Raw genomic sequence first — 72,089 nt, 5'->3', positions numbered from 1 at the left:
TCTCGTCTCGATCCCTGTAACTCTTTTTGCCAGCCTACCAAAGAACACTATTGGCAAAATAAAGATTATTCAAAATGCAGCAGCTAAAACACTTCTGAAAGTAAAGAAATCTAATCATGTTACACCACTCTTGTATGAACTTCATTTGCTACCCGTGTCTTTTAGAATAGACATAAAAATTCTTTTACTCACTTGCAAAGCACTTAATGGCTTGGCACGATCGTACATTATGGATCTTTTATCAATATAAGAGCCCCTATGTACATTGCTTGTACATACCTTGCTGCACATCCTCATTGTCACACTGTAAAACAAACATAATATTTTATTATTAAGATCTGTTATTTATGCAGTTAATTTGTGTAAGATGTTCAAACAAGTTTTTCCTCATAAGAACTTAAAATGCAGATACATCAATGAAGTACAGTAAACCATTTCTAGGTTCATATCTTTGTAACATTGTGAAACACTAACTCCCCAAAACTTGTTTCAGTGAACTGTGGAGACTGACACTACAACAAACTCAAGTATACTATGGCTAATGGCGGACAGGATGTTTTCAGAAATGTTGACCATGTTTAATTTATTTCATTTATATTGCTGACACTAGTGCAAGAATTTTTTTTACATGAGGAACATACTTATGTTTAAGATGTATTTCTGTTTTTGTAAAGGAAAACAAATGCTAAATGCAGTTTTCTGCAAACAATAAATATCTGAAATAGTTTTAGACACTTACATTGTACTCCTGGATGAGGTCTTCCTCCTTTTCACCCAAGTAAGCAACGGAGGACAACATCTCTTGTCTGTTTTATGTTTTGATGTGAGGTCTAAGGCACCAAAAGTGTAGAAATTAGTAATATAGTACCCAATAATAATGAAGCAAATATCAATCAAATAATGATAAAAAATACCAATTAAAATACCTGCTGTATGGCACCCATTTTTTTCTTCAAAATCTGTCCGAGTGCTCCTCCTTTGCAGGAAAATATTGTGAAAAGTTTAGGAGTGTAGTAATCCAACATATTAATAAATGTTGGCTCAAGGTGCAGAGTAGAAATTCTCCTAAACTCTTCATTAATCTAAAAAATGAAACACACAAATACTGATTATAATTATGTTCAATTGACAACCACATTATTATCTGTGATGGTATTTAATGACAAAATGTAAAATCCCTACCTGGAGAATGTCAAACAGGGGTGCGTTTCTCGAAACCATCGTTGCTAACTACGTTAGCAATTTCCGTCGTTCGAACTATGTAAGTACGACGCAGGTGTTTCTCGAAACAAACTACATAGGTAACGATACTGCGGACTTACATAGTACGATGCATCGTTAATGCTAACTTCCATCGTTGTTCGAGAAACGCACCCCAGAGCAGGCCAGCGATCTTTAAATTATGCAACAGTCGGGCACAATTCAACCACCTCATGTCTTCGGAGGGCAAAGGTTTTTGACATTTTGTGTGAAATGATTAAACGCTAATTTAATACATCTTTACAATTTGAAGCGAATATATAAACACATCAACACTCTTAAAAGTTTTTAAGTATAATCATAGAAACTGCCCCATCTATCAAGCTCGATGTATGGCCATAATTATTTTTGCTTTAGCGACCAACATGTCCATTCTAGCCTCAGCACGTGCATGTGAGGAGTTATGACTAATGAGCTCGAGTTCAGATTTTCACATCAAATAACATCGCATAATTGTAAACCTTTATTTTAAAACACCTGGTACAACATAGTCACTGTTTCACATGCCAAAATGATCACTGTCGTTCAGATTCAAAAATCAGTGTAAAACAATTCCTGTACTAGCGTGAATAAGCGGTGCCCTGAGGAGCTTATTTAAGAAATAAATGTAAAAAATAGTAAGGGGCTTAACTTACCTCTTAATATTTTACACTGATAGTCTGCTCCTTCAAAACGCCGTCTGATCACAGCCGTTGTTGAGATTCAAATGAAGTTGACTCAGTCAAACCCAGATAATTGGACCAATTCTCTTAAAATAAATATGAAGCCTTTTTTCCTCAAAATTTTAGCCTAAACGGTTCCTCAAATTAAGCCTAAAAATTGCACTAATTTCCTTAAAAAAATAGGTAAAATTTATTTCTTAATTTTATTAGTGAAATGTTCTCAATATATTATAAAAACACAGAAAACCTATTTTTTTTTATTAAATATGCACATTATTTCTAATGATTACATCAATTTTTTTAATGAAAATTACAAGCCTCATGATTCATTTTTTACAGTGTACACTCGTTTACTCTGCTTACCCTTTTTCTTTTCCTTTTTTCTTGTCTTTTTCCGGTTATTTTTATTCTCAGTGTAAAGCAATTTGGGCTGCATTTGATATAAATAAAGATTATTATTATTACTATTATTATTATTATAAGGTTAATATATACCCTACTATGTAGGGTACATACATAGTAGGGAGCATACTAAGTGACGCGGCTAACCTTTGTTTTAGTAGTGTTTATTTTGACATAGAGGAATCCTAGAAAGTAAATTATGCAAAACGGTTAAAGACAGGCTAGCTCCCTGATGCTACATATCTATGGCTATTATAACATTATTAGGTGAGTCAAAATAATGCACCGGTGCTTGTATATGAATGCATGGCTGTGTAGGTGAGAAATCTAGTATACCATGGTGGATATTATACACACACGTATTATACAAAATTCAACTGAGCCATTAACATGATGTACAGTATGACCAATGACAGATCAGGATTTTATAAATGTTTATGGTGTGATTAAAATAAAATAAAGTAAAATAATAATAATAATAATAAAAAAACATAATTACAGCTAGAGCCGATTTCACTAAATGGACTGTAGCCTAATTAATAATATTTTTTTTCCTGTACTAGAAGCATCATACAGGTATCGTATTACTATTATGATGCTATTGCTATTTTTGAGTTTTTAATATTATTATTATATGACAGTAAATTAATGATGTAATATCGGCACAACTATCATATTAACATTATTTAGCATGACCAGTTTGGTGGTGGGTCAGTGATTGTCTAGGAAGGCATATCCATGGAGGGACGCACAGACCTCTACAGGCTAGACAACGGCACCTTGACTGTCATTAGGTATCAGGATGAAATCCTTGGACCCATTGTCAGACCCTGTGCTGGTGCAGTGGGTCCTGGGATCCTCCTGGTGCACGACAATGCCCGGCCTCATGTGGCGAGAATATGCAAGCAGTTCCTGGAAGATGAAGGAACTGATACCATTGACTGGCCCCCACACTCTCTTGACCTAAATACAATAGAACACCTCTGGGACATTATGTTTTGGTCCATCTGACACCACCAAGTTGCACCTCAGACTGTCCAGGTGTTCAGTAATGCCCTGGTCCAGATCTGGGAGGAGATCCTCAATAGGAGCATGCCCCGATGTTGTCAGGCATGCATACAAGCACGTGGGGGCCATACTACTGAGTTTGCTTTTGAGTTGCTACAATGAAATTTCTGCAAAATGGACTAGCCTGCCGCATCATTTTTTCACTTTGATTTCCGGGGTGTCCTTGAATTCAGCCCTCTGTAGGTTGATAATTTTCATTTCCATCAATTGATGTGGCATCCTTTCATTCCTAACACATTAACCAGTCCATATCAGTATAGATATCCAGCGTAATTTTTTTCCCATTGTGATTTGATGTGTTTTCAAAGTGTTCCTTTAATTTTTTTGAGCAGTGTAGTCTGCATTATGGTGGTTCATACAAACGTTGTTCAAACTACTGTGGTCTTAACAAAGTATAACACTTTTGGGAAACAGTCGTACTTCAGATGTTTGAACTAAAAGTACAGTGATACCTGTACCCACAAGTGTAATTGGTTTGAAGACACAGCTCATGGGTACAATTTCTCGTGGGTACAAACAATTTTTCCCATAAAGAATAATGGGAAAGGGATTAATTGTTTTAACAGCCCCAAAATAGCCACATACAAATCATTTATAGGCACAATAATTGAGCTTTTAGTGACAATATAAGTAGTACTGATTGAGAATATCATATTTTTCGGCATATTAGACACACTTTCATCTTTAAATGCAGAAAAAAAATATGCTATGGCCGTACACGAAAGAGACCACGTCCCGTATGCTAGGTTAGGCTGCTCAGCGTAGCCTACAGCGAGCATAAAAAATTGTTGCTAACAATAATTGACAATTGAAAAACAAGCCTAAATATTACAGCAAATTGTGTTACTAATAAAGAGATTTTGTAGAAAAAAAGGCAAATTATCAGTGTTAATTTTGTTAACGAAAAATTTTCGTCATCGTTATCGTCAACGACCTTTATTTTCAGACTAAAACGAGACGATAACTAAATAAAAATGATTTCGCGAGGCCTAAGACTATGACGAAGTGTACTGACACTTTCGTCAACGAATAAAAACGAGACGAAAATGTTTGCCAGAGACGAGATACAATCATAACTAATGTCGTTCGCGTAAGGCAGGGGTATTCAACTAAAATTTAAAGAGGTCCAGTTAGACAATATTTCTTGAAGCAAAGGTCCGGAAGATCGTAATGTACTATTTAGTGTGATATATATTTAAGTAGCCTGTTAGTTATATCAACATTGCATGTAATCAATACCTGCTGTCAAATCAAATTAATTCAGTACAATTCAAAAACCTTTTGACAATATTTGTCACGTGACATAGAGCTGAATATATATGTATGGCTTCCCATATGTATATGTTTTCTCATTTACTAGTTTTAAAAGTAGGGCTGCATTTCAAAATGGGGTAAAATAAAATGTGAAAATTGTGCATGTTTGAATAAAGTGTTTAACTTAAACCATAAAATCCTATAATACAATCGTTTTTATGTCATGTATTTTAGTGTTCATGAATTTAAGTATTGGTTTCGATAATCCCACACCGGTAATAAAATTAAAGTCTGGTTTTAATATAAATACATTCGAACTTCAATCGCTTTTAGAGTAAGATATGGGCGGTGATATTATTTCAAACATATTATAAAACGTGGCATGTTTTTCTCATATTACCTTTATATTTGTCGGAGTAACAACGCAAACGGAATGACGAGCCGTTTCAGGCGAAAACAGCGAATTTTACTTTTCATTTCAAATAAAACGCGAGGTTGCCAACTTCGGGCAGCTGGCTAGAGTGAGATTCAAGATATCTGCACACATGTAACAGTTCTTACCTTGTAAATAGTCTGCTTTTGTATTTAACTGTGTAAATGCACTTTTGACATAGCTAATTTTAGGTTTATAATGGAATAATATAGATTTGCCGTAAGATTTCCTGCATGAGTCTGAAAGCGTGAGTATCATACCAGAAGCTTGAGATTTGGCAACCCTGAAAACGTAAATTTTTTTTGTTTCACCCGAGTTGATTTATATAACAAATAACATTACTTTATACGTAAAAAGCGGCAACTTCAACGAACATGAAATCACCTGAAAGTGAGGAGAGTTGATTTTTGGCTCTATACACTTAATAGAATTGTAGCCTTGAGGTAATTATATTGCTGTCGAAAATGCTAAAATAGAATGGTTGCACTTCCTGCTACTGATAGCCTTTGAGAAGTATGTTTTCAATATTTGGATTTTTTTTTCTTGATAATGGGTATAAAGCCCTGAGAGCATTATTGGTATTTTTCTTTAAACATATTTGAGAAATTCAGGTGAAACAATTAACAGCGAACAATAGCAAATAAAAATATTACAAATATTTTTCTTTTAATATTCAGAGAGAGCAGGCCTGGTGGCATTATTATTTTTGCACTAATGGCACTCCTGATTTGACAGTACTCAGATTCCGGTTAAATAAACAATTGTTTGTGTTTCAAATAAGAGTGAAATCTGTGTCTTTGTGTACTGCACAGTCAGACCTTAATACCATTGTTTAACATTTGTTTCATTTCATCTTGGTGAACATAATGAGTTTCAGAAGTCGAAGGGAAACTTTAGACATTACACTTTGCACTTTTAATTTTAGTTGACTAAATCAACTGTAGTTTTAGTCGACTGTAGTCTTATGATATATAGTCGACTAAAACAATTTAGATGACTAAATTATGACTGAAACTAAATTACATTTTAGTCAATAGACTATGACTAAAACTAAATAAAAATTTGCTGTCAAAATTAACACTGATTATCACAACACTGATGATCACAAATTTACGAAAAATTGTTTACAATACAGCAATCAGTTAGCCTATGCGGGAAAGATACGTACCTCTTTCCCGTATTGTAACGCACATCGGTACGTTCGTATCTTACATTATGGACTGTTTTACATTTAGGAAGCATTTTATATAAAAAAAAACATTCATACATTTACAAGAGTGGATGTAAACAAACGTATCATAGCACTGCTTGGGTGCCATATCGCGGCAACACAAAACAGCTCATGGCTCCAAACACTGCTCATGGGTACAGCAAGATTTTATTAAATAAAAATGCTCGTGACTCAAGTTACTCGTGGCCTCAGACGCTCGTGGGTACAGGCACCACTGTATGATGCATCGTCAATGGTAACCCCCATTGGGTAAGCCCTGGGTAAGTTCTCTCAATTCCAAAAATATGTCATTTTTGTCTATGCGTTATACCTATTCCAGGAAATTAGCCTGAGATTAATGGGAGCGAAAATCAAAGCATTTTGCGTTTGTCAAATAAAGGGTCACATAATCAAGTCAGCTGTAAATAAATAAGCAAGCACCCATCCTTTCTTTGAAACCACTTGTCCTATTCATAGTCACAGGGGGTCTGGAACCTTTAGGCACAAGGCAGAGAACAACCCAGGATGGGGCACCAACCCATCACAGGGCACACTCACATGCACACCAACAAGCAATTTGGTTACTCCAATTAGCCTCAGCATGGTTTTGGACTGTGGTGGGGAAACCAGAGTACCTGGAGGAAACCTCACAATGACACGCAAACTCCATACACATGGAAGCCTGGTGGAAGCTTGAACTCAAGTTCAAGAGGTGGGAGGTGACAGTGCTAACTACCACACCACCCAAACAAACTAGTAAATAAATAAAAAACATTTTAAAGCCATGTCATTTTCACAACCCCTGACAAGCACATGTCCATATCGCATCTGTAAAAAACTGGAAGTAGCTAAACTTAAGTTTGGTTCACTGATCCACCACCCTAATCCCTCCCCAGGGCCAACAAATTCTGAAGTTTCGATGGTTCAATGAAATTTTGCTAAATGAGGCCCATAGTGATCTATACAACATGCTATAGAAAACAGGATGTAGCCTACTGTACATGTATAACACTGAACTGAAATGTCTTATAGTGGCTGTCCTGTGCTTCCATACAGTTATGTGAGTCTGGTGGATGGTGACAGTCTCTGTGCTAGAAGAGTTGTGGTTAAACATTTAGGACAGTGGGGCGCAGTGTGAAGATTACTGGGGTACAGGGGATGCTGTAGTGAATTGTAGACAGATGCCAGACATCTGAAGCACAACAATTAATTCCCTTCAAATGGCCATTGGGGTGATATTTGCTATTAGGGCAGGGCAATATGGCCAAAAATATTTATCACGATATATATTTGAAAAATTGCGATAACGATATAACTGACGAGACAGTTATGATTGACGCGAGACAAAATACTTTACAACTCCACAACTTTATTAGTGCAAAAAAAACCAATTTATTTTCACTTAAACAAGCAGCTGTTTTTATGTGCATTAAAGCTATATAAAAATTTAACAGTGCAAATGCAAATTCCTTGCTGACAGTTTAACCAAAAGGCATTTCCAGTGGAAATGGGTTGACATATCCTGAGCATAACCATGTATAATATCCACAAAACTTAAAAAGAGTTGCTTTGCAACATAAAACTGCAGTGTGTCAAATAAATAAGTCAAATAATAAAATTGCACAAACTCTTGAGTAAAAACAAAACAAACAAACAAAAAACATGGATAAATTATGCTACTGCTCATGGAAGTTTTCTACATTTCAAGTTTTAAGATTCTTTGTCAGAAACACTAACATGTTCACAGATGTGGGCATAAGGGACGACCTTTGACAAGTTACAACGTTTTCACCTGTGCTGAACAACCTTTCAGATGCAGAGCTAGTTGCTGGAATGCAGAGGTATTTCCTAGCTAATCTGCTGATGTGGGGAAAGTTTACAACTACTCTGGTGTGACACAATTTCGGTACCCAGGATCGATCCGTTCCGAAGACGTCCGAAACTTCTGGTCTCGATACGGAGTTTACGCAATGTTTCGAAACATCAGTCACGTGACCGCCGCACTATTGTTCACGCCGAGAAAAAAAAACCCCGGATGTTGGGTGTGTGTGGCGTTTTTGGTTTGAGCGAGTAGTTTGGTGATTATTATTATTTGAAATCCAATTGTATTAGTGAAACAGGTTAGCAGTTAGTGTGATTTAGACATAAGTATAGTGAGGTACATACAGTATAGTTATAGTAGGTGTAATATCAAGGTTTTGCTTAGATTCAGTTAGAAACATAAATCAAAAAGCTAGAGTACACATAGACACATAGATTACATATTAGGGCTGGGCGATATATCGATATTATATCGCGCATGGGCAATAATCACTAGAGCTTTAGATGACAGGCGCAACATTTGGCCATGTGCCAGCGTTTCGGTGCTATGCAGACATTTATTTACGGCCACAATTTAAGCAGTTTAGTAGTATGGCTAAAATATTAATGAGGCTTTGTATGACGTCCGAAAGTCATTATTAGTATAAATAGGGCATATTTTTATGTTTAATAAATGTGTCAGACTTTGAACTGCAAAAAGTACCACCACACCGCCGATGTCTTTTTACCTTGTTTATCCACAAGATCTCCTCTTTTAAAAGATGTTGTGGCTGCTCTTCTTCACCACGACTTCAGTGCATATTGCACTAAGGTATACAAAGTTACAAACCGTAGTATACCAAACCAGTATTATGTGGGGTGCTCCGCTAATCGAATTTAAGAAACAAAGTTTATACAGATTATTAACTTTTGGGTATCACAAACCGCATCTCATTAATATTTAAGCCATACTACTAATCCTCTTGCCAAACTATGGGCGTAAATTAATGTCCGTATAGCACCGAAAAGCTGGCATCCGGCCAAATGCTTCGTCTGTCATCTGACCCGGCGGTGATTATTGCACATGCGCGATATAATATCGATATGATATCGCCCAGCAATATTACTAGAGGTGTAATGATACGCGTATTCGTATTGAACCGTTCGGTACGAGGCTTTCGGTTCGGTACGCATTACAAAACGAACGATTCAGAAAAATACTTTTATCCCTCTGGAGTCGACGGCATCGTCAGTGATGCCGAGTATCTTTCTTGTCTATTTCAGTTCATAACTCGCTGAAATCTTATTATAGAAACATGAAAAAAACGCTGACTAAATCTAATCGGTCTTCTTTTCAAAACATCCATTGTCGGAAGTATTAAAGTTTTTTAAATTAGGCTAAATCGGCAAGAAAGTAAACCATGTCGCCTTACTTTGTTTTACCTGCATCAGGGGCGTGTAGTACCGCTCTCACCCGAAGATCGCTATTCACATTCTAAATAGCCGCATTAGCACATATTCAGATCGCATTCGCATGGTAATTTTATTAACAGCGCAATGGTGAAACGCGATCCAGAAACATTCCAGTCAGAGCCATAAAGGGGGGGGAGGGACGTGGCCAGGTGACAATGGCTCATTCATAAACATGAAAGTTGCTACATATTCAATGAAAGGAGCCAGAAATAGTGATATGAGTTCGGTTTTTCTTATTTATAAATCCAACTGAATGTTGCAACTATACGATTTAGTCATCTTCATGTAGCCAAGACCTTGTTGACCAGATATCTTGGATCAAAACAAACTGCCAGCATTGCTTACTATGTACTTTTATTATGTGTCTGCAATTATTCCAAGCTGCATTTTGCAATGTCTATACTTTGATGTCAAATTACAAACTTAACATAAATCTGACATATTTACAAAGTACTCTAAGATTAAGATGAGTTTAATACCAAAACAAATATATAAGTGTTACGTGCCGTAAGTTCGGGTTACGTGCCGTAAGTGTTACGTGCCGTAAGTTTAGGAGGATGCCTGCAGGTCTTTCGGACGTCCTCTGCCCACTCGCCGATTGGTCAGCCGCCCCCTCGACTCCGCCCTCTGGACCTGACCCCGCCTCCCTTGCCCTCGGAGTCGTTTCCGGTTCATCGGCTGAAGAGATCGCCGCTTCGTCGCTTCGTCTGCCCGCTACTTGCTTCTCGCCTGCTAGCTCACTCTCCGTTCGCTTTACTTTGTTTGACTGATTGTGTATGACTGTTTTGCCCTTGAGTTTCGATTCTCGCCTCGCCCTTATTTGTACTTTCGCCTTGGTTTCTGATTGCTTGATTGGTTTTGGACTTTCGCCTGTGTTTCGACTTCGCCTCTCGGTTTTCCCTTTTGATACCTTTGCCTTGGTGTTTCGTGTTTCACTAGGTGTGTAGGGAGTGTCTGCCTTTTTGTTTATTCGTTAACGTGGGGATTATTGTTTGTTTGGTCAGGGAGATAGATTTAGGCATTGTTGTTTCGTTTCACCATTTTCTTTGTGTTCACTTAGGTAGTTCAGCTTGGGATACTCGGTAGATGTGCTTTTGTTTGTTTCTTTGGCCTTTGTCACTCCTGACGTTCGTTACACCTAGTGTTTGTACTGTGTTTGTGAAAAACTATAAAAAAAACTATAAAAAAGACTCCCTTTGTGTCCCGTGTTCCCTTCTCCTAGCCCTAGTTGTCCTGTCCTCCCCAATCCCTCCTTCCCTTTCACTTTGTTGTGGTCCAACCCTAGACAGAATAGCTTCATCATTGTTTAAAGTAAAAGAAAAAACAAGATCATACTTTTTTGATGTTTTAATAAATTAAAAAGTGAAAAAAAATCAATGAAATTATCTGGCATTTTTTTTTATTTTTGCTGTATCGAAAACATACCGAACCGTGACACCACTGTGTCGTATCGAACCGAACCGTGATTTTTGTGAACCGTTACACCCCTAAATATTACATATACATATATTAACATTTAACACAGAAACTAAAACTAAAAACTAAACTGTTCCTATTACCTGCTCAACATACACAAACCAATATGCACACTCAATACTCAAATGGTATGTAAATACAGAAATTATGTTTTAACAATACACAACCATGGGAACAAATCTCTATAAATGATATAATCTGACCCAATTTAGGTTTTGATTGACTGGGGGAAATTCTGGTGCATACAAACATGCAAATAATGCAGATAATGCCAAACAGACAAGGTACAAAGACTGTACACATGGTGTTAGCAAAGTAAACATACTGCAGCAGATATAAAAAGTACATAGTACACAAATGGATGTAAAATATTGATCAGAATGTGACACTAAACATGAATTTTAGGAGGAGAATGGAATACTGCTAGAGAGAGGAGAGGAATAAAAGACACCTGACTGTATTAAAGGGGTGACTGCACATATGAGTGCACATGTGCTAAAACTAAATCTAAATGCAACTGAGATGCTCATTTCCGTCTGACCTCTAGATGTCAGTCTTTTTTGTTTCGTTTGTACGACTGCTCTGGACCATTCATGAATGTGCAAACTTTGGGTTTGTTTTGTTTCTCTTCTGCTTTTAGAAACCCAAAAATGTTAGTATAAATATGTGTACGTATGTGTCATGGCTATATTGTTTGTCTGAGGCCTTTATAAATGAGTCCCCAGGACTGCTGTCTCAAAACACTTACCAAACATTCATCAACAACTGCAGCAGGACAGACGGATAAAACAGCAGATGTACATCAGTGAAAGAAGAGTAAAACACTGCCAGCGACAGGAGGTAAAGAGAGACTCCTGATTGTATTAAATGCATATTTATCCTTAAATTTGCAGATCATCGAGAGGTCAGACTGGTCCAAGGTGCACACCAGTGCTCTGGGAGAGTAGAGATGAAACATGGAGATATCTGGGACACAGTGTGTGATGCTGACTTTGACCTGCAGGATGCAGAGGTTGTGTGTCGGCAGCTGGGCTGTGGGATCCCTGTGGAGGTGCTGGGGGGGGCTGTGTTTGGGAAGGGGGGTGACCAGGTGTGGAGAGAGGAGATTCAGTGTAGAGGGAATGAATCTCATATTTCCTTCTGCCCAAAATCATCCTCAAAGACAGAGAACTGCTCCCATGATAATGATGTGGGACTGGTGTGTTCAGGTAAGAACAACAGGACTGTTTGTTAGAGAACATATTAATGAACTGTAAATATACATTGCAAATATACATGTGCAATAAATAGACCAAGTTCAACATGAATATTTTAAATCCTTTGTTTGAATTTTCTTATATATATATATATATATATATGTATAGCTTTACCTGAGACATTTTCAAGTGAGTTCTTACTAAGTGATAGGACTATAAATGATATATCAGCCTATGGTCAAAATTAAAATAAGAAAATGAGAATTCCCTAATAATGAGATTCCCTAATAATCTGCTATGCGAGAGAGCCACATTTTGTCTGCTTTTATAATTGAGTGTTTGGGAGCTTATAGAAGGTTACAGTCTCAATATGCAATTTCTGTCTAATGAACATTTATAACACATTAAAAACACAATGTACTATATCTAGAAATTAAATGGTATTGCACATGATTACATTTTGGATGGAATCAAGTAAACTTCAATTTAAACCTGAATTTGATCCAGAGATGAGTGAAAGCTGCTTTGATGTGTATATCTGACAAACACTGACAGTGACTGATGTATCTGCAGGGTCTAAATCTCTCTCAGCTCTCAATGGGACAGTACGACTGTCTGGAGAGAGTGGCTGTGAGGGTCAGGTGGAGGTTTACTACCAGCTGACCTGGAGCAGAGTTCTCATGGACTCCTGGAGCTTCAGGGAGGCCTCTGTGGTCTGCAGGCAGCTGGGCTGTGGCTCTGCATTGAGGCTGTACAACTCTTTTTGTCTGGGAGAGGGGTTATTGATGTGTGTCTGACAGGGTATCAGTGTTCTGGGAGTGAGTCTCACCTGGTGAACTGCAGTGATCCACACAGACTGAGCTGCAGCTCTGGTCCACAGGTGTCCATAGAGTGTTCCAGTGAGTATAAAAGATGCCAAAAGAAAGAAATATATAAATATACTCTATCGTTGAAAAGCTTGGGGTCACTTAGAAACATCCTTGTTTTCCATGAAAATATACATGAAATGAGTTTGAATAGGAAATATTGCTAAATAAATAGGAAATCTGATTTAAAAATTGATAAAATTTGAAATAATAATTTTTTCAATTAAAATAACAGTGTTCTTCAAACTTTGCTTTTGTCAAAGAGTCCTCCATTTTCAGCAATTATAGCCTTGTAGACCTTGGGGATTGTAGATGTCAGTTTGTTGACATAATCTGACAGGATTTCACCCCATGCTTCCTGAAGCATCTCCCACAAGTTGGATTGGTTTTATTGGCACTTCTTACATACCATTCGGTCAAGCTGCTCCCATAACAGCTCAATAGAGTTGAGATCCGGTGACTGTGCTGGCCATTCCATTATACACAGACCACCAGGTGACTGCTTTTTCCCTAAATCGTTCTTACATAGTTTTGAGCTGTGTTTGGATCATTGTCCTGTTGTAGGATAAAACTGACACCAATTAAGTGATGTCCACTAGATGTAGCATGGGGTTGCAAAATGGAGTGATAGCCTTCCTTCTTCAAGATCCCTTTTACCCTGTACAAATCTCTCACTTTATCATCACAAAAACAACCCCGGACCATCACTTTGCCTCCACTGTGCTTGACAGATGTCGTCAAGCACTCCTCCTTTTCATTCAATCTGCGTCTCACAAATGTTCTTCTTTGTGATCCGAACACCTCGAACTTAGATTTGTCTATCCATAGCACTTTTTTTCCAATCGTCCTCTGTCCAGCGTATGTGTTCATTTGCCCATCTCAATCTTTTCTTTTTATGGCTTTTTCTTAGCAATTCTGCCCAGAAAGCCAGTATCCCAGAGTTGCCTCTTGACTGCTGAGACTGGTCTTTTCCGGGTACTATTTAATGAAGCTGCTAGTTGAAGACCATGAGGCTTCTGTTTCTCAAACAACACACTCCAATGTATTTGTTGTGTACCGGGGCCTCCCTCTCCTCTTTCTATTGTGGTTAGAGTCAATTTGAGCTGCTCTGTGAAGGGAGTAGTGCACAGCATTCTATGAGATCTTCAGTTTCCTGGCAATTTCTCACATAGAATAGCCTTCATTTCTCAGAACAAGAATAGACTGATGAGTTTCAGAAGGAAGTTCTTTATTTCAGACCATTTTGAGCTTGTAATTGAACCCACAATTGCTGATGGTCCAGATATCCAACTAGTCCAAAGGCGGGCAGTTTTATTGTTTCTTTAATCAGCACAACAATTTTTTCTAATTATCGATAAAAAAAATTAAATGATACATTTGCATTAGTGAACACAACATTCCACTGAAACACAGGGCTAATTGTTGCTCATTATGGGCCTCTGTACGCGCATGAAGATATAACATTAAAGACAGCTGTTTCCAGCTATGATAATCATTTACAACATTAACAATGTTTATGTGGTATTTCTGATCAATCTGATGTTATTTTAATGGCCAAAATAGCTTCCTTTTTTTTCAAAAGAAAGGAAATTTCTAAGTGACCCCAAACTTTTGAACAGTAGTGTATATATAGGTAAAATTACTAGTACTTGAAGTCTTTTACCAATTTTATTTAAAAATTACTGTTTTGTAATGAAACATAAAAAGTCTTCACTATGATCAATTGACCTGTGCTTCCAGACAATGACGTAAGACTGGTGGGTGGTGACGGTCCCTGTGCTGGGAGAGTGGAGGTTCTTCATGAAGGACAGTGGGGCACAGTGTGTGGTCAGGGCTGGGATATGGAGGATGCTGCAGTGGTGTGTAGGCAGATGTTTTGTGGAGATGCTGTAGCAGCACCATGGCGTGCTCAATTTGGAGCAGGAACAGGGAAGATCTGGATGAGATATGTGGCCTGTAATGGATCCGAGTCAACATTAAAAGACTGTGGACACAGAGGATGGGGAATTCAGTACTGTAGTCATTCCTTGGATGCTGGAGTCGTCTGCTCAGGTAGGACACATGTACTGATCAGTAAACATGCTGTGCAAAGCCAGTTTCCTCCCTTTTAATCATATTTTTAAAATTCTTGGGGAAGTTTTTAAAAGGGAGGCTCTGCTCGTTGCCTTGAATTTCAGTTTTAAATTTATAAAATTCCTTACATTAATGAATTATACCCTCAGTAACATGTTAAATGATGTGCATAGCAGAAATTATTGTTAGGTGGCCTACAGAGATATTAGACACATTGGATAATTAGCTATATATTTTATTTAATGCTATTAAGCACATATAAATTTCAGATTTCTTATAAAATTGTAAATTCCACAGAATTTAAATGCATCTGCATCATAGTCAAAATCAATTGGAAATCAATTGAAGATACATCCACTTTTCAAAGATTCATCAACAGCAGCAGCACAACAGACCGATGAAACAGCAGATGTACAACAGTAAAGGGAGAGCAGAACACTGCCAGACACAGGAGGTAAAGAGAGACTCCTGATTGTATTAAATGCTTATTTATCTTTAAATTTGCAGATCATCGAGAGGTCAGACTGGTCCAAGGTGCACACCAGTGCACTGGGAGAGTAGAGATGAAACATGGAGATATCTGGGGCACAGTGTGTGCTGCTGACTTTGACCTGCAGGATGCAGAGGTTGTGTGTCGGCAGCTGGGCTGTGGGATCCCTGTGGAGGTGCTGGGGGGGGCTGCGTTTGGGAAGGAGCGTGACCAGGTGTGGAGAGAGGAGATTCAGTGTAGAGGGAATGAATCTCATATTTACTTCTGTCCGAAATCATCTTCAAAGACAGAGATTTGCTCCCATGGTAATGATGTGGGACTGGTGTGTTCAGGTAAGAACAACATGGCTACTTGTCAGAAAACATATCAATAAATGTTAAGGAAATCTTAACATAAACAGGCTCTAATCCCCTGTGCTGATTGCAGGGTACACAGACTCCAGGCTGGTGGGCGGCCCTGACTTCTGCTCCGGGAGGGTGGAGCTGCAGTACTTCACTGTGTGGGGGACAGTGTGTGATGCATCCTGGGATATGAGAGCAGCCAGTGTTCTCTGTCGGCAGCTGCAGTGTGGGAGCGCTGTGGCAGTGCCAGGACAGGCCTGGTTTGGAGAGGGGAGAGGCCGCATCTGGGCTGATGTGTTTGAGTGCCAGGGGAATGAGACACACCTCTCCCAGTGTGCTGTGTCCTCATGGAGTCGAGCTGCATGCTCTCATGGACGGGATGCAGGAGTCATCTGTGATGGTGAGAACCGATGTGGTCACAACTACACCTGAGACATTTTCATGCAAGAAAGTTATTACTAAGTTATAGGGCGATAAATAATGTATCGACTTGGTCAAAATTTAAACAATAAGAAAATAAGAACATTATGATAAACGATTGATAAGGAACATTGATACAGGCATCAGCCTCATATCACAGAAACAAATGCAATTCCAAACAATCATATGGAAGCTTTTTAACCTACCCATGACAAATGCACACAGAGGTTTTTAATTATATCTTTATTATATCTTTGTGGGGACTCTCCAATCATTCCTTTGGGGAAAACTCTAATCCCAACATGACGAACTTAATCCCTGCCCAGCCCTAACTTTACCCATAAGTAACCAAACTAAATACGTGACTTTTGGCATTTTTAGTTTCAATTGCATTCACAGTTCTTTGTGGGGACTTGAAAAATGATCCCCACAATGTCAAAACTATATGTTTTTATTACATGTGTTTTCAGGCATTTCTCAGTGTATATTGTTTTCTATGGACCTTGGACATAAATGTGATCAGACGTGACTCAATCAGGCATTTCTCAATGTAAGACTATTCTGAGTGACATTAGGCAGACATCTATATAAACATGACTTTAATTCTGAGATGAGTGAAAGCTGCTTTATTGATGTGTATATCAGACAAACATTGACAGTGACTGATCTATCCACAGGGTCTAAATCTCTCTCAGCTCTCAATGGGACAGTAAGACTGTCTGGAGAGAGTGGCTGTGAGGGTCAGGTGGAGGTTTACTACCAACTGACCTGGACCAGAGTTCTCATGGACTCCTGGAGCTTCAGGGAGACCTCTGTGGTCTGCAGACAGCTGGGCTGTGGCTCTGCAGTAAGGCTCAACAGCTCCTCCCTGTCTGGGACAGGGGACAGTGATGTATGTCTGACAGGGTATCAGTGCTCTGGGAGTGAGTCTCAGCTGGTGAACTGCAGTGATCCACACAGACTGAGCTGCAGCTCTGGTCCATATGTTTCCGTAGAGTGTTCCAGTGAGTATAAAAGATACCAACAGAAAGAATATCCAAACATTTTTTACTGATGTCATAAATGTTGCCTACAGTAATTAAATGAAATTAGCGTCATGAAATAATAAGTCCATTTCATGTTTAATGTGACATTTACTCCCTCCCTCCCTTCCTTACTTTCTCCAGATCACAGGTCCATCAGGCTGGTGGGTGATGCTGGGGGCTGTGCAGGGAGGCTGGAGGTGCTCCACCAGGGCTCCTGGGGGACAGTGTGTGGAGACTCCTGGGACCTGAAGGATGCTGAGGTGGTGTGCAGACAGCTCCAGTGTGGGACGGCTCTCCGTGACCCAGTGCCCACCTTCTTTGGACCAGGAACTGGACCCATCTGGCTAGATGAGGTGGACTGTGAGGGGAATGAGACGTCTCTGTGGGACTGTCCTTCAGCACCGAGGGGACAGAATGACTGTGTCTATAAAGAGGACGTAGGAGTTATGTGTTCAGGTACAGACAGTAAGGGATAGGGCTGCTCCCTGAAAGCTGACGATTCAGATATGCAGTCAGAAACCCGTGAGTCGACTGTGATTCCTAAAGCAATCAGTCATTTATTCATTTACCTATTTATTTCGTTCAGTGTACATCACAATAGCAGGATAAAAATGACAGAAGCTTAAAAAAGGAATGATATTTAAATGCGGAATAAGAAATAAGGGGAACCATAAATATATGTTCTAGTATTGGACGCTAGATGAAAAAATAATGCACATTAGCAATTATCTGATGCACGGGTGGACCAGCTTACCATAAAATATTGTGAGTGTGGGCAGGTCAGGTCAGTAACAATGCAGCCTGCCAACTAAGTTATAAATAATATTGATGGGAAGTTTGGTTCAATTTACGGAACCAATTCCATTAAACTCTTTGTTTGATATGAATTAATGAAATTAATTTATAAATCTAACGTTCGACTGAAAGAATCGGTAGGAGGAGAGGTCAGTATGTGCTGCTTCACTTTGTTGAATTACTTTTATTGACACTGCATGTTTATTTAAGTCTTATATTTATTAGAATACCGGTCATCTTCGAGCATGGGCGTCATTAGGTCCGATCACTCGGTATTTTAACCCTATACCCAAATATTTTAGCCCCGATGCTAATTAACCTTCCAAAAATCTGACGGAGCCCCTGAGGGGACCTGTGCAGAAAAAATGCTCTTACTTTCACGTGCACACATGAAAAAATCATACAAAAGTAAAACATTTGCACGCGAAAGTATCTCGTGCGTATCTTGTGCATACGCGAAAGTAACATAATTTTCATTTTTGCACAGGTCCCTTCAAGGGCTCCGTATAAACTTGACTTAGATCCTGATTATTTCAATACCTAGACATTCCCCTGTCTCCGAGTCTTGTAAATTTATATCGAACAGCAGGTTTTATATAATTGAATAGTCAGACTCCAAAAGCCTGACAAAATCTCAAGTACCTTAAGAAACATATAATCTAAAATGCTTTAATTAAAAGATACAAACCAATACCAAAGCCACAACATACTCAATACATCAAATGGCATTGGAAGGACTATTGGGATCGGCACATTTACTGGGCAATCCTCTTAATTCTCGAGTAGACTTTTGGCACAATTAGAGCTAGTCACTCTGTGAGTTTTTGGTCTCACGAGTTTAGCAGAGAAACCACTTGAACCGAACTCAGAAAAATGCCAAACTACGCAGATTGAACTTACTATGGAAGATTGTAAGCACAAAAATTCAAATGGCAATTCCTTTTACAATTGGCAATTCAATATTCAATCAGAGCATGCATTTGTCATTTCAATATTTAATCTGAGCATGTAATTTGAAAATACATTTTGCAATCGGGAGTTAAATGTCAATCAGAGCATGCATTTGTCATTTCAATATTTGATCTGAACATGTAATTTTTATATACATTTTGCAATCAGCAATTCAATGTGCAAAGTGCTTATGCAATCCTTAATTCATTTCAAAATATTTTGAATAATAAATAGAATAACAAGGCACTGAATTGCATTTCATATTGCCATGGGTTTTTTGCCTCTTTATTCAAATGCAATGGCATTCCCGGCAATTGCATTGCATGTTGGGGGGGAAACTCAATTTGCAATTCTCAACTGTCAGACCACTCATCCAGGTGGACCTTCATTAACGACGTCACTTCCTTGTTTAGGGCTTCACGAGCAGTCAACGGATTTGTTAGTTTAAAGAGTAATGGCGACAGAAGAGCCTGTAGCAAATATTTGTGCCTTAGCAGATGACATGGAAAACAATCGGGTATCAGCAATAGATGCGTTTGATAGCTTGCTTTTGCTCTCACAGAGGGTAGAAGAACTTTCCATCGTAACTGGACTTGACACGGGAAGGGTGCAAACTAATCTAAGAGTGGGGACACCCTCCATCGAGATGTCATCCCAAATCTTGGCTGCTGAGGTTTGTACCTAACACCTATTGGTTACAAACTGTCTAGTTGCCTGCGAGATTGTTACCGCATATGTTGACTAGCCTCATTCTTGCTGTCGGCATGAGTGCACGGGAATCCTTGCGGCATGCTTACTGCTCTGGATATCAGAGCTTAGCACTTAGCGCACAGATTTTTTTTCTTTCTCCTTTTTTTTTCTCCAAATTATGTCACCCGGCGCTTCCCTCTTACAAAATGAGCTTAGCTAGGTGCCTTACATGCCCTAACCCAGTGGAGGTTGCGGAATGTCATATTTGTTGGCTGGATTGCGTCAGTGTGGAGTACCTCTGGGAGTCGTCTGACCCGTGTCCTGAGTGTGCTATTATGCTACTGGCCGTGCTGGTATGGAGCGCTCTGCAGATGACTTTTTGTGCTCTGCCGACATTCCTGTGCCACAGTGTAGGTGAAAAACATAAACCAAGGCCTTATGAATTAGAATGTAAAGTAGAGCAGCTCTTTTCTACCGTGGAGCATAGAGTCAAGACGACCACCCGTTACCAGGCACTTCACTATCACCCAAACTCTTGCAGCCCAGGCAGCTTGCTCAGGAGATGGAAGTGTTGTCAGACAGCTTTTTAAATAATAATAATTGATACTTTAGTGATCCCCATGGGGAAATTCTCTTTATGCCTCCCCCAACTTGCACTTTGTAGAGTAAGCAGGTTGTGAAGGGCAGCCACCTGTTGCAGTGCCCTGAGAGCTGGGGATTTAGGGCCTTGCTCAAGGACCTACAGATGTGCCAAGGCTGGGTTTGAACTGGCAACCTTCTGATTACAGGCACACAGGCTTAGCCCACTGGGCCACATGATGCCCCCTGTGACCCATTTCCACTACCACAGTCAAGTGCACCTCTGTCAGAGGCTGTGGCTTAGGAATAGGGCACTGATATCTTCTCTGCTCAGTCTGGGGGGTCAAGCACAGTGGTGGGGTCAGTGGAGACTATTCTGAAAGCGATGCTTGCACATCTGCAATGAGATGAACCTGCTCCTGCAATAGGGTCAGAGAATGTGTTCCTTCATCGTTTGCGGCACACTTCACTTTTGATACCACAGTGCCATGATTTCACCTCCGTGGTGTCTGCTGTGTTGGAGGCCACTGCAAAAGCAGTCAATCTGGATCAGGTGTCCCGTGCAATCGCAGCGATGCAGGACCCAGAGACAGTTGGCCTGGGTGGCATGCCATCCATCCAGCTAAGCCTTACCTCACTTATTGTGTCTCCTGATGGGGCACTTTGTGAGACTGTACGTTGCCCTAATGTAGAGTTTGGCTGCATGGAGGAGCTTCTTTCCTGTGCTTATGGCTCTACCGCTTTCCTTGGCTGAGTCTCCAGCTCTCTATCACATATGCTTGTGATGTTGCAGGCAGGCTGGTCATAGGTGTTGCCCCCCTCACCCCTTCAGACAAACGTGGTGAGACTCATGACTCTTCAGGGCTGGCAATGGGTTCTTTTACAGACGATCAGTTAGCTCACTGTAGGCAGGTAACATCCATCCAGTGACTATTTGCAATGCTTGGGGACGTTTAACGTTCTGCCGCAACCCCCGATGCATTTGGGGGATAAACATGCTGTGATTCACAACCCAGAACAGGCAGATGCCTTGATTAAAGGTTCAACAGCTCTTGCACAAAGGAGCCATAGAGTTAGCTCAACCCTGCAGTTCATCCTGGGCGATTTTTTTCCAGTTTACTTTCTTCTTCCGAATTTTGATTGCGCATGTATTCGTCTTCCACTAGTGATTTCAGCACTGCCCTGGTGGTCTGGAGTGATCAAACTAGAGCTGGGCGATATGGCCTAAAAATAAAATCTCTGATTTTTTCACAATAAATCCGATTTTCGATTTTAATCGATTTTCCCCTCCCCTATTTAAAATCAAACTACAGATGACAAATAAGTAGTTCAAAACAAGTTTTAACTTTATTTTGGTTTTTTTATTTACTTTAGAGTTAAAGTGCAATCTGACAAGCCAAAAAAGATGCTTGTAAGTGAGATGGCAGACCACGCCATTGTAAACACTTTTAGAAACTTGTAAAAAGTTTTAGCATGTTAATGAATCCCATGTATGGGCATCATGTCTTTTGAAAATACATCGTAACAGCGTTTGTTATCGCCTTCCACCGTGCCCCAGGGGGTATTCCATGAAGCAGGATTAAGGGAAAGTCTGGCTTATTTCGATAAGTCTGTCCAGGGGCGGACTGGCAATCTGTGCGTTCTGGAAAAGTCCAGAACGGCCGTCTGATCCACAGCTGTCGGCCTGCCTTTTCTCTTAAATGGGAAATCAGCTAACAGCAGATGGCGCTAATACGATCATTTGTCCGGTGAAATCCATCAGTAAAAGCCAACAAAAAAGAGCGAATCATAAGTTGCAGCTGCAGGAATAATGGCAAGCCGAAAACGTAAGGAGAAAGGAGGATGGGAAAAGTTAAAAGAAAAGAAAGCCAAGTCTCTCGAAAATGATGCGTCAAAATGTAAAAAGCTCACAGAGCTTTTTGGCTGCAGTTCAACTGCCAGCAGCAGCAATAATGTAGATTAAAACGCTAAATCACCCAGCAAGATTGTTGAAGACCAGGTGAAAGTTGAACCTGTTGAGCATCCACAGACTGGTCACGAGGGACAGACAGCAGAGGAAATTTCATGGGAGGAAGAGGTACTGGTAAGTGGCCTCAACATAAAACAACAGGCCTATTCTACATTTATTCTTATAGTCATCCAGTCAGCATCTATTAACTGGACTTGCATGATGATGATGAAAAATATATTTTATATAAAAAATAGACGCTCTAAAAATTAATTGCGAGGGGACTGTGATATTATCTTGTCAGTAGTAAGGTCATCTCTGCAGCTAGACAGAAAGCCATGGTATTGAAAGAAACTGGAAAACAAACCATCCACTCCTAACACTCGTGACATGCTAGCAAGTGGGAAAGAGGGCTAAATAAAGCTCTACTGCATGTTAAACCAAAAATTTGGGGAGGGAAAATCTCATTGTTTTCCATTTAAGTGCAATTTGTTTCTGTCTTTCTGTGGTGGGCTATTGTGGAACTGACACTTAACATACAAACCTGGGGTTTGTCTAAAGCTTGATTAGTATTATAGTAATTTATCTTGTAATTAGTAATGAATTTGTTAGTAGGTTTATTTGTCTGGCTTAATATAAAACCAAAGTGTAAAATGACATTATATAAAATGAGTTAAGCCAGGCTAATTCTTTTACACAAAGTGACACAGAAATTCTAGGCTATCTTGGAGATACAATCAATAATACCCTATAACTTATCTTTTCAATCATTTATTTATTCAGGTTGAAGATAGTTGCAGCTCAAAAGATGACAGGGAGAGTGCAGGAAAGTGCCAGGATGAGGGATCAATGTCACAATATTTTAAACGCCCCAAGTCAGATAGTCACAGCCTGGACATTTTTTTTTAGTTGGCACCCTCAGCAGAAGCCCAAAAACCTGTGTCTACAAAGAGTGGATCCAAAGATGGAACCAACCGCAAATGGCTCACATACTGTGAGGAGAATCTCACACTCTATTGTACAGTTTGTACTTGCAAATAGCCTAGTGTTTCATGACCTTTTTGTGTCATTTCAGGTTTCTGTAGTTTTGATTATGTTTTAGATGTCATTAGGTTGGTATATTGCTGTTCTTTGTACATATTTGTATTTGAAGACTTAGGTTACTTTAATAAATACAGCCCCAATCATCACCACTGGTTGACATGTTACTTGGCGTGAATATTTTATGAAGTATATTATTATGAGAACCCTGCTAGTGGCTGTTTGTACATGTCCAGCTGGTGGGCCTATTTGGGAGAAAGTCCAGGGCTGTTTTTTAGTCCCAGTCCGCCCCTGAGTCTGTCTTATGTAAGTGAGAGTTCCGTTCCAGCAACGTGTCTTAAATGAATCCCCGCTGAGTTGCCATGGTAAGTTGCACCTCCGAACAAGTCTGCTCGGGACCAGGCTAACTGTCTTGCTTAGTTTAGCGTTGTCTCAAAGAACGTCCGTCGTGTGGGAACAGATTCCCAAAATATCGTTCCGTCGGACAACATTCCGCGATTTTACTATTCATGTCATGTAATCTGTTGAATTATATGTCATCTGACATTATATTTTTCATTATCTGATTGATTTTTTTGTTAATTTGTAAGGTGTACCAAAATGACATGATTTTGTTTGAGTTAGCGGGATAATGAGTCTTGTATATACGTATATTAAAAAATGGAAGCTTGTAGTCAGTGCTGTGAGTAAAAGCAAGACGAGAAAGCAGAGAATAAAAACCATCTTTTCTGAAGTAAAGCTCTGCGTAATACTTTCATAATATGGAGAACAGAGCTGAGATTGCTAAATAATCAATAAAGCCTATAAAATCACGTCTTAGCATTCCAATTAATTCCAAAATAATTACAGTAAAATCCTGTTATAGTGGACTCGCTTATAACGGAATGTCGCTTATAATGGACAAACAATTTCGTCTCCAGGGCCGCTTTTAGATGTGGTTCTGTTCGGCTATAACGGACATGCAGTTCCGCCTACAAGGCGTGTGGCGTGCCGGTGATATCCAGCGCAGATACGTACGTAGTCTGGATTATTAATAGTCACGTTTCTGGTTAAGTAAAGTTGGATTACTACATGCAGTGCTTGAAGTGGGCCGGAACACAGTTCCGGAACTTCTGTATTTTCGTCTTTTGGGTTCCGCCACTTTTTTCTGCGTTCCAGTACTTACTGAAACTGATCCGACGCAGCGACAGTGGCCCGAGAATAGACAATATCACAAGACCGATAAAAGACTACATTACCCACGAGCCACAACAGTGCCCTATCATATGCATCCACTGAGTCCCTAACCCTAACCCTACAAGTATCACACTGGTCTGGTTCATGTTGTTTTAATGGTTTTTCAGTATTCCATTTGTGAATTAGAAAAAAGTAGCCTATGCCTATAGGTTATTGCTTGGAAGAATGATTAAATTAAAATAGTGTTTGAACCAACACATCCTAAAGACTTGATTTTTTTTTCACCGCACAAATGTCAAATGTCGGAAAATTAGAGTTCCTGCACTTATTTTTTCCCACTTCAAGCACTGACTACATGTACAATATAATAATCTATACCACAAGTGTGTCTGCTGGGGTGTGGCATGAGTAAATGGTGTCGTGTAGTTGTGTTCTGGGCATACAGCAACTCTGGATATAACGGACTGTTTTGCCAGGTCCCTTGAAGTCCGTTATAACGGTATTTTACTGTAAAATAAAAGCGTACGCTTTTACAAAGGTAAAACATGAAATGCAATGACTGAAATTGAAAGAAAATCTGTTAAAATAATATGAACAGGAAGATATTTTTATATTTTGTTTATTCACAATCTACTTTGAAAGTTTATAAGTGAAAAGCAAAGACAAGATACGGTTATTTGTGCAGAACATTTCACACGGATGTGACAAAGCATTTTACGGAGATCAAATAATATTATACAATAACAATGACACGGGAACTCAACCGAGCTGGCTATGGGAACCGAACCAGCAACTTTCGCGTTATAAGGCGACAGCATAAACCACTGTACCACCGTGCCAAGCACTTGCAACATTTACGTAACTTGTACATTTAATCTGTCTGTAATGCATTGCCAAGCCAACACTCTGGCTGTGTTTATGGCCACAGTATTGCCTTTTTTAACGATTACATCTTTGTATTTTTCATACAGCTCCATCAGCAGTGTTTGTTCTGCGGCGGAAAGAAACACCGATGTCGTTTTAAAGACTTTCCGACTCATTTGGTCGATCTATCGTTCATCCATTCATTTGGGCTTCTTAAATATCGCGGGTGTGCGCACTAAGTGAGACTATGCAAGTCTGCCTTGAATAAGCCTCGATTAGTTAAAGCTGAACTGCGTTCGTGGAACGACATGAGGCTAAGTTTAGAGATGGAGCTAATTTGAGTCTCACTTTTTTTGCGTAAGTCTGGCTTTATTTAGCTACTTTCATGGAATACCCCCCCATTCTTATTATATGGCACACAGTTCGAAAACATGTCAGGGACGGTTGCTTGCTTAACTGGTGTTGTGCTGGATGCTGCGGGTATTTTCATTTCGCTGGGAGCTGCACTTCTCCCACTCCGCTGTGTGCCTCTGCTTTAGGTGCTGGAATAAATTTGTCGTGCTGCTTCCTTTGGTTGCAAAAGTTTTTAAACATACTTTGCAACGAGGACTTGTTTGGTCTGTGTCCCACAGCGGAAAACCAAACCATTGCCATGTTGTTTGTGAATCCGCTACAGCTAGTGTTTGGGTGCGCTGTGCTAATTTACCCGTGAAGAACGGTGCATCGCATTAGTTCCGCTTTTGGCGCTTGCGTGTAAAATAAGTAATAAAATCGATTTTCATAAAAACACATTGTCCTGGACTGTAACTTTGAATTAATAGATAAAATCGATTTATCGCCCACCTCTAGATCAAACGCTGGTTACCCTGGGTACGTCTTTGCTCACTCAGAATGCCTGAGAATGACCATGAGACCAAAATCACCTGTATGCTGGGCTTATATATGCTGGGACATGTCATAGGTTACGAGATGACAGCTTTGTAATTCAATTCTCGATGAAGTGCAGTTGCAAGTACAATTCCAATAGTGCGTTCAGCACTGCCCTGGTGGTCTTCCGCTCAGTCATAGAACCACAATTACATACGTAACCATGGCAATTTAATTTCAAAGTAATTAACTGGTGGTTGTGCATTGCCCTGTGGTATTGTGCAACCAAAGTCATTATGATTATGTGCGTTTGGGGAGGGCACACAAAGTATACATGTTTCACAAAAAAATAAGCTAAAAGAGCTTGATTTAAGTCTGTTGCCTGATTCATTATTCCGACAATTCCATAATGCTATCAAAGAAAGAACAAAACAGAAGCATGCGTCGTAGCACTCAAGCTGCACTGAGAGCTGCAGTGTGCAGTCAAATTGATCACTGAAACTTATGTCAATGGATTTTCTAATTGCTAGACACTCAATATGAACAAAAAACAAACCTTAATAGTCAAATATTCGTAATGAAAATAAGGTGTCTTATTGATTTTGTTTGGTCTTATTCTTTTATTTCTGAAACATGAGAGGAAAAACAAAAATGTTTTACATATTTTAATGGCATTTTTAATATGTAACCAAAAAGTACTGTTTTTGTCCTCTACCTTTAGTGTTTTGTAACCTGTGTTTTTATTATGGTGTTTCAATATTCTGTACTTTATAATAAGCTGATGTTTGTTATTTCTCCATGTCTTATAGAATACAAACAAATCAGGTTGGCTAATGGCTGCTTTGGGCAGTTGGAGGTTTTCTACAATGGCACCTGGGGAAACGTGTGCTTCAATCAAATGGACTCAACCACAGTCAGTCTGATATGTGAACATCTAAACTGTGGAAAGAGTGGGACTGTTTCTAACTCACAGTCTCGGCTGAAAGGAGCTCCGAACTGGCTTGATAACCTGAAATGTCGCCCACATGACTCCACACTGTGGCAGTGCCCGTCCTCTAACTGGGCAGACAATAAATGTGAGGAAGGTGAAGTGGCTCAGATCACCTGTGAAAGTAATTCAGTTTTCATATTATTACATTTGAATATGAACAATATCTGATTTCCGTGTATTGCTAGGTAATAACATATATATATATATATTTTTTTTTTTTTTTTATATTGTTATCAAATTCAAGATTACTAATAATTATGTAAATGGTGGAAATGTTTTGACATTGTGGAGACCATAAAATGCTTTCATTAAGGTCACATGTCCTATGTTTCTAGACAGTGACGTGAGGCTGGTGGTTGGTGACAGTCCTTGTGCTGGCAGAGTGGAGGTTCTTCATGAAGGACAGTGGGGCACAGTGTGTGGTGATGAGTGGGGTATAGAGGATGCTGCAATGGTGTGTAGGCAGATGTTCTGTGGTGATGCTGTAGCAGCACTAGGGGAAGCTCGCTTTGGAGCAGGAACAGGAAGGATCTGGATGAGTTACGTGGCCTGTAATGGATCAGAGTCGACACTGAAAGAGTGTGGACATGATGGATGGGGAGTTCATAACTGTTATCATTACGAGGATGCTGGAGTCGTCTGCTCAGGTAGGACACATACTGTTCACTAGATACGCTGCACTGTTTACTTAATATATTCTTAATAAAAAACAGATATTAAAATGTCTCAGAATCTTTCACTGTTGAATCTCAGTTTAGATGCAAGGGGGATTAACCTATTAGGCGACATCATCTTAGAGGCCACCTCCTACTCTTAAGAGCATGTAGAGTAACAATCCGAGACTCATTGAACTTGGGCAGAGAAGTTTGTTGATGTGGGGGTTGGTGGCAGCACTGGCTATGAAGGTTGTGGAAATATTGAGAAAATATCTTAAAAAAACTTTATCCCTATCCAAAGAAATCTACATCCCACAAAGTTTCAGTATAGGGTACAAGGCTGAGGTTCACCCCCCTTGCCCAGCTACTAGTCAGATAAATAAACGCTGTCAAAGTCAGCTATGGGAAGCCAATAGGAAATGCAATCTGCAAATGTTTGTTTCTTAAATGACAAATAGACTATAGATATCTGCTTCACTTAGTTTCATCAAAACACTGTCCCAAAAAATCATAATATAACTTTATCTTCTGAAATGAATTTTTTTTCCACACCGTCTTACTTCACATTGGGCCTCGTGCAAGAACCACTCATATGAACAGATTCATTCTTAAGTTGCATGTCCAAGTTATTTAAGTGAAGTTGCTGCATCACCAATCATCTTTGATTTTTAATGTTCACTTAGGTATGAACCTAATTTATGAGTGGTCCAGTCCTGTCATAGTCATGTGCAATTAGTCTGATGTCATCAAAGTCTAAGTTTCTTACTAATGGATTGTATATTTCATTTCTTTGAAGCAATTTTGACTTTGGAAATTCATATATACAATAGCCCCCTTCGCATTCACAAATTTGCCTGTGTGCAGAAACGTGAAGACAATGCATAAGCCAAAAGCAGGAGGCCTACTGAAAATTATTTGGATTACATAAAATTGTAAAATATAAGTATATTAGTAATACATAATATTTGTTAGTGTAAGTGCATACTACATCTTTAATACTAAAAGTCATGTATTGGGTACACGGGGTGGCATGGTCGTGCAGGTGCAGTGGTTAGCATTGTTGCCTCACACCTCTGGGACCAGAGTTTGAGTTTCCACCAGGATTCCATGTGTGCAGAGTGAATGTTCTTCCCATGTTGTCATAAGGTTTCCACCAGGTACTCTGGTTTTCCCCCACAGTCCAAAAACATGCTGAGCTTAATTGTAGTTACCAAATTGCCCATAGGGGTGCATGTCTGACTGAATGGCGTGTCCTGCAATGGGTTGGCACCCCATCCTGGGTTGATCCCTGCCTTCCACCTGTAGCTTCCTGGATAGGCTCCAGACCCCCCACAACCCTGAATAGGATAAGTAATTGCAGCAAATAGATGGATGGATTGGGTATGCCATGCATCTTTGTTCTAGTAACCAGGCTCATTCACATGTTAGCTGTCTTCATGACCATGGAATTTCACATTTCTCACAGTAACTTCTACATTTTTCATTTCATTTTGCATTTTAATTAATGACTCAAAAACATAGTGCTCCCAGTGCGTACAGCAGTAACCCTGTACATACAGAGGCATACTTTAGACCAGGGTTCTTAAAATCTGGGCCTCTATTCCAAATCCAGGCCTTGTTTTTAGTTCACCCAGGGAGTAAGTTAATTACTGATTTTGATTGGTCAGAGGCTTCACACCTGACTGACAGGTAAAGGAAGGCTGGAAAACCAGCAGTGCTTGGACCTCGAGGACCGTGATTTGAATAACCCTGCTTTAGACCAGTGGCCTGTACTACAAAGTGGGGTTACTGGCTTATTGGGGTAACTTGTCGGATTTAAGGTACCACAGATTAAATGGACTTCATATTCATTCACTTACATTTTGCCCCGACTACCTTAAATCCGACAAGTTACCCTGATAAGCCATTAACCCCGCTTCATAGTACAGGCCCCAGGGGTGTCGAACTGCAGTCCTGGAGGGCCAGAGCCCTGTGTAGCTTAGTTCTTTCCCTGTTCAACCACAAATGATTCAACTGAAGAGCTGTGTGGTACTTAGCACAAGGAGTTAAATCAGGTGTGTTATATGAGGGGAAACCCAAAAATGTGCAGGGCTCTGGCCCTCCAGGACTGGAGTTTGACACCCATGCTTTAGATGTTTTTATAAATGTGTTCTTCACTGTCCGGCCTCTGACCTCCCTGCGTTTCGCCATTTTGTCTTGTTGATGGTCGTTTGGTGTCTGTATTAGTTCTTCTAAAGACTTAATAGAAGGGTGTTGTTCCACTTTAAAACAAGCATTGCCATGTGTTGGTCTGCCAGGCATTACAGTACAGAGTTACTACTCTTTGTACTAATGTATTGAAGCAGTATGGTTTGGACCCAATACTAAAAATGCACGATTTACAGTACTGAAAAGTTTAAAACTTACAGTCACAAAGACAGCTAACGTGAATGAGGCTGGTTTGCCAAGACAAAGATGTGCGGCGTAAACCAAGGCAAAACTTTTAATAGCTTATTAAAAATACACTTACATTAACAAGTAGTAGGCCTATGTATCCCAAATAGTTAAATACCGTATTACTGTATGTGATCTTATGTGATCCAAATCATTTCAGATTGTTTTTGGCTTACACGTCATCTGTGAGTTTTGGCGATCTTTCAGCGAGCTCCAAAAACATTCTGGTTTAATTGTTCATGGCCAAAGCAAAACCACAAAGGGGTGACTGCACATATGAGTGCACATGTGCTAAAACTAAATCTAAATGCAACTGAGATGCTCATTTCCGTCTGACCTCTAGATGTCAGTCTTTTTTGTTTGGTTTGTACGACTGCTCTGGACCATTCATGAATGTGCAAACTTTGGGTTTGTTTTGTTTCTCTTCTGCCTTTAGAAACCCAAAAATGTTAGTATAAATATGTGTATGTATGTGTCATGGCTATATTGTTTGTCTGAGGCCTTTATAAATGAGTCCCCAGGACTGCTGTCTCAAAACACTTACCAAACATTCATCAACAACTGCAGCAGGACAGACGGATAAAACAGCAGATGTACATCAGTGAAAGAAGAGTAGAACACTGCCAGCGACAGGAGATAAAGAGAGACTCCTGATTGTATTAAATGCATATTTATCCTTAAATTTGCAGATCATCGAGAGGTCAGACTGGTCCAAGGTGCACACCAGTGCGCTGGGAGAGTAGAGATGAAGCATGGAGATATCTGGGGCACAGTGTGTGCTGCTGACTTTGACCTGCAGGATGCAGAGGTTGTGTGTCGGCAGCTGGGTTGTGGAATCCCTGTGAAGGTGCTGGGGGGGGCTGCGTTTGGGAAGGAGCGTGGCCAGGTGTGGAGAGAGGAGATTCAGTGTAGAGGGAATGAATCTCATATTTCCTTCTGCCCAAAATCACCCTCAAAGGCCAAGAACTGCTCGCATGGTAATGATGTGGGACTGGTGTGTTCAGGTAAGAACAATATGACTGTTTGTCAAAAAACATATGAATGGCTTTTAAATTAGTAAATATAAATTACACAGTAAATAGACCAAGTTCAACATTAATGTTTTAAATACTGTGTTCGAATTTCTTCAAAGCGTTAAATATTAACGCTTTAATCCCCTGTGCTGGTTGCAGGGTACACAGACTCCAGGCTGGTGGGCGGCCCTGACTCCTGCTCCGGGAGGGTGGAGCTGCAGTACCTCAGTGAGTGGGGGACAGTGTGTGATGCATCCTGGGATATGAGAGCAGCCAGTGTCCTCTGTCGGCATCTGCAGTGTGGGAGCGCTGTGGCAGTGCCAGGACAGGCCTGGTTTGGAGAGGGGAGGGGCCGCATCTGGGCTGATGTGTTTGAGTGCCAGGGGAATGAGACACACCTCTCCCAGTGTGCTGTGTCCTCATGGAGTCGAGCTGCATGCTCTCATGGACGGGATGCAGGAGTCATCTGTGATGGTGAGAACCGATGTCGTCACAACTACACCTGAGACATGTTCATACAAGGCAGTAAAAACTGTGTGATATTTATTTCCTTTTTTTCTGAATTTATATATTATATATTTTATATATTATAGTGTTTGGGACCTTAAGGAAGGTTTCAGTCTCAATATCCACTTTCTTTCCAATGAGCGTTTAGAACAACACATTAAAATCACAATGTACTCTATGTAGAAATTAAATGTTATTGCATATGATTACATTTTGGATGGAATCAGAAAAACTTCAATTTAAACCTGAATTTGATCCAGAGATTTAAATTTCCATTCTGAATGGAATCAGGCAAATGTCACGTTAAACCCTGACAGTGACTGATCTTTCCACAGGGTCTAAATCTCTCTCAGCTCTCAATGGGACAGTACGGCTGTCTGGAGAGAGTGGCTGTGAGGGTCAGGTGGAGGTTTACTACCAGCTGACCTGGAGCAGAGTTCTCATGGACTCCTGGAGCTTCAGGGAGACCTCTGTGGTCTGCAGGCAGCTGGGCTGTGGCTCTGCAGTGAGGCTGTACAGCTCCTCCCTGTCTGGGACAGGGGACAGTGATGTATGTCTGACAGGGTATCAGTGCTCTGGGAGTGAGTCTCACCTGGTGAACTGCAGTGATCCACACAGACTGAGCTGCAGCTCTGGTCCACATGTTTCCGTAGAGTGTTCCAGTGAGTATAAAAGATACCAACAGAAAGAATATCCAAACATTTTTTACTGATGTCATAAATGTTGTCTACAGTAATTAAATGAAATTAGCTTCATTAAATAATAAGTCCATTTCATGTTTAATGTGATATTTACTCCCTCTCTTCCTTCCTTACTTTCTCCAGATCACAGGTCCATCAGGCTGGTGGGTGATGCCGGGGGCTGTGCAGGGAGGCTGGAGGTGCTCCACCAGGGCTCCTGGGGGACAGTGTGTGGAGGCTGCTGGGACCTGAAGGATGCTGAGGTGGTGTGCAGACAGCTCCAGTGTGGGACGGCTCTCCGTAACCCAGTATCCACCTTCTTGGGACCAGGAACTGGATCCATCTGGCTGGATGAAGTGGACTGTGAGGGGAATGAGACGTCTCTGTGGGACTGTCCTTCAGCACCGAGGGGACAGAATGACTGTGTCCATAAAGAGGATGTCGGAGTTATGTGTTCAGGTATGACTATCAAGACTCTTCATTTTAAGGAAGAAATCTATAATGAACCCTAAATGTTCCGGCTGTAGTCAAATTGTAAATGCCAACTTGTATAATTTAGTTGTACTAATTTAAACATAACCAATTTATTCAAGCAATTTAGCATTTAACAGCTCCACATTATGTAATGTTTAATCAGATTTCACTGTTACTTTCAAAATAGAAATAATTGTTCACTTATTTTAAGTTATTTCTTTACACTGCTTGTAGAATATAAAGAGATCAGACTGGCTGAAGGCTGCTCTGGGCAACTGGAGGTTTTCTACAATGGCACCTGGGGAAATGTGTGTTTCAATCAAATGGACACAAACACAGTCAGTATGATATGTCAACATCTCAACTGTGGAAAGAGTGGGACTATATCTAACTCACAGTCTCGGCTGAAAGGAGCTCCAAACTGGCTTGATAACCTGAAATGTCGCCCACATGACTCCACACTGTGGCAGTGCCCATCCACTCACTGGGAAGAGAGTGACTGTAATGATAAAGTGGCTCAGATCACCTGTGAATGTAAATTCATTTTCATATTAATAAATATGAATATCAAATTTTATTTCAACGTTAATCATTAGTTAATTCCTTATTTTTTAAAAATTATTAAATATAAGATTAATTGTATTAAAGAATGGAGATTATACTGTTTGGTCTGTGTCTAGGTCTGGCATATATTAGAAAATAAGCTAACATTTGGTTCTCATAGTCGACACGGTGAATGCAGAATTAACGGGGAACGGTAACATTCTGACTGACTTTGACAAGGGGCAAATCATTATGCATTCGAGGCATGTTACCTATGGGGCTATGTAGCCACAGGCTAGTAAAAGTGTCCGTGCTGACCCCTGTCCAGAGACAAAAGTGCCTACAATGGGCAAGTAAGCATTTGAACACAACCGTGGAGCAATGGAAGATGGTCATCATCATCAAAATTATCTGCCATTTGTGCCACAGTAGCCCTCCAGTTGGTTCGTATCAGACTGGATAGCCTTCATTCCACTTCGATAATCATGGTCACCCAACACCTTGTCGGCAGTTCGTGGTTTTTCTCTCTTTGGACCGCTCTAACTAGGTATTTACCACAGCTGACCATGAACACCACCCAAGCCTTGCCATCTCAGAGATGCTCTGACCAAGTTTTTTGACTATAATGATTTGGCCCTACACATGGTGGTTGCAACACATTTGCGCTTTATAATACATTACTAAATCAAAAGATGCGCACGGTAGCAAACAATGGGAGCTGAGAAAGAAGACAAAGAAATATTTTATTATACAGTACAGCAGGTTTCTTTTTATGTAATGAAATAGCACAGTATAGGTACTGAATATGTATCATACCTGTTTATTTTTACTGTCCATCAAATATACATTACTGTATGTATGCTGTATTACAAATTAGATATTTGCAATGGGTCATTTGCGCTGTCCATACTCCTGCACCTGTTACACTAAGTGATATACCCACTAACATCCTACTACATCCACTTTCAGACATCTCTTGATCAGTGTATATTATTTACTATGGACCTCGGAAGTAATTGTGATCAGATGTTACTCGATGTTACTTGATAGGATGTAAGTCGACCTATATAGCTCTTCTCAGGGGTACCTAACAATTCCATGTATTTGTAAAATTTCAACACCAACTCAGTCAAATAATTATTTTAATTAGTTAAAAATTTTTGTGAGGTATTGATTAGACAAACAAGGTGTTCTAATGCTCAGATAAAGGGTATATTTGATGGTTGTTGCAAATATTGGGGCGAGTGTAGGAGAGGTTTTGAAATGATTAATGTTACACAGATAAAATATCATAGTTTAATCTTTTACTATTTTTTATAAAAATAGTACTTTCTTGTAATAATAATAAAAAAAAATAACTAAGATCACTTGTTCTGTGCTTGCAGCCAGTGACGTGAGGCTGGTGGATGGTGACAGTCCCTGTGCTGGGAGAGTGGAGGTTCTTCATGAAGGACAGTGGGGCACAGTTTGTGGTCGTGGCTGGGATATGGAGGATGCTGGAGTGGTGTGTAGACAGATGTTTTGTGGAGATTCTTCAGAAGCACCAGGGGATGCTCACTTTGGAGAAGGAACAGGGAAGATCTGGATGAATTATGTGGCCTGTAATGGGTCAGAGTCGACATTGAAGGACTGTGGACATGATGGATGGAGAGTTAATTACTGTGATCATGTTGAAGACGCTGGAGTCGTCTGCTCAGGTAGGACACATGTACTGTTCAGTAAACATGCTACATAAACTTAGTTTGTTCAGTTTTAATCAAGAAACAAATTTTTAATTTTTAATTTTTTTTTTTTGAATTTCAGTTTGCAAGGATGCTCATCTATAATTTCCATGTAAAATTTTCAATATCCATGTTAAATGATCAGGAAAAATGGTAACACTTTATAATAGTTCCGTAGTTAACAGGTAAATATGCAGGAACTAAGCAGCAACAAATGAGTAGTGCTTCATTAACACCTAAATTAGTACTATTCACTACTAAGGAGTTATGCTTAATTACTCAATAGGTAATAGTGAACTAATTATTATAGTAGTTCGCTAGTACTTCATTAGGAACTATTGAGTATTGCAGGTCTCATTGGGAATTACTAACTATAATATATATAATACTAACTATGTATTATTTCTAATAACTACTAGTCCGTTACTCCTCAAATGAACAGTGCTTATTTTGGACTAACTGGGACATATATGCTACTGTTCTCAATGGTTTTTGGCATTCTTTTCCTTTTGGAAAAACAGGCTTGTTTCTTCCTACTTGTTTGTATGACATACAACTTATTCTACAAAAAGTTACTGCCTAAAATATGTATACATTACCTACATTTTAATTGTTTACCTCACTTCAGTCTGTGTGCCAGTGTTCTTCAAACTGTGCTTTGAAGTCCAACTGAAGGGATGGTCAATCAGAGACTCGTGTTTTGCCACATGATGTGCTCTACCACATATTGTTGATCTTTTCTGAACATTAAGAAATTAATGTATGCATTTTAAATAAGGAATGAAGTCTTAATAATGACCTAAATAAAACTAATTGTAACTCATTAGTAATGAATGTGGCATTACTGACTTCTTCAATAGGAGTTACTAAAGATCAAGAACAGTATTATAAAGTGAAACACACTGTAACTCATTAGTAATGAATGTGGTGTTGCTGAGTGAGCTTCTATTTCTTTCATTGTGTGCCATTTTATGACAATGTTTTGGTTTGGAACATGCAATGAAACAAATGAATGCACTTCTTCACAAGCAAAACCTACATTCACAAATAGTTCAACAAGGAAAACATGCAATTGTGGCTGTATGCTGGTTACGGCTAGTGCTAGAGAGCTCAGAAATCTTTCCACATCACTTAAAATCAGTAGCTTGGGAGCCTTTTATTTTCTCAATAAATTACACCAACACTGGAGAGCAGGTAGTGGATAAGACTAAATGTGTCTGTCAGCTGAACTCTGATATGTTGCTGGAAACACATCCAACATGATAACTCATTTACGATGACATTGTCCAAGTGGGTATATAACCTGAGGAAAGCAGAAACAGTCTCTGAAAGTTAGTCTGATTGTGACATTGTGCTTTTGTCAGGAAATGAATTCTGGGTATGACATTAAACTGCATCCAGCTCTGCGAGCAGTCCTCCCACTTGCAGGGAAAAATTTTATGGGTTGATGGCGGGGCTGGCTCTCCAACCACCGTAAAAGACTTTGCAGCAGCTAGGTCCAAACAGGCATGTCACCTTTCTTCTCTCTGATGGAGTAGCTCTGCTGCAGCCACCCACAGGAAGGCTTCATGCATCATGAAGAGGATGAGGGAAAGCTTTTGGGAGCCTTATCCCCGTAAGAGTCGTAATCGTCAGAGAGCTAATAGGATCAGGCCTGTTGGGGATTGGGGCTGGTGTAGTGTTGAGATGTTGCCTGCAGCATGGCGGAGCTTGGGTCTCAGTTTGAGGTGGCCCATCCGGGTAGGCGTGTGGAATATCTTGTCTCCTTGGCAAGATGACAGTCTTCCTCTGCTGTGAGGGGAGCTTCATAAACTCCACAATTCAGTGGTGACACTCTCTGAGGTACACAGATCGAGGAGTGGCCAGACTTCTGTAGGTGGATACTTTTGGTCTAGTCACGCTGGTGGCTGCCATACTCCTCCTGATGCTGTCTGATGTCACTTCTTTCAATGAGCATATTATGAGGCTCAGGCTAAGGCAGTCCTTGCTTGTTTGTCTGTTGTCTCAGTATATACCTCAATCATGGTGAGTGATGTCATGCTGAAGAGATCTTTTACTCACAACTTCACTCGGTGACTGATAAGTGCCTGTGAGGTGACACCTCCTCTGGTCATGGGTGACTTCAGTGCAACCACTGGCACTGAAAGGGTTGGCTATGAGAATTGTGTCGTTCCCCATGGGTCTGGAGACCGATTTAAGATTGGCTCCATGTTCCTTGACTTTGCAAAAGGTCAGGGGCTCCAGATCGCTGCATCCTGGTTCGAGTGCCCTGAGCTGCAATGTTGGACTTGGTAATCCAATACTGGTGGTGTGGTGAAGGAGATCGATCACATCCTCGTAGGCAGACACTGGAGGCTCCTGCAGAACTGCAGAAGTGCGCAGTTTGTGAATTGTGACCACAGACTTGTTGTTGCTAATCTAAAGATTCAGCTTAGGTCCAATAGACTACTACCTACTCGGAGAATTAGACTGGACTTGGCCAGACTCCAAGATCAGGCTGTTTCCGATGAGTTTGCACACAGTTTTTGTGAGGAACTTATAGACTTGGGTGTGACTGTCGAATCTAATATGATGTGGGAGACCTTCTGTGAATAGACCCTGAAGGTTGCCGAGGGTTGTGCTGGTGTTGCCGGTGTTCCCAAAAGGAGATGTTTCATCTCGTAGGGCACCCTGGATATTATCGAGAGGGGTCGCAGCACATGACTTGGTGGCAACTCCTACTGTTCCAGGAACTCAGGAGGACAGCTGTGAGGGCTCTGAGGGTGGATAAGTAGGTGTTTCTTAGATGAATCTGTGAGCAGGTAACACATCATCTGTGTTCTAGTGACCCACATCCTGCTTACAGAGGAATTGAAGCATTGCATACATCTGAATCTGTTCCTTGGGAACTTGCAGTCAGGGCAGGTGATGGAACGGTCCTTACGGATGACACTGCAGTTGTGACCCGCTGGGCCAGCTACTTTGAGCAGCTATTTAAAGCTAATCCTCCAGCTAGGATGTTGGACATCTCTGGGTCCACGGATCTTGATGCTGATCGTCCAGTCAGGTGTGAACCACCCAATCTCACTGAGATTACGCGGTTGGCGCATCAGCCGGAGGTAGAGAAGGCCCCAGGGATCTGTGGTATCTGGGGTGAACTTCTGCAGGCTGGTGGTAAGGCTGTTCTCTTGGAATTGCAGGAAATCTTAGCTTCCATTTGGGAGCCAGGCATCATCACAGCTGACTGGAAAATAAGACTTGTAGTCCCTGTCTGGAAAGGGAAGGGTGAATGCCTGGATTGTGGCAACTTCAGGGGGATAACATTGCTCTTAGTGCCAGGTAATATCTTTGTTAGGGTCATCCTTAACGGGATCCGTGATCACTTTCTCGCCTACTAGTGACCGGAGCAGTCTGGTTTTATGTCTAAGAAATCTACCGTCGACCGCATGCTGGCACTAAGGGGTTTTCAATGAGCACATGCGTGAATATGGGCAGAGGTTTTTTGCAGCCTTTGTCGATTTTCATAAAGCATTTGACTCAGTTGATTGAGTTGCCTTGTGGGACATCCTGAGACTTTGTGGGATCCCACCAAAGTTGGTGAACATCATGGCTAGCCTGTACACTGGTACTGTGCAGAGTGGAGGGACAATCTTCCCAGTAGATTCTGGGGTTTGCCAGGGGTGTGCTCTAGCTCCTACTCTGTTCAATGCTTGCATGGACTGGGTGTTGGGCAGAGTTGTGGGGTCCAGAATTTGTGGGACATCTGTTGGTGAAGAATGATTTACTGATTTTGACTTTGCCAATGATGATGTGATGTTTGCAGAGTCAATGGAAGCTCTGACCGACACTCTCGAGAGACTGAACGAGGAGTATGAGTGTCTTGGATTGTAAGTGTCCCAGATAAAAACCAAAAACCAGGCCTTTAATGACTTCTCAGTCACAGCCACCAGTAGTGTGTCTGTCTGCAGGGAGAATGTTGACCTCGTTGAGAGAGTCACTTACCTCTGGTGACCCTTCCTATGAAGTCAGTAGATGGATAAGGAGAGCATGGATGGTCATAAGGTCGCTGAAAAGTGGTGTGTGGCGCTCCCCATATCTTTGTCAGAGGACAAAGGTCCAAGACTTTAGTGTTGTGGTGAGCTCCTGCCTTGCTGTATGGCTGTGAGACATGGACTTTATCCAGTGAGCTGAGATGAATACTGGACTCATTCAGTACTGTGTTTCTTCAGAGAATCCTTGGGTACTGCGGTTTGGCTTTGTGTCGAACGAGCGGTTGCTAGAGGAGTCCTGAATGAGGCACCTTACCTGCATTGTAAGGCAGTGTCAGTAACAGCATTTTGGCCTTGTGGCGTGTTTCCCTGAGGGTGATCTGGCTCGCAGGATCCTCATTGCTGAGGACCCAAGCAGCCAGACCAGGCCAATGGGACACCCACGTAACACCTGACTGCAGAAGATGGATGGCAATTTCCGGAGGGTGGAACTGAACCGTGTCTGCCTGGGTTGCCAGCTGGGATCCTGAGGTGCTTCGTCATGTGGTGGGTGTGACAACGCACTGCATCAGCGCATGTTTCCCAACCTGACCTGACCTGATCTGTCAGGAAATTCAGACCAGGGCCCTGTATCATGAAGGCAAATTTCTTGCTTAGCCAGATAATTTTGAGGCTATACTATCATTCAAAAGGTTTTGCACACACTGAGATTTTCTACATTTGCATATTATTCACTTAACATTTACCAAAAATATAACTTTAAAGTATGTTCACCATTTGAGTACCTTTATTAGCAAGGCAATGTCATATCTTTTATTTATCAAAGTAACCTCCTCTAGTACTTATGCGGTGTTCCATTTACCTTCAGTCGTAATTCGGAACTGGGAATGACATCACACACGAGTTAACATCATTCCAGTATAGTAAGTCAGAAAGCCATTTAGCAATACCAGGGATCAGTTTCAAAAATCAAGATTTCTCGCTTACCCAGACAACTTGTCAGGTTTAATTAACCCCAATTTAAATGGCCTTTCATTCATTCACTTATATTTAGCCCAGAATACCTTAATTTCAACAAGCTGTCTGCTTAAACAAGAACCTGATTAATGCAATGGGCCCCGGTTATTTGTTAACCATTTTTAGCAATATCAGTGGATAACAACACATACCACAGTATTTTGTGCATAAAAACACCATAGCCACCATGTCCACAGATAGTGGATGGACAGTACTGTGTGTATGTCCGATGTAATGACCCACAAATAAGACGTAAGTGCTAATAAACAGTATAAAACTGCTGCTTTAACTTCTGTTAATACAGTAAATTGCACAGCCATCTTGAATTCTGAGCTTGGGGTTGTGTCCACAAGTCAGAATTCTGACTTCAGGGGGAGTTCCAGTTGAAATTTCCAACTAGGCACTTAGAATTTACAAGTTGCGAGTTCAAATGGAATGCAACATTATAATAGCAGAGAAAAATTTCTACCAGGAACATTAAATGCTGCTCTGTTTCATGGGATGAAACAGTGAAATAGTGCATTTAAAGTTAAAGGACAGCCTAAAATTTGACTATGCCATTACTACACAATCAGTTAAAAGGTTGTCAGACATGCAGTCAGCACATACTTTTTCCATTTTATAAAGGAAACTTGTTTAATTGACTTATATTTTCATTTGTAGTTATTCACTCAACTTCCCAATGCTTAACAAGAATAAAAAATCTGCAGTTTATAAAATAATGGAAAAGTGGTAAAAACCTGTGGTGTGCAAAATCTTTTGACTAGTAGTTGAAGTAGAACTCTTACTTTCCAATATTGTAATGCTGGTATACTTCTTAGCAGGATACATCACCATTGTAACTTGTAACACTGTCAGAAAAAAGGGGTACATCCCTGGTACATTTTTGTTCCCCAAGGTACAAACAACTTTAGGCACTTTTACAACACCATAACTTTTTTTCTAGAACCAAAACCTTTTTTTTGAACCAGGAACTTTTGTGCTAAGTAGGAACTTGGCACCATTGTAGTTTCTTGGAAGCAGCTCCAGAACCCTTTTTTAGTACCTACTCCAGACTAGGTACTTTTTATTTGAAGACAAACTACTGAGGACATTCTTGCCACAATAAACTGCTGATTGGTTGATTACAAGCACCAGTGCTAACTTGGGAGTTACACAGAAGTGCAGAAAATGAGATGTATCAAGCAAAAATTGAGCAGATAGTATTATTTTTGTATGACAATTATATTTAATGCATCAATTAATACATTTTAATACTTTTTTCTGCATTAGAAAATTTGATCAATAACCAATATACTTTTGTCCAGTATCTCCAGTGCTGATGATGAAACTCACCAGTGCTTATTAGCAGGATAAGGTTTTTTTTTTTGTGGAAAAGGAAAGATTGATCTGCTGACCAGATTAAATAAGAATCATGAACATATAAGTAAAATATAAATAAAAGGCTGTGTCTCATTTTGATCACGATTGATCCCCCCAATAACTAGCAAATAACTAACAAATTGACTTCTTTATCCTCTATTCATTTGGTGAGGCGGTGTAGTTTCATTTAAGTTTAACCTATGAACTACTTTGCGTCTCCCTTTCCCATGCATATTTAGCATGAATGTCCCAGTTCCTGCTGTGCGATGTGAAAGCGACACATGAAAGTGCTACAAAAGTACCAGGTCAAGACAGCCCAGGGACTAGGACTATGTTCTGAAACGTCGGTGTGAAAGTGCCTATTAATAGCCTTACTGGTACAAAAATTTTCCTCAGAGTCCATTTCTATACCTTAAAGGTACATTTGTCATTGTGCGCTTTCCCACAACAGGAAACTTTTTCATGAACCGGAACTTATATTGTAGTCCTACCACAGGAACCGATTGTAACGGAATATAAAGCTGACTTTACTGCGGTGTCATAATTAAGGTTTAAACTCAAAACCACTTTCAGGTATATTTCCCTAGTATTCTCACTTGATGATTTATAGGCTACCGAATTACTCCAGAAATCGGGTTTGAGTTTAAACCTTAACTGTGACACTGCAGTATAGTTGACTTTATATTCAATTTTCCAGCTGTAATACCTTTAAGTATAGTAAGTATATATAAGTATAATAATAAGTGTATTGTTTATACTTATTAGTCAATTAACTCCATCTTTTGTGATTTGGACAGTACACAGAAAAGTATTGCAGGATCTTGCAGGAGTTTTGCGGGATCTCGCAAAAGTCCATCTTGCTTTTTTTCCAACCATCAATTTTTTCTCCCCCTTCATGTCCCATCCGGGGTTCCATACATTTAAATGCATAAAACTGGCACAACTGAAAAATAAAAGAAATGCCCCACCTAGAGTTTTGTATAAAATAAATTGACAAAAACATTTTCTCTGTAATTTCAGTTCTTTTTTGTAAGCTTTTTTTGTAAGTATACAATACAGTTTCAGTTATATAATGTTTATTTGTGAATTCTTATTTTTACTTTTATCTCAGTTAATGAAAGTTTTCATTATTTCGTTAGTTTTCCTGAATAATAATAGCCCTGGAACCAAGGCCTACTTGAGAGCCTTTGTTTTTATCGCTGTGCCTAAATTTCACTGCCCTAAATCCACTCTACTCCCCTTTATGTGAACAGTGACAACTAGTCAGTCACAACAGGAAATTGTTGTTGTATTAGGTTCCTTAAAGTCAGAATAAGCAGGATTTGTCAGTTGCTATTTGTGGACACAACTGTAGGATCACACATGCACATATCACAGGGCCTAAATTCCAGGTGGCCTGAGACAAGGCCGATCCTGGTACGAGAGGCACCAAAGGGGGGTTACACACACAAACACACACACACAGATAACCAGGGAGGCCAGCACTCCAACTTTTATTGCCAAAGATTTAGGGACCTACAGACAAGCAGAGTGGACTTCACGGACAGGGGTCCCTCGACTTGGCACACAACCCCCTCCCCATACATTCTGCCTTACATTTCACTCACCCAACAGACAAACTCCCTAAAGGAAATTTCATTTAAGTTTGGCTTTTGTATACCCTGTATATTGATTTACTCACGACTACTAGTCTCAATATACAGATACGTTATGTTTGTATGTGTCCTAACTTTTAGAGAGTCTTCTTTGTTAAAACCCCCCCTTCTCTTCCAACATTCCTTTGCGGTCCTTATCTGATCTTGGTGGACCTCACCAAGTTTCTTTGTTTCTACCATGCTATGTTAAAAGAACTGAATTAAGGTGTATCTTATCCATTCTGGAGAAGATGAATTGGCACAAGCCACACCAAACAAAATATGTTGTTTCCAGATGTGCAACTTATATTGATATTACCACAAACTAACGGCCACGCCTATCTATGGATAAGATGTGCTGTTTGTAATAGGAATATTCGATGTAATATCCGCACAAAGTGTAACATCTGTTGAGGTGCAACCCAAAACCCCTGTATCCTATACTGATATGAATCAGTCACATAGATACAATAATTAATTGTTTAATCAATTAATGCAGATGGTATGAGGTATGTACCTGTGAAGCTGGTATGGCATGTTTGGTATCAAACTGATTGTTAATCACCCCTGATTCCAAATCTGGTCAGTGATTACCATAAAAGTGGATGTATCAAAAGTTATAACAGCTTAATGAAAATCATCAGTAAAGGTACAATCTGGTGGGCCATAAATCCCAAAAGGACTGATACAGACCCCCTTCCGAAAGCCCGCCAAATGGATGGCCAGCCATTGGGCCAGGAGTCGAATTCCTGGTCATCCCTATTCATGGACTTTACAGCATAAAAATCCTGGCACCTCAGAACAAAGGCGCGCAGAACAACCAGCAGCAGAGCGCAGAACAACCAGCAGCAGAGCAGAGAACAACCAGCAGCTGAGCAGAACAACCGCCAGCCAGCGCAGAGAATAACCACCAGCCCGAAGGAGAACATCAGCCCGGGAGAAGAGAAGCCCACAAGAAGCCCTCCGGTGAAGGCCCAGCTGAACAGAGAACAGCACCCAAGACAAAGCTTCACCAGGAGAGAGAATCTAAAGGGACTCCACTCCACTGCTCCAAACGCCGCGCCTTCCTGAGTGCCATCAGCTCAGCAGCTCTGACATCAACTGCCAAGACCCCCCCCCCACTCTTCAACCAAGTAAACCAACTTCCTTTCATTCTAACAACTTAAGCTGTTCTGTTTAACCTGCTATAAGACTTTAGGGTCGTGTTTCCACAAACTATGCTTGCTTTGCAGAACAGTATTTCCCATTTAAGGTTACTCATTTAAATCCGGTCATTGCATTTTCATAATTACATTGTTTGTTTTATTCCGTTATTTCGTGTGTGTTGTTTGTGTTAGGTGTAATGTCTGTCTTATGTTAGTTATAGTGTTAGCTAGGAATAAATGCATGTCTTTTACACAACTTTAGCCTCCGTCATTGTGTGTCTCATAATAAGTTCCTGCCATTGTGCGATCTTGCTACACGCTCTGAACCTCAAACTCGCCTGAAACATCGCGAGACACTCTCTCATTGGCCGTGAGGGGTGTTCCGCTACCAATTGTTTACATTACCTGGTGACGCAGCTCGGTGGACGAGCCTTCTAACCCAGGTTACTAAGTGATATTGGTAATTAGTGAATCCCATTTAAGTCTCACATTAACAGACTCACGGGGATAACGCAATCGAGTTTGGAGGAGCCGACCATTCGGCATAACAATTGATTAATAATCAGCATTAAATAATAATTAATTAAACTTTAATTAATTCAAACATATTGGTGGAGATATTAAAATTTACCTGAGCTATTAATTCCTACATTAATGGTGGAAGAATGCGGGCACAAGGTTCAAACTTTTTGTGAGCACACAATTTAAACTTTTTATGACCGAACGTGCAGTTGAATAAGCGCTACTGTGAACGGGTTGCAAAGTTGAGGATTAATTGCACTCACGGCAGTCCGAAGGCATTTTAAGCGGGATTATACGGGCTTATTATTTTTTATTTCTATTATTAGTAGTTATTTTCTTTTGTTTTAATTTTTGGTTATTTTATTTTAGGTTTCATTCGTTTTAGACTGCAGTAAACTTAAACCCTATATCTGACGAGATTCTCAGGTATAGCGCGTTGTTTCCAGGACGATTCGGACGAGTTTCTCCGTTTCTATAAATCCTGGCAGAGATCTCTCTTTCTATTAGCGAACAGGAATTCTTGTTAAGAGGATCTAACCTGAATTCTGTTGCTTTTGTACTCCCTGAGATAAGACCGATAGCTTAGCTACCTATCAGGATCTTTCTCGTATGTGTGTGCCTGCTTTAGACAAAGCAAGTTTAACACCACTTTGCGCTGTGAGTCAAGTGTGTGTGTGTTATTTAGAATTTGGGAGTCTCCAGTGCTTGAGACCCGCCGTGGTTAAGCACCATTTGCGACGAGATATAGTGCTCTCGCTATTTAGATCTGTCGCCGTAACGCGAGCGCTGTCTCGCTTCAGCAATTGTTTTAAGGGGTTTTAAACTGCGCAAGACGCAGAAGTTAGCCGCAAGCGGCGTGTGCATACTTTAAAAGTGTATGTCACTCATCTAGCGTCGGCAATCGCCTAGCAACCGTCTTGGTTACGAGTGCAGTCAGCGAACGCCACTCTAACCACTTAAAGGTCAGAGCCCTGAAGGCCTGCCTGACGCCATTTGTTTTTTTCTCCTGGGTCACCAGTGACCCCACCCCTTAGGCTCACGTACCTGGGACCCCCCCCACAAAGGGAGCAACGTCCCATTGAGCCTCTAGTGGTCAGTCATTGAATTACCACTCCATTTCGAAATTGCGCCTCTAGTGGTCAGGCATTGAACTACCACTCCATTTCGAAATTGCGCCTCTAGTGGTCAGGCATTGGACTACCACTCCATTTCGAAATTGCGCCTCTAGTGGTCAGGCATTGAACTACCACTCCATTTCGAAATTGCGCCTCTAGTGGTCAGCCATAATAGTGTAACAACATCTGAGTTGGGTCTCTAGTGGTCAACACCGGTAATACCAACACACATAATTGGACACACAGGTTCTTGCCTGAAAGCAGGAATCAACTTCACAGACCAAATTGATTAGATCACAACACATTGACATCTAATTAGGTTATTGCTGCATAACTAATTGATGTTTACAATTAAACAATAAGAAACAATTAATTTGGTTTGATTTCTGTTTTACCTTTTTGATTTATTTTAGGTTTTACTTCATTTTATGCTTTCATTCACTCTCTCTTCCCCAACAAGGAGACTTGCATAGAAGTTCAACCATTATTAATAACAGTAAACCAGTTACACATCAGGGAGGCATTGAGGTTTTGGACGTGATCGGTTGAGCTTTTCCTGTGCTGAGTGCTTACCATTCGCTCTCTGTTGGTTGAGCTTACCTGTAGCTCTGCTGTCACTGCTTACGATCGTACAGTTTGTCAGAACCGAAGGGAAGTTCTCAGCAATTGAATGCCCAAAAGCGCGCCAGCTGGGCTGCACCCGCTGACTCATTAAGGGCAAGGTTGGCAGGTATCTCGGGAGGTCATTACAAGTTTGAGCAGGACCTCGTCTAGGGCGAAATTCAGGAGAACAGCCCTAGCTTGGACTCTCAATCGGTTGGGTGACACCCGAGTGCCGTAGCGCCGTCTCTTGTTCGAGTCAGGGCCAAAAGTGCGCCCGATAAGCTGAGCCCCACCTGGGTTGTTTCAGTTGTGCGTACAGAACACCCCCTTCCAAGTTGACAGTGCTGGGGATCGGGGGAGTGGGAGCTGGACTTGGGCCTGCTTGGCTGGGATTGAGTTTGTGGGACGTGCCCTACTCAGGAGGGACACCTGACAGCGTTCAAACCTCTCTAACTGCATGACTAGCTTAACACCGCAACACCTCATATAGGGACAAATAAAGCAGAACCTGCTAGTGGTCCCCCTTCTGGTCAAAGCGGAGTTGTACAACAGAGCCCAACCCAGGGGTAATCTGATCTGCAACAGCAAGCTACGTTTGAATGCAGTCCCATTGGTTTAAAGCTGTTATTTCTCATTTCCTGTTCCCAACTTCTCCTGTGGTCTTCTGACACTGTCAGTAGCCACAGATCTGCAATTTCCAGGATAAGGCTTTATCCTTTCCCCCTCACTAGGGCATCTCTCAGGCCCTAGAGTAACTCACACTGTTCTAACCTGCAACAACTTCTCCCAGGGAACAATTTTTGTTTGTTTATTTTGTCGTGGGTAACTATTCCCGTGGTTCACTACATCCTTCCAGTTACCCATTGACAGGCCCCAGTTCTACTTTATTTTAATTTGTTGGTTTAATTTGTTCGCCCAGATTTAGGTGTTAGGCCTCCCACCTTGGCAAGACCCAGCCTGAGTATAACAGATTTCTGCGATCACCCTCCAGTTGACTGAGTCACCATGACCCACAGAGAAAGCCCCCTTGACCAATGGAAGGATTTGGGTACCTGGCTGGATGTTGTGACTTCTGACTTCCTGCCCAGTCAGGCCGATCTCACACGGTCCAAAGGAGCTGACCAGCTTGAGGAGGATATCGCCGAACTGATGGCCACACCACCCACTCAGAAATGCGGGAGTAAGGAGCTAACCAAAATACTCAGCTCCCTCGCACACAAACTCCTAGCCAGGCTGCAGATTAGCGAAGAGGAAACGTCCGGCCTCAAACAAAGAGTGCAATCACTCAAGCAGCAGGAGGAAAACACCCAACAACTACTGGCAGAGGCACAGAGAGATGCCGCCCAGGCCCAGCATCACATTGGGAATCTGGAGCAAGAACTCCAAAAGAGAAGCTCTCCACCCCATGAGGAGGAGGAGGAGACGGAAGAAGGCGAAATGCCTCACACCAGCAAAAAGCTTCAACACGCCCTGGAAGAGCTCAGAGCTGAAGCTGACCAGCAAAAACAGCAAGCCAGAGCCACCAGAGAAAACCTTGAAGCCAGACTGGACCAGGCCGACACCCTGCTGGACAGAGCCCACGCGGAGCTCAAGAACAAGGATGGTCGGATCCAGGCCCTGGAAAACCATCTGGCAGAGGCACAGAGAGATGCCGCCCAGGCCCAACATCACATTGGGAACCTGAAGCAAGAACTCCAAAAGAGAAGCTTTCCACCAGATGAGGAGGAGGAGACAGAAGAAGGTGAAATGCCTCGCACCAGCAAAAAGCTTCAGCATGCCCTGGAAGAGCTCAGAGCTGAAGCTGACCAGCAAAAACAGCAAGCCAGAGCCACCAGAGAAAACCTCGAAGCCAGACTGGACCAGGCCGACACCCTGCTAGACAGAGCCCACGCGGAGCTCAAGAAAAAGGATGGTCGGATCCAGGCCCTGGAAAACCATCTGGACGAGGCACAGAGACGTCTGCACAAGATGAATCACCAACTGATCAACTCCCAGGAACAGCTCACCGATGCCAGAATGAAACATCGGGCGGACGCAGAAGAGGTTGACCGAGTGAGACAGGAATTGAAGCAAGCATATGAGGTGAAGTCGGAATTCGAGGCACCCTACGAATCAGCGATGGGACCGACATCATCTCTAACAGTGCGGTCACTCCCAAGGCACACGGGGATCTCTCATCGGGACGAGGTAACTCCCTGCCCCTCACCAGACCTTGAGGAACCAAGAACCCAGAAGGTCTCTCTCGGAGAAGACACCACGGATGGAACAGGCCTACCAAAGCAAACGTTACATCAGCACCGGGCTACCACAAAGGAGCTTGATAAAGTAGCTCGGAATATCAACACGTTCACCCCGAATCCCAGAGGAGGCCACGACATTCATGCCTACCTCCAAGACATTGACTTCCACCTCCAAAGACTGGACAATGTGACCAATGAGGACAGAGTCTACCTCATCAGGATCACATCTAGCCTGGAGGTCCGCAGCTTCTTGGATCGACAACCTAGTCGAATCAAAGCCAACGCCATGCTGCTACACGAAGCACTGACTCGGGAGTTTGCTGATCCTGAGTCAGAACAAGGTATCGCCGTCGCCTTTGATGTTAAACAGAGCAGACAAGAAGCTCCCCAAGCCTACTACAATCGCCTTCGTCGGGCATATTTTGGGTCCAGAAATGAGCCAGACATGGAAGAAGATGCGAACTTCAAGGCTCTCTTCCTTCGGAACCTCCACCCAACCATTAACCACTACCTGGGGCTCATGGCTTGTCCCCGCACCATGACAAGTCAACAACTGCGAGACCTGGCGATTAAGGCGTACCACAAACAAAGAGCAGCAGCTGAGAAGGCAACCAAGGCTCCGGCAGTGCTGAACCTTGGCACTACAGATCCCAACCTAGCGTTGGAAGGTGGCCACCCTCCTCATCAAACACCAATCCATGACCGAGGTTGGAGAGCAGCAAGCCACAGTGAGCGTTACCCTGGTGCGCCCCCACAGCAGTCAAAGACTCAGCCGGACCGGTGGGAGACACAACATTCTCTTAACAAAGGGAAATCAAGACCAATGGAGCCATGGAACAAACGGGGAGACCGACAGGGAAACCGGTTCCCTAAGCCAAGCTCTCCCCCAAGTTCCCGACGGAATCCACCACGGAACTGGCAAGACCGAAGGAGAGGTTACGATCCAGACTCGAGGCCTGGACGAACCAAGGAAGAAGAGGAGTCTAATCTACTACAGTTGCTGCGTGATTTCTTTACTCAGCATCCCCTCAAGGGTCAAGAGGACTTTCAGAAGAAAGATCCAAAATGACTAGGACGGAAGCACAAATCACGCAGGACCCCACAACCCTCACCTGAACCCACACCAGACAATGCCTACAAACTCCCTCAGAGGTCAGCCCCAAATGACACTCAACAGTCATCGGCCTTCCCTACCAGAAATATTGGAACAACTGAAGAAGTCCCACCTCAATTAGAAAGTGCTACTGACTCATGCCCAGTAAGAGCACCTGATGTTGCCATCACCAACACAGAGCTTGATCAAGGGGATGAGCCCCCGCCAGTGCCCGGCAGCACTGTCCTGGTTGTGTGCCTTGACTCAGAGCACCAATCTGACTGTGGCGACGCCTCACCATTTCCTGGCCAGGCCCCTGTGCCACAGCTTCTGGGTGACCTGATGGAAAGGGGGGTAGCCAAGAAATTCTACCTCTCAATCACCCTGGAAGATGTTCTCACCGTCGAGGCCCTCATCGACACTGCAGCAGACATCACCCTCATGTCAGCCAGTCTCTTCTACCAGGTGCAGCACCTAGCCGCCCAGAAGAACAAAACCCTCCAGCCGAGGAAATGCTCTTTGGACGTGCAGGCATATTCACCAGTGGGCACCAGGATGGATCACATGATCCCCCTCGATTTGTCCATCGGCCCCATGAATGTAATGCACCCTGTATACATTTCCCAACTTGAGTCCATTCCATTCCTCATTGGGAAAGATTTGCTGAACCGGTTCGAGCCATTGTTAGACTTCCAACGTCAGAAAATTTGGGCTCAAGTTAGAGAACCGCTGCCACTGTGGACACCTGACACAGCCACATGGGAATGTCAAACCCTGGCTGTCTCCTCGGACCTCACTCCACACCATGGAGAGAACGCAGCAGGAGATCAGTGTCTTGACACAAGAGACCCATACCAGCATCATGACTCCTTCCTGTGCAGGCAGGACCCTACCCTGGGATCCTTCTGCCCCAAGATCGGGAAATGCATGTGGCTCCAAGGCATGGAAGTCACAGATGTGGTAATGACCATGGAAGTAGAAGAGTCACCAGTGACAAAAGGCACTGTATGTCACATGGAGCTTGCTGACGACCAGCACCTGACAATTCATGCCAGAACTGCCCAGCCTGACGCAGTACAGTCACCCAGCTGCCACAGCTATTCTCAGGAGGGACCAGCAGCACCCAACATTGTGGACACGCCCACACCAATGGAACTGTCGCGACACCACTACTTTGAGGAAAATGTCTGTCAAGACATGATCACCATTTATGTAGATGGGTGCGTATTCAAACATCAGGGGACCCTGAAAGCGGGAGCTGGCATTCTGTGGCTCAATGACGACCCTGTCCCACCACAACAGCTCAAGCTTGGTCCTCACACGTCACAGTACGCAGAGCTGGCAGCAATCTCAATCACTCTGGAGATGGCCTCCGAACGTGAAGTAAAGGACCTGCTGATCTGCAAAGACTTCAGCTATGCACATCTCAGCTTCATGTGCCATCTCCCTCACTGGACACGAAATGGCTTCAAGACATCAGGGAACAAGCCAGTCAAACACAAAGACCTCCTGCATACGTGCGATGCTCTGATTACCGCACGAAACACGCAGATCTATTGGAAGAAGGTCAGCTGTCATTCCAGACTCCCAGAACTGGACAAGACGTACAATGACCACACGGATGCACTCGCCAAAGCAGGACCACTGCATGGTGACTCGTGGGAGTTTTGCTCCCTCCCACCCACCCATGCTGTCCAGGTCGTCACCTGCAGCCACAGCCGAGCACCTGCCTCGCCGCCAGCGACTTCACTTCTGGAACTTTCCCTTCAGGTCTCCAACTCTGACATCGTCTCCCTCCAACCCACTGATGCTGTGCTCAGCAAGGTCTGTGATCACCTCCGCGACCTCTCTGCTAACTCGATCTCCACAACTGATCAGGCATCCCTTCCTGACATCCATCACCTGATCATGGCTTTACCTTTTCTTCATTTTGCCGAGGGCGTACCTCTTGGTGTCCCTGATGCCCACACTTCACCACAGCTCGTGGTCCCTCAGGCACAAAGGGGGGTCATGCTGCTGTACGCCCACGACGCACCCTGTGCAGGACACCGCAATGCCAAAACAACCTACAAGGCACCTCTGCAGCGACGGGGTATCAATTCCCCATGGTCAGATCTACAGATTGACTGGGTAGGACCCCTGACGAGATCAGCTCGCGGAAACAAATACTTCCTCACAGTCACCTGTCAGTTCACTAAGTGGGTAGAATGCCTCCCGGCACCCAACGACACAGCCCAGACAACGGCATATCTGCTCACGAACCATGTGTTCTCCAGGTTTGGCCTCCCACTGAAAGTCAACTCAGACCGAGGCACCCACTTCACAGCCGAAGTGATGCAGGACATCTGGAAACTGTTGGGGATCAAAGCCCAGTTCCACATCAGCCACCATCCTATGGCATCCGGCCAAGTAGAACGGACCAACCGAACCGTCGTCGGTATGCTCAAGAAATATGTGGCATCCAATCAGAAAGATTGGGATGTGAAATTGCCTCTGGTGCTCATGGCAATCAGAGCCACACCCCACAAGTCCACAGGAGTGTCCCCCTTCGAACTGATGACAGGACGACAAATGACACTCCCTCTCCACCTGCTCTACCAACCTGGTGACAACAATCTCATCACAGCCTACACCACACAACAATATCTGGACAGCCTGCACCAGCATTTGAGAGCTTCCTTTGCATTCGCCCAACAAAACCTGCAAAGAACCGCAGAGGGCAGGAAAGCCTACTATGACCAGAAAACCTCACAAGATGAACTCCAAGTGGGAGACAAAATCTGGTACTATAGGTTTGTGCAACCAAACTCAGCACAAAGACTTTCCAGGAAGCTTCTACCACGCTGGTCAGGACCACATGAGATCGTGGACAAACTGTCACCTGTGGCCTACCGAATCCGAACCAACAAAGGTACCCAAGAAACGTGCCTCAAGTGGGTTCATCGGAATCAAATCAAGAAATACCAAGCCTAGAGAAAGCCTGAAACACCCACCAACCAGCCTTCTCAAGACGAAGCCAGCAGCTTGGAATAAACCACATTCCAACCAAAAGAAAGACAACTTTTCCAGCCGAAATCTCCTCCAAAACCTCAACAAGAAAGACTAAAGAGAAAGGGGAGGAAGGATGGTCACAGATAGGGTAGATTAAGGTGGTGGGCCTGACTACTGATATCTGGGTGACCTTTTCAGTTTTGCTGTACTTATCTGTTTCTTTCTTTGGATAGCTTTTCATTTTATTTTGGTTGTTGTTTTTGGTAAGGACCTGGGGTGGCTCACGCGTGCCCGGGAAATTACTGAAGAGGATCCGGTTTTGCAATTTTCTTTGTCCCGTTTGTTTCTTTGCAATTGTTCTCTGGCCGAGAATTGTTGCCCACTATACTTTCTCCCTGTTCCTTTTGCACTGGTGTGCACAACATTCAGAGTCTCGACTCACCCCCTCAATCCAATCTGGTCTTTATTTTCTACCCCCTATTACTAGGATGATGCTGCCCCCGCAACTAGCGTTACTCTGGCTAGGAGGCTGAGGCTCCAGTCTGACACGGCGTTCCCTGGGCCTCCGCCTGGCACCATCTTCCGGGGACAGCCCGGTCTCTTGATTACTAACTGTTGTACCCACACAGAAAGAGTATTCGTCGGACGATGTCAACTGAGCCATTACCTGCCCGAGAGACCCCAAACTAGTGGGACAGGTGTCAGATGGACTCAGGAGGCCCTGCATCATGCTGCCGCTGACACGACCCACAGGTTGGAGCAGTAACCCAACGACCGTGACCCAAGCTGAGTCCAATCGACGGCCCAAGAGGCTCCTGAGCACCCTGCTGGGAGCTGCAGCAGCCGTTGGCACCCTGTTCGACATAGAGTTCACCACTCCTCGCGGTCCCAGAAGCCAGGCGCCAGCCCCTGCGCCTCCTCCCTGTCCATCCTATCACTGTGCCACCCAGAGTGCCAAACAATGGGATGTCAACAATGCCTCGTTGCATGGTGGTGATCCTGTTTCAACTTCCGTCGCCTGAATGATGGCAATGCCATCATCAGCCGAAAGGGGGGATATGTAGGATCACACATGCACATATCACAGGGCCTAAATTCCAGGTGGCCTGAGACAAGGCCGAGCCTGGTACGAGAGGCACCAAAGGGGGGTTACACACACAAACACACACACACAGATAACCAGGGAGGCCAGCACTCCAACTTTTATTGCCAAAGATTTAGGGACCTACAGACAAGCAGAGTGGACTTCACGGACAGGGGTCCCTCGACTTGGCACACAACCCCCTCCCCATACATTCTGCCTTACATTTCACTCACCCAACAGACAAACTCCCTAAAGGAAATTTCATTTAAGTTTGGCTTTTGTATACCCTGTATATTGATTTACTCACGACTACTAGTCTCAATATACAGATACGTTATGTTTGTATGTGTCCTAACTTTTAGAGAGTCTTCTTTGTTAAAACCCCCCCTTCTCTTCCAACATTCCTTTGCGGTCCTTATCTGATCTTGGTGGACCTCACCAAGTTTCTTTGTTTCTACCATGCTATGTTAAAAGAACTGAATTAAGGTGTATCTTATCCATTCTGGAGAAGATGAATTGGCACAAGCCACACCAAACAAAATATGTTGTTTCCAGATGTGCAACTTATATTGATATTACCACAAACTAACGGCCACGCCTATCTATGGATAAGATGTGCTGTTTGTAATAGGAATATTCGATGTAATATCCGCACAAAGTGTAACATCTGTTGAGGTGCAACCCAAAACCCCTGTATCCTATACTGATATGAATCAGTCACATAGATACAATAATTAATTGTTTAATCAATTAATGCAGATGGTATGAGGTATGTACCTGTGAAGCTGGTATGGCATGTTTGGTATCAAACTGATTGTTAATCACCCCTGATTCCAAATCTGGTCAGTGATTACCATAAAAGTGGATGTATCAAAAGTTATAACAGCTTAATGAAAATCATCAGTAAAGGTACAATCTGGTGGGCCATAAATCCCAAAAGGACTGATACAGACCCCCTTCCGAAAGCCCGCCAAATGGATGGCCAGCCATTGGGCCAGGAGTCGAATTCCTGGTCATCCCTATTCATGGACTTTACAGCATAAAAATCCTGGCACCTCAGAACAAAGGCGCGCAGAACAACCAGCAGCAGAGCGCAGAACAACCAGCAGCAGAGCAGAGAACAACCAGCAGCTGAGCAGAACAACCGCCAGCCAGCGCAGAGAATAACCACCAGCCCGAAGGAGAACATCAGCCCGGGAGAAGAGAAGCCCACAAGAAGCCCTCCGGTGAAGGCCCAGCTGAACAGAGAACAGCACCCAAGACAAAGCTTCACCAGGAGAGAGAATCTAAAGGGACTCCACTCCACTGCTCCAAACGCCGCGCCTTCCTGAGTGCCATCAGCTCAGCAGCTCTGACATCAACTGCCAAGACCCCCCCCCCCACTCTTCAACCAAGTAAACCAACTTCCTTTCATTCTAACAACTTAAGCTGTTCTGTTTAACCTGCTATAAGACTTTAGGGTCGTGTTTCCACAAACTATGCTTGCTTTGCAGAACAGTATTTCCCATTTAAGGTTACTCATTTAAATCCGGTCATTGCATTTTCATAATTACATTGTTTGTTTTATTCCGTTATTTCGTGTGTGTTGTTTGTGTTAGGTGTAATGTCTGTCTTATGTTAGTTATAGTGTTAGCTAGGAATAAATGCATGTCTTTTACACAACTTTAGCCTCCGTCATTGTGTGTCTCATAATAAGTTCCTGCCATTGTGCGATCTTGCTACACGCTCTGAACCTCAAACTCGCCTGAAACATCGCGAGACTCTCTCTCATTGGCCGTGAGGGGTGTTCCGCTACCAATTGTTTACATTACCTGGTGACGCAGCTCGGTGGACGAGCCTTCTAACCCAGGTTACTAAGTGATATTGGTAATTAGTGAATCCCATTTAAGTCTCACATTAACAGACTCACGGGGATAACGCAATCGAGTTTGGAGGAGCCGACCATTCGGCATAACAATTGATTAATAATCAGCATTAAATAATAATTAATTAAACTTTAATTAATTCAAACATATTGGTGGAGATATTAAAATTTACCTGAGCTATTAATTCCTACACAACATTCAAAGCTGACCCCTCCTTGCTAGCTCGACGAGCAAGAAAGATGTTTGTCTATCTGATTTACACTAAAATCTGTTTTGCACAAAAGTCCATTATACTTGTATTTTATTGAACTAATAAAATTTGTTCTAATATTACTGTAAGTGCTGCATGAATTGCATTCAAGGCAAGGTCACTTTATTTACATAACACATTTCCTACAGAAGGTAAATTCAAAGTAGTAAATTCACTGATAAAACAGTGGGATACAGCGTAACCTTGTATAATGTTTAGAATGCAGATTATTGACATTAGGTCAGGCAAGGCAAGTGGCTTAGTGCTGCTAAACTTAGTCCACACATGCAAAATGAAATTATATTGATGGATACCTAAATCGGAATCTGATCCAAATTATACACTGTCATTATCCTATTGAGTATTTTGCAGAAAACTTAGTAACCCCTGTCCCCTTAAAAAAAAAAAAAGAATGCCTCTCAGAAAGGAACTGAGTCAGAAGATCTGGTTCCCTTCAAAGAGCTATTATTACCATCACAGTTGCAGTACGACAAACTAACGGAACCGCAGATGTTCAGCAGTAAAAGGAAAATAGAATACTGCCAGAGAGAGGAGAGGAATAAGAGATACCTGATTGTATTAAATGCTTATTCATCCTTAAATTTGCAGGTCATCGAGAGGTCAGACTGGTCCAAGGTGCACACCAGTGCGCTGGGAGAGTAGAGATGAAGCATCAAGGGACGTGGGACACAGTGTGTGATGCTGACTTTGACCTGCAGGATGCAGAGGTTATGTGTCGGCAGCTGGGCTGTGGGATCCCTGTGGAGCTGCTGGGGGGGGCTGTGTTTGGAAAGGGGGGTGACCAAGTGTGGAGAGAGGAGATACAGTGTAGAGGGAATGAATCTCATATTTCCTTCTGCCCAAAATCACCCTCAAAGACAGAGAACTGCTCCCATGATAATGATGTGGGACTGCTGTGTTCAGGTAAGAACAACATGGCTACTTGTCAGAAAACATATGAATGGCTGGTAAATTAGTAAATATAAATTACACATTAACACAGTAAATAGACCAAGTTCAACCATGATGTTTAAATACTTTGATGGAATATATCCACTTGACTGAAGGAAGTTAAGATATACAGGCTCTAACCCACTGCGCTGTTTACAGGGTACACAGACTCCAGGCTGGTGGGCGGCCCTGACTCCTGCTCCGGGAGGGTGGAGCTGCAGTACCTCAGTGAGTGGGGGACAGTGTGTGATGCATCCTGGGATATGAGAGCAGCCAGTGTCCTCTGTCAGCAGCTGCAGTGTGGGAGCGCTGTGACAGTGACAGGACAGGCCTGGTTTGGAGAGGGGAGGGGCCGCATCTGGGCTGATGTGTTTGAGTGCCAGGGGAATGAGACACACCTCTCCCAGTGTGCTGTGTCCTCATGGAGTCGAGCTGCATGCTCTCATGGACGGGATGCAGGACTCATCTGTAATGGTGAGGACTGTACTACACTTGTCCTAACAATGGATTAGTAATTTGGGCTTTTTCATGAATTATAATCCAATATACATTATGATTATAGAATAGATCATTAATTAAACTGATAATACAACTCAGGACAGTTTAGTTTCATAGAAAATCCATCAATCTTCTGTACCACTTATTCCATTGAGAACTGTGGGGCTGTTTTTGGCATTTTAATGGCAACATTTGAAAAAGTATGGGTGACTTAATTTACTGAATAGAAGGAATTCTTCATATCAGCAACCAAAACTCCAGCAGTTAATGCAATAATTAATTAAATGCAGATCTACAAGCTGTAACATGCATATCTGACAAACACTGACAGTGACTGATGTTTCCACAGGGTCTAATCAGGAAAACTTCAATTTAAACCTGAATTTGATCCAGAGATGTTTAAATTTCCATTCTGAATGGAATCAGGCAAATGTCACGTTAAACCCTGACAGTGATTGATCTTTCCACAGGGTCTAAATCTCTCTCAGCTCTCAATGGGACAGTAAGACTGTCTGGAGAGAGTGACTGTGAGGGTCAGGTAGAGGTTTACTACCAGCTGACCTGGAGCAGAATTCTCATGGACTCCTGGAGCTTCAAGGAGACCTCTGTGGTCTGCAGGCAGCTGGGCTGTGGCTCTGCAGTGAGGCTGTACAGCTCCTCCCTGTCTGGGACAGGAGACAGTGATGTGTGTCTGACAGAGTATCAGTGCTCTGGGAGTGAATCTCACCTGTTGAACTGCAGTGATCCACAGAGACTGAACTGCAGCTCTGGTCCACAAGTGTCTATAGAGTGTTCCAGTGAGTACACAATAGTTAGGTTCATACATAACTAACGATCTTACACATGAACAGCACCAACATCAGATAGTTAGAGGTAAAGGGCACACACTGATTACAGGTTAAGGGCCTTGGTCAAGGGCTCAATGAAGTAGGGTCACTGCTGACAATCTCAGGATTTGAACCAGTGACCTTCTGACTGCTGGCAGAGATTTCTAGCCTTAGAGCCACCACTGCGCATAGATAGATAGATAGATGATAGATAGATAGATAGATAGATAGATGGATGGATGGATGGATGGATGGATGGATGGATGGATGGATGGATGGATGGATGGATGGATGGATGGATGGATGGATGGATAGATGGATAGATAGATAGATAGATAGATAGATAGATAGATAGATAGAGAAAAAAAGAAAGGTGCATTTACAAGATGAAAGACAAAAACAAATTACCTTCCTCTGTACCTCCTACTCCTAGATCACAGGTCCATCAGGCTGGTGGGTGATGCTGGGGGCTGTGCAGGGAGGCTGGAGGTGCTCCACCAAGGCTCCTGGGGGACAGTGTGTGGAGACTCCTGGGACCTGAAGGATGCTGAGGTGGTGTGCAGACAGCTCCAGTGTGGGACGGCTCTCAGCGCCCCAGTGCCCACCTTCTTTGGACCAGGAATTGGACCCATCTAGCTAGATGAGGTGGACTGTGAGGGGAATGAGACGTCTCTGTGGGACTGTCCATCAACGCCGAGAGGACAGAATGACTGTGTCCATAAAGAGGACGTAGGAGTTGTGTGTTCAGGTATGACTTTCAGGAAACTGAAATAAACCTGTGATGAACCCTAAATGTTCTGGTTGTATTCTTAAATAGTAAAACCAGCTTTTATTAATTTAGGTAAATTAAAAGGTAATTGTTTGGTTACTAAATTGCCCATAGGTGTGCATGTGTGAGTGACTGGTGTGAGATTGTGCCCTGCGATGGACTGGCATCCCATCCTGGGTGGTTCCCTGCCTGGTGCCTGTAGCTTCCAGGATAAGCTCCGGACCTCCCCGCGACCCTGAATAGAAAAAACAGTTATAGAAAGTGGAAGGATGGATGGATAAACACAACCAAAATATATGCAAGCAAATTAACATTTAACAGCTCCACATTATATCATGTTTAATCAAGTTTCACTGGAACTATGTGAATAGAAATAATTGTTCATCTGTTTTAAGTTGTTCCTTTACACACCTTTTAGAATATGACAAAATCAGGCTGGCTGTAGTCAAATTGTAAATGCCAACTTGTATAATTTAGTTGTACTAATTTAAACACTACCAATTTATTCAAACAATTTAGCATTTAACAGCTCCACATTATGTAATGTTTAATCAGATTTCACTGTTACTTTCAAAATAGAAATAATTGTTCACTTATTTTAAGTTATTTCTTTACACTGCTTGTAGAATATAAAGAGATAAGACTGGCTGAAGGCTGCTCTGGACGGTTGGAGGTTTTCTACAATGGCACCTGGGGAAATGTGTGCTTCAATCAAATGGACACAAACACAGCCAACCTGATATGTCAACATCTCAACTGTGGAAAGACTGGGACTGTTTTTAACTCATGGTCTTGGCTGAAAGGAGCTCCAAACTGGCTTGATAACCTGAAATGTCGCCCACATGACTCCACACTGTGGCAGTGCCCGTCCTCTAACTGGGGAGATAAAAAAAAAGAGGAATGTGAAGTGGCTCAGATCACCTGTGACGGTAACTTACTTTATTCAGTATTATTATTGTTTCACTTTGTGTTTGGGTTTATTCATTTTTATGATTACCATAATATCATCAATAAAATACTTTGTTATTATATGGTTTATTTTTCATGTCCTTGCATGCTTGCATAATAACAAGATAGTTTCCTTAATTCTGTATTCATTCTGGAACAGGATGTTCTGCTGCTGCCAAGGACAGACCATGTTCACGTAAGTCCAGTTATTACCTGCCCAGTGTTACGTGTTTATCAGTCAGTAACATCAGTGAGAAATCAGTCCCAGCTCTTCACTGAACTCTGTCATCCTCACATGTGTCCTCTGCCTTCTGCAGTGCTGATAAATCACAGTCTTTACTTGCCCCCTAGGCCACCCCACCATGAGATTGTCGGGGGGCAGTAGCGAGTGCTCAGGGAGAGTGGAGCTGTGGCATAATGGCTCCTGGGGGACAGTCTGTGACGACTCCTGGGACTTGAGAGATGCCCAGATGGTCTGCAGACAGCTGGGCTGTGGGACAGCACTGGAGGCTCATGGGAACTCTGCCTTTGGACGAGGAACTGGCACCATTTGGCTGAATGAGGTGAACTGCAGGGGTGATGAGCTCCACCTGTGGGACTGTCCTCACTCTCTTCAGGAGCAGAGGAGCTGCAGCCACAAGGAGGATGCTGGTGTTACCTGTGCAGGTGGGACTGGGGCTGCAGACAGACTTTAACATCAACATTATTGTCATTTGGCCTTTAGAATAAGCAGAATTGTAGAAAAAAACATTAAACTCTCTTTAATGCTTTAATTTCACAGGTTCATCGCTGCTTAAGGCCACTACAGGTGAATTTAATGTATTTAATGTATAGTGTTGAACAGCATATCAAACATAAGATTAATTCTAATTATATATCTATATCAAATTACTAATTAAGGGATTCCAGCAACATCCACAATAACAAAAGAAGGTATCATTTTTATACTCTGTCATATGACATCATAATTAACTTTGAATGCTTTAAGTTCTTATGAGAATGTAATTTTATTTCATTTTCGAAAATCAGGCACAGATAAAATGCATTTGTATGTTTATGTAGTACAATCATTCTGCACTGTCAGACACATGATATACTGAAATCTCTCTGCCAGTTTCTCCTACAGCTGTATTCAACCAGGAAGTCCCGTCTAGTCCTGTTGTCGTTTTCCTGGTACTTGGAGCTTTTCTCCTCCTGCTGCTGGTGATAATAGCTGTCCAGCTGTACCAGAACAGAGTGCTGAAAAGAGGTACAGAAATATACAGCAGTAGAGTGACTCACATTAAGAATGATCTGTCTGAATGATTCTTATTAAGTCTGTATTATCTCCTACATTATCCATTGTTGGCTTTAGTGGTACACAGATGGGGTCAGGGGTCAAATAACACATTAAATAAGCATATAAGAACAGCCTAATTTAAAAAATTCTGACTGACATATATATATTAGTGCTGTCAAATGGTTGCTGTGGATTAATTTTGTTTAATCACGATTGAATAGCCTTCATTTTTAATCTATATTAATCGCATTTCATTTTGTATGACCAAACAGACTCAAGAAAAAAGGGAATATACGTATATGCACTTAACATGTTTATTGAACATCTTGAACACGAGTCGGATGCATTCCATTTGCCACAGAAGTGCAATACCATGGACCCATATCAAAAAGCAAGATTTTTTGCTTAGCTGGGCAACTTGTCGGATTTAACGTACCTCAGTTTAAATGGTCTTTATCTTCATTCACTTACAATTAGCCCGAACTACCGTAAATCTGACAAATAATCTGACTAATCATGAAATCCAATTCTATTCCATTACGCTCGGTGCTTTACGTATAAAACTCTGTAGCAACACGTCCACAGATACATTGGACGGTATAGTGTGTGCGACCGATTTAATGAGCCACAAATGAGAAGTAGTGCTTAAAGAGTATAAAACTACAACTTTCCCTTCTGTTGATAAAGGGCGCAGCCATCTTAGATTCGGAACTCAGGATCTTCTGTGCTGCTCCGAGATATTTCTCGGATCTCCAAGACACAGGAGCGTGCATGTCGTCACTTCCATTTAATCGTGATTAATCGAAATTAAACCACAGCAGCCCTGTGATCTGATAAAAAAAATTTTATCGTTTGACAGCACTAAAATATACACTCACCTAAAGGATTATTAGGAACACCTGTTCAATTTCTCATTAATGCAATTATCTAATCAACCAATCACATGGCAGTTGCTTCAATGCATTTAGGAGTGTGGTCCTGGTCAAGACAATCTCCTGAACTCCAAACTGAATGTCAGAATGGGAAAGAAAGGTGATTTAAGCAATTTTGAGCGTGGCATGGTTGTTGGTGCCAGACGGGCCGGTCTGAGTATTTTCATCTGCTCAGTTACTGGGATTTTCACGCACAACCATTTCTAGGGTTTACAAAGAATGGTGTGCAAAGGGAAAAACATCCAGTATGCGGCAGTCCTGTGGGTGAAAATGCCTTGTTGATGCTAGAAGTCAGAGGAGAATGGGCCGACTGATTCAAGCTGATAGAAGAGCAACTTTGACTGAAATAACCACTCGTTACAACCGAGGTATGCAGCAAAGCATTTGTGAAGCCACAACACGCACAACCTTGAGGCGGATGGACTACAACAGCAGAAGACCCCACCGGGTACCACTCATCTCCACTACAAATAGGAAAAAGAGGCTACAATTTGCACGAGCTCACCAAAATTGGACAGTTGAAGACTGGAAAAATGTTGCCTGGTCTGATGAGTCTCGATTTCTGTTGAGACATTCAAATGGTAGAGTCAGAATTTGGCGTAAACAGAATGAGAACATGGATCCATCATGCCTTGTTACCACTGTGCAGGCTGGTGGTGGTGGTGTAATGGTGTGGGGGATGTTTTCTTGGCACACTTTAGGCCCCTTAGTGCCAATTGGGCATCGTTTAAATGCCACGGCCTACCTGAGCATTGTTTCTGACCATGTCCATCCCTTTATGACCACCATGTACCCATCCTCTGATGGCTACTTCCAGCAGGATAATGCACCATGTCACAAAGCTCGAATCATTTCAAATTGGTTTCTTGAACATGACAATGAGTTCACTGTACTACAATGGCCCCCACAGTCACCAGATCTCAACCCAATAGAGCATCTTTGGGATGTGGTGGAACGGGAGCTTCGTGCCCTGGATGTGCATCCCACAAATCTCCTTCAACTGCAAGATGCTATCCTATCAATATGGGCCAACATTTCTAAAGAATGCTTTCAGCACCTTGTTGAATCAATGCCACGTAGAATTAAGGCAGTTCTGAAGGCGAAAGGGGGTCAAACACCGTATTAGTATGGTGTTCCTAATAATCCTTTAGGTGAGTGTGTATATATATATACACACACACACACACACACCTACAGTATGGCCAATTTAGTAACCAAACACTTCTCTGCTCATCTTGGAGATTCACCTATGCTGATCTCACAGAACATTCTCGCTACACAGCATTTTCACTCTGTTTCTGAGCTGAAGTTTAAGCCAAGGGCTTCACTGTTGTTCCCATGACAACAGACATGTTTCCAGACATAATAATACACAGAATATATGGGAAATTGGGACTCTAAATTTAAATGAGATGTGGCCTGGATATCAGCTGTGTCTCTGTATGTCCTCCTCCACAGCTCTGTACCAGGAGGGTCTCACCACTGTGCATGAGACTATTTATGAGGAGATAGAGTACAATCTGACCAGTTGGACAACCTACAGAGCCCCTCGACAGAGTGAGTTAACCCTGTTGACCGCTACAGAATTAGAAGAATAAACTTTTACAGCCACATGGTAACTTATTAAAGTGGGTTGTTGTGGGACAGTGAATTTCCAGTCATTTCAATGTGTATCTGTTCCATTTTACTCATCAGAATGTGAAGCTGTTTGTGTCCTGTTGATTTTTCATCTCTAGCTATTTGATTAGACCTCAGAAACCACATGAGGGCATCATAGCTTCATTGCTGCAGAGCCTTGAGGGTGAGAGAGAAACCAGCAAATATGGAGACAATATGAGTGTCAGTCAGCTTGTATGGACATGAGCATTAGCTACTCTAACCCCACACATCCTGTCTTTTCAGTCTGAGAGACATAAGCAGAGGAAACTTCATGCAGAGTCTCCCTGAGCACAGGACTGACTGTCTCTCTCCTTCACAGGAAGTGTCCTCTCTGAGGAGCTGCCCTCTGGGTATGAAGATGTGGAGGACAGTGAAGGAGACCCTCTCTCAGGTATGGGGCAGAGGTCTGTGCATTTGGTAGAATTAATATTTCAATGGGAACCCTCTTCAACACTATCAAAATAGTCTTTAACAATTATGTTTCAGAGAAATGTCACTATCCGATTTAATATCTTTTTCATTGTAAGTACATTTGCTGGCTTTCAAGGGTTTTTAATAAATTTGGTTTGGCCTTTGTTTTTGAATAATAATTTCAATTATACAAGCAAAAGAGTTCTGGAGGTTCTACAGCAGGGTTCCCCAATTCTGGTCCTGGAGGGTCAGAATCCACCACAGCTTGCGGATTTCCCTGCTCTACAAAATCTACAAACTATGTTGCAAACTGGCTCTCCAGGGGCCTCATGTATAACGACGAGCGTAGAATTCACACTAAAACAAGGCGTACGGACAAAACTAGGAATGTGCGTAAGCAAGAAAAAATCCAGATGCATAAAACTGTGCGTAAGCACAGATCTACGCACATTCCCTTTATAAATCCCAATGAGCGTGAAATTTAACGTACGTGAATGAGCCCACAGCCACCACCCCCCGACCGGCCCATAATTATGTATATTTGCATATGTAAATCTGTATAAATGCCCGCTTTGTTCTATGTTTTTCTTAAACAACAATGAATAAACCACGTGGGAAAAAGAAGTATTTCAGTGAGTGCGAAGTGGAGGTCATGTTAACAGAAATCGAGAAAAGAAAAGTGATATTATTTGGTGGTATAAGTGGCATCAGCAATAAACGAAAGTTGACGGAGTGGCACAGCGTGGCAGAGTCAGTTAAAAGTGTTGGTTCCGAAAATGGCACGGTGGCCGAAATTAAAAAGAAGTGGTCGGACATTAAAATCGACGTAAGAGTCTTAAAAGCACAGGCGGAGGTTGCGGAATTCCCGGTATCACACCCTTTGAGCAACTAGTTGCTGCGATGATTGGGGACACACTTTTATCGGGTGAGGGGGACGCCGATGTCAGCGCGGGTGAGTTTTTCTCGTACCATACTTGTTTGAATTGCTTGCATGTTTATGAATAACACGTAGGGCGCAGATGCGGTGTTACTTTAGTTTATTCTGTTTGTTTATTCTTACAGACAATAGTACAAGAGGTGCCCCCAGTGCATTAATAGAGTACATTAATAAAGTGAAAGTGCTTTCTATTTACATAAGCATAAGCAAATTCGTTCTCTGAAGGTGACTTTATAGCAATGTGCGCGCAGTCGATAATTCGACTACATTTGGAAAACCAGACATCGCTGCGAATTGCGCTTTAATGTTTGCCTGTTCACCCACAGTGTAGGGAAAATTTATATATCTCGATGACAAGCGGATTATGCCATCCCATACAGCTGACATGGCACGACTCAGTGATGACTGAGAAATGCCTGATCGGTCCGCAAGTTCACGCTGAAAAGCACCTGTGGCTAATAATCCGAGGGTGGAGAGAACTTGTACAGGTACCGGTAAGGCGCAATTTCTTGCAGTCTTCCTCCGTAAAGCTGGCTCCAGTTCAGCACACAGCTCCAAGAGGATAGCTCTTGGAAATCTGAATCGACTTAGTAGCCAGTCATCATCATGAGCCAAGAAATCACTGTGATCCCTGAATACGCGCTCTCTTCTGACTCTTCCATTTGCAATGTCCTCTAACAATGCAAGAGCAGCCATGGTTGGAATATTTTTTGTCTTTCCCTGCACCGTTTTATTGTCACAGATTGATTACGATCAGGTGACCGATGGCCAATTAATTTCAGTGTATTTCATGCAGACCGCGTCATGAATGCGAGTCTGACACAGTGAAACTGCAGTAGCACTCTTTTGCCAGTAGGTGCCTCCATTTTGCCAAATCGAGCAGAAACTTGCGTACGCCTTGTCTGGGGTTGCCGTGAGAATGTGCGTGGCGGTACGCCAAGTTTAGTTTTTATACATCTCGACATGAGCGTGGAAACGGGCGTGCGCAACATTTTTGTGCGTAAGCACCGTTTATACATGAGGCCCCAGGACCGGAATTGGGGAACCGTGCTCTACAGTGATGGGTGTCTGATGCACAGAAGCAGCTTTTATGTGTCTGATACAGGGGATCTGGCGATAAACAACATATCAGGAGATTATGATGATGCTGGTACTGCTGGGCAGGACTCGGGAAATTTGTTTGGTAATTAACATTCATCAACTGTAAAATTCATGTACACTCACCTAAAGGATTATTAGGAACACCTGTTCAATTTCTCATTAATGCAATTATCTAATCAACCAATCACATGGCAGTTGCTTCAATGCATATAGGGGTGTGGTCCTGGTCAAGACAATCTCCTGAACTCCAAACTGAATGTCAGAATGGGAAAGAAAGGTGATTTAAGCAATTTTGAGCGTGGCATGGTTGTTGGTGCCAGACGGGCCGGTCTGAGTATTTCACAATCTGCTCAGTTACTTGGATTTTCACGCACAACCATTTCTAGGGTTTACAAAGAATGGTGTGCAAAGGGAAAAACATCCAGTATGCGGCAGTCCTGTGGGTGAAAATGCCTTGTTGATGCTAGAGGTCAGAGGAGAATGGGCCGACTGATTCAAGCTGATAGAAGAGCAACTTTAACTGAAATAACCACTCGTTACAACCGAGGTATGCAGCAAAGCATTTGTGAAGCCACAACACGCACAACCTTGAGGCGGATGGGCTACAACAGCCGAAGACCCCACCGGGTACCGCTCATCTCCACTACAAATAGGAAAAAGAGGCTACAATTTGCACGAGCTCACCAAAATTGGACAGTTGAAGACTGGAAAAATGTTGCCTGGTCTGACGAGTCTCGATTTCTGTTGAGACATTCAAATGGTAGAGTCAGAATTTGGCGTAAACAGAATGAGAACATGTATCCATCATGCCTTGTTACCACTGTGCAGGCTGGTGGTGGTGGTGTAATGGTGTGGGGGATGTTTTCTTGGCACACTTTAGGCCCCTTAGTGCCAATTGGGCATCGTTTAAATGCCACGGCCTACCTGAGCATTGTTTCTGACCATGTCCATCCCTTTATGACCACCATGTACCCATCCTCTGATGGCTACTTCCAGCAGGATAATGCACCATGTCACAAAGCTCGAATCATTTCAAATTGGTTTCTTGAACATGACAATGAGTTCACTGTACTACAGTGGCCCCCACAGTCACCAGATCTCAACCCAATAGAGCATCTTTGGGATGTGGTGGAACGGGAGCTTCGTGCCCTGGATGTGCATCCCACAAATCTCCATCAACTGCAAGATGCTATCCTATCAATATGGGCCAACATTTGTAAAGAATGCTTTCAGCACCTTGTTGAATCAATGCCACGTACAATTAAGGCAGTTCTGAAGGCGAAAGGGGGTCAAACACCGTATTAGTATGGTGTTCCTAATAATCCTTTAGGTGAGTGTATGTCTCATACATACTTAGTATGTCTTATTTGGTACTTCGAAATTCTCACCTTGGATCCAAAAGATTCCATTCTTTCAATCTGGATGCAAGCAGTTCTGCACCTGCTTTAGGAAGGTTCAGATCTCTGACTAGATCATCAAGTTCCTGCTGGTTTGGAAAGTGAGGTTCACCAGATTGCCAATCGTCCTGATCCGACACTTCCATGTTGGCTTCATCTGTTGTTGGTGGGACTGGAATAGGCGAATGTTCATCATGTGGCACTGGTGCAATAGAAGATGGTATATCAGGATAGACTAGCTTCTTCTTGTCCTGTGGCTTCTTGTAAACAGCAATATCCACCATGCAGAAGTAGCAGTCATTCAGGTGGTTTGTTGGCTCTCTCCAAATTCTAGGGACTGCAAATGGCATACTTTTCCTGGTGCTTTTTAACCACCCTTCCAATGTTGATTTGCAGCAGCCACATATAACATGAGGAGCCCAGGATTTGTCTTGGTCCTCAATGGGCATTCCAAAATACTTCTCATAAGCTTGGTAATACTTTGTATCCCTTGATATCGTACATTTCACTTGAGCAGGACCAATATAATATCCACAAATGTAACAGAAACAGTCAGCTGGTAATTTACAGTGTCTAGAAGACATTTTTATCTACATGTACAACAAAAAAACAACATATTAATATGCAAACAGGTATAAGTATAGCAAAAGACCATGTCAGCCGAGCTTTATAAAAAAAAATGACGTTTCTAACTAAACCATTGAAGCTATATGAAAATAAACGTTACCACTGAAATCAGTGTGCCAAAATTGTATAGGAAACACTACAAAATGTAATGAAACAAAATGTAGTTGCCTTGTGTTATTAGATGATTGGTAGCGCTGCCCATTCTCAGGCACCTTTTATACTAAGTGACACACCCGCTAAAGGCCTGCTGCTGCTGCCGCCTCTCTGCCCGCGGTACCGCCGCCTGCTGCTGCCACCTCTCTGCCCGCGGCACCGCCGCCTGCTGCTGCCGCCGATCTGCCCGCGGCCGCGCCGCCTGCTGCTGCCGCCGATCTGCCCGCAGCACCGCCTGACCCGCCTGTCCTGCTTGACCCGCCTGTCCTGCCTGCTCTGCCTGCAGTCCCTGCAGCTGCCACCACCCTGCTGGCCACGTGACTGAGGCGCCCCCTGCTGGCCAAGTGATGGCGACGCCCGCCGAGGCGCCCCCTGCTGGCCACACACCCGCGGCCCTGCCTGAGGCCACCTCTCCCGTCCTGTCCGCGGCCCTGCCTGAGGCCGCCTCTCCTGTCCAGCCCGCGGCCCTGCCTGAGGCCGTCCTTCCCATCCAGCCTGTCCTTCCCGTCCAGCCCAACTCTCCCGTCCGGCCCGCGGCTCCGGCTGCCCCGCCTGCGGCCACGGCCCCTGTTCTGCCCGAGCCTCCACCCTCGGGGACCTCCCTCCTGACTCCCTTGCCCTTACCCCGGCAAGACCAATGCTCCCCAGGACCCCGCCTTTCAGTGTCCCGTAAGGGACGGGGACACAAGCGTCGGGCTTGGGTCCCGCCCGCCCTGCCCCCTGGCTCACCCGTTCGGCCCCTGGCTGTGGCTCGGTGGCTGCCTGTGGGTCCTCCGGCTCGGGGTCGGCGGTCCCCTCCGGGTCCCCCCCTGGTTCCTCGGTACCGGTCCTCGGTCCCGCCTCCGGCTCCGTGTCGGCCGCCTCCGGGCCCCCCTGCTCCGGCTTGGTGTCGGATGGCGCCTTCCCCGGCTCCGGCTGCGCCTCCGCCTGCCGCGGCTTCCCCCTCCTGCCTGCCTGCACTGGTGTTCCCTCCTGCTCCCTCCATATCCCCTCCGTCACTCCCTCGTCCTGTTCCCTTGGCCCCTGGGTGGTCCCCTCCTGGTCCCTCCTCCCTCTCGCCTGCGGCCCCTCCGGCCGCTGCCCGCCTGGGTTCCTTCGGGCTCCCCTTATTCCTCCTCCCTTTCCCTTTCTGCCTCCTGTCTCTGCTCCTCGGCCCTCTGTGTCTCCTTCGTTCACCCCTGGCCCCTTCGTGTCACCTGTTGGTGTTCCCCCCGTGTCTCCCTTCCTGGTCTGTCTGTCCGCGTTCCCCGTCCTTTGTCAGGTCCTGTCTTTCTTTTTGTCCTTGTTCCAGTTCTGTGTCTCCGTTCTGTTCCCCGCCTTTGGTTGAGGTTTTGCTTTTTGTCTTCCAGGTCCTGTTTCCTGGCCTCGTCTCGTCCGTCGCCTCCTCTCGGGCGCGCCCGGTGTGCGCGCCTTTGGGGGGGGGGTTCTGTCACACCCCGCTCCGTACGATCCTAGTGTGTGCCACGCCCCCTCATTATCCACATGTGCTTCCCCGATTGTGCCCAGCTGTTTGCTGTTTCTTTTGCCTTGTCCTGTGTATATGAGTTCGCGTCTCCCTGAGGTTCCCAGACTTGTCATTGTAGTGTCAGTGTATTGTCCGTAGATGTCCGTCCTTTCGCTAAATAAACCCCGTTACCTGAACTCCTGGCTGCCACTCGCCTGATTTCTGGTTCGTCGGATCCCGATGCTGACACCTACTGTGTGTACTTTCAGGTGTCTCTCGATCAGTGTATATTATTATGTATTAAATCAGTGTACATTTTTTACAATGAATTTTGGACGGAAATGTGATCAGAAATGACTCAATCAGACATCTCAGCGTAAGACTGCATTTAATCACAGTGATATATTTCTTTGGCCAAAGATGTTATTTGACTCTGGAATGGTTCCTTTTCATGAGGATGACTTGACTTGCCATACTTTGTGACCATAATTAGGTCATTCTATTTGTCAGTCTATAAAGGTTGATAATTTAGTGGGAGTGTGTGTATATCCTAAGTTCCAATTGGTTTGCCTCAGTTATGCTTCTTTGCTGCTAGGGGTTTGTGCGTACGCCTGGTTGGGAGTGTACGTAAATATACGCATATTTCTTTTTTTTTTTTTTGCCCACCACCACCCCCCCTCTTCGGAGGACAAGTTTATGTTTAATTACAACATTAAAAAAAAGAACATAAATAAATAAATAAATGTTTACATTCACTTTTTTTTTTTCCCCATGTAGATGGGGGGGCTCATTTATAACATACAAAAACCCGAAATACAACATAAAACAAAATAAAACAAATAACAAGCATACAGGAGGCAAAATAGTGCCACAAGATCTGACAATGATGACAAAGCAAAAAGACAAACAGACAATACGAAGTGACTTACAAGAGACTGGGACACGGCAGATAAGCAGTTACAGTTAGAGATGCTGAAGTTGATCAGATGTATGTGTATGTGCGGGGTTTGTACTAAAAGTTTATAAAAGTAAGTGTGTATATGTGTACAGAGAAGGAGGGGGGAAAGGAGTTAACACTGGAGATATACATGTTTTTTTTTTTTTTTCCTCTCCTTTGCTCTGAGGCTATATGTTAGTAAAGTTATTGTGATGGAATATTAAGAAATGTTATAAATGGGTTCCAGGTGTCCTTAAACGTTGACACATGCTTCCACTGGACAGCATTATTTTTTCCCATTGAAATGTATTCTACAATCAAGTTGGTCTAGTGAGTAATATGACATGAGCTCTTAGATTTCCAGTTTTGGAGAACTACTTTCTTGGCGACAGCAAGAGAAATGAGCAAAGGGTTTTTAATATTTAGAGGGAAGATGTGTATTAGATGTATCACCAAGAAGACAGAGTGACGCTGATGCTGGGATTCTGCATCTCAGAATAGTGGAGAGTGTTTCAGTAACCCTTAGCCAAAGGGAGTGAACTGGTTCACAAAGCCAGACAGCGTGAAAATAATTATCTATGCTCCCCAAAGTACACTGTGAGCAGATATCTGTGTTAGTCAATCTCATTTTAAACATTTTATTTTGTGTAATATGAGTTCTGTGTATGATTTTATATTGGATAAGCCGCAAGTTGAAGTTGGTGGTCATGCAGAAGATGTTTTTGCAAATCTGCTTCCAGTAATCGGGGTTGGGGGAACAGCCCAAATCTTTTTCCCATTTAGCTGTTGGGAGTGTTATTACACTATTTAAGGTAGAGATAAGTAAATACAGTTTAGATACTAATTTTTTTGGGCTGCTGATTTGAATGAGTTCTTCAGTTAGTTGAGATGGCTGTAGTGTGTTATTGGTTAAATTAACTTTTCCTTTAATTCTTAATTTCAGCTGTTGATA

General features: G+C 42.6%; 3 protein-coding genes across 3 annotated transcripts in view; all 3 read left to right on the top strand.

Moving 5' to 3' along the window:
* The first annotated feature begins 15,570 nt into the window (after nt 1-15,570).
* On the top strand, nt 15,571-35,246 carry LOC111843488 (antigen WC1.1-like). Its single transcript, XM_072710358.1, has 12 exons — nt 15,571-15,592; nt 15,681-15,995; nt 16,090-16,404; nt 17,102-17,428; nt 17,591-17,905; nt 27,687-27,998; nt 31,139-31,444; nt 31,613-31,927; nt 32,296-32,622; nt 32,785-33,099; nt 33,349-33,648; nt 35,074-35,246. Exons 1-12 carry the CDS (start codon nt 15,571-15,573, stop codon nt 35,244-35,246), a joined length of 3,342 nt encoding a protein of 1,113 aa, XP_072566459.1.
* Nucleotides 35,247-56,797: 21,551 nt separating this feature from the next.
* On the top strand, nt 56,798-58,691 carry LOC140588342 (scavenger receptor cysteine-rich type 1 protein M130). Its single transcript, XM_072710357.1, has 4 exons — nt 56,798-57,191; nt 57,378-57,692; nt 58,187-58,513; nt 58,669-58,691. Exons 1-4 carry the CDS (start codon nt 56,933-56,935, stop codon nt 58,689-58,691), a joined length of 924 nt encoding a protein of 307 aa, XP_072566458.1. The 5' UTR covers nt 56,798-56,932.
* Nucleotides 58,692-60,445: 1,754 nt separating this feature from the next.
* The window catches only part of LOC140588341 (antigen WC1.1-like), a 13,257-nt gene continuing 1,613 nt past the window's right edge, over nt 60,446-72,089 (top strand). The window contains exons 1-6 of the mRNA XM_072710356.1: nt 60,446-60,926; nt 61,042-61,068; nt 61,375-61,509; nt 63,930-64,028; nt 64,450-64,521; nt 70,106-70,351. Coding sequence (XP_072566457.1) covers nt 60,623-60,926; nt 61,042-61,068; nt 61,375-61,509; nt 63,930-64,028; nt 64,450-64,521; nt 70,106-70,351 — 883 coding nt within the window. The 5' untranslated portion in view covers nt 60,446-60,622. The remainder of the gene's footprint in view (nt 60,927-61,041; nt 61,069-61,374; nt 61,510-63,929; nt 64,029-64,449; nt 64,522-70,105; nt 70,352-72,089) is intronic.

Source organism: Paramormyrops kingsleyae, chromosome 3, assembly GCF_048594095.1.
Source record: "Paramormyrops kingsleyae isolate MSU_618 chromosome 3, PKINGS_0.4, whole genome shotgun sequence".
Classification (NCBI taxonomy): Eukaryota; Metazoa; Chordata; class Actinopteri; order Osteoglossiformes; family Mormyridae; genus Paramormyrops; species Paramormyrops kingsleyae.
This window is presented reverse-complemented; position numbering and strand designations above follow the sequence as displayed.

Coding starts and splice junctions, on each gene's coding strand:
- LOC111843488 (XM_072710358.1), top strand. CDS start 15,571: ATGAAACAGCAGATGTACAACA. Junction 15,996..16,089: donor TGTGGGACTGGTGTGTTCAG/GTAAGAACAACA, acceptor TGCTGATTGCAG/GGTACACAGACTCCAGGCTG. Junction 17,429..17,590: donor TGTTTCCGTAGAGTGTTCCA/GTGAGTATAAAA, acceptor TACTTTCTCCAG/ATCACAGGTCCATCAGGCTG.
- LOC140588342 (XM_072710357.1), top strand. CDS start 56,933: ATGAAGCATCAAGGGACGTGGGACACAGTGTGTGATGCTGACTTTGAC. Junction 57,192..57,377: donor TGTGGGACTGCTGTGTTCAG/GTAAGAACAACA, acceptor CGCTGTTTACAG/GGTACACAGACTCCAGGCTG. Junction 58,514..58,668: donor AGTGTCTATAGAGTGTTCCA/GTGAGTACACAA, acceptor TGACAATCTCAG/GATTTGAACCAGTGACCTTC.